Source organism: Rhinopithecus roxellana, chromosome 1 (genome assembly GCF_007565055.1).
Source record: "Rhinopithecus roxellana isolate Shanxi Qingling chromosome 1, ASM756505v1, whole genome shotgun sequence".
NCBI lineage: Eukaryota > Metazoa > Chordata > Mammalia > Primates > Cercopithecidae > Rhinopithecus > Rhinopithecus roxellana.
In genome coordinates this window covers 100,801,194-100,862,716 of record NC_044549.1, presented here as the reverse complement: position 1 = coordinate 100,862,716, position 61,523 = coordinate 100,801,194, and the positions used below count along the sequence as shown (strand labels likewise).

Here is a 61,523-nt window from a genome sequence, read left to right as displayed (position 1 = left end):
TTCTCCTTTTAATCATCTGGCTGAGGTCTGCTGTACACAGTTGAACTGAAGCAATGATTGAGGATATAGTGGTTGCTGTGTTATGATAGCTTGGGCTGCCATAAGAAAACACCACAGACTGTGTGGCTTAAGCAACAGAAAGGTTTTTGTTTGTTTGTTTGTTTTGAGATGGAGTTTCATCTCTTGTTGCCCAGGCTGGAGTGCAATGGCAAGATCTTGACTCATTGCAACCTCCACCTTCCAGGTTCAAGCAATTCTCCTGCTTCAGCCTCCTGAGCAGCTGAGACTATACAGGCATACACCACCACGCCTGGCTTATTTTTTTATATTTAGCGGAGATGGTGTTTCACCATGTTGGCCAGCCTGGCCTCGAACTCCTGACCTCAGGTGACACACCCGCCTTGGCTCCCAGAGTGTTGGGATTACGGGCGTGAGCCACCATGCCTGGCCCAGAAATTTATTTTCTAACTGATCTGTAGGCTACAAGTCTCAATTTGAGGTGCTGGCAAATTCAGTTTCTGACAAGGATTCTCTTCCTTACTTGCAGACGGCCACCTTCTAGCTGTGTCCTTATCTGGCCTCTTCTTAGTGTGCACAGAGGGAGAGTGAACTCTGGGGTTTCTTCCTATTCTTAGGAGGTCAGTTTTATTGGATTAAGGTCCCACTCTATGACCTCACTTAATCTTTATTACCTTCTTAGAGGTCCTATCTTTGAATACAATCACATTGGGAGTTAGGGCTTCAAAATGTGAGTTTGTGGCAGGATTTGGGGGCGGGAGGGGTGTATACGATTCAGTCCATAACAGATTCTATCTTTATTTGTTCTTCACTTTAAAGAGAATCCTTTTATCACTGAGAATTAAGTTTGTGCTTGATATCTTTTATCAATGCAAGCAAGTTCTCTTTCATTCCTAGTTTATTTGGGGAGTAAGTCATGTCTGTATGTTTAATTTTGTCAAATGCTTTTTCTGCGTCTATTTAAATGAGTATATGTGAGTTTTCTCTCCTTTAATCTGTGAACGTGATAAATACACTTGTAAATTTTCTTGGATTAAACTACCCCTGAATTTCTGTTATAAGCCCAACTTGGTCAAGATACGTCATTGTTTTTGTGTCCTGCTGGATGTGTTGTGTCAATATTTTGTTTAGGATTTTTGCATTTATGTTTATAAGTGAGATTGGCTTGTAATACTTCTTTCTCATGTTGTACTTGTCTTTTTTGATGTTGAGTTTATACTTACCTGATAGAATACATTAGGGGAGTGTATTCTCTATTTTTTTTTTCTGGAAGAGGCCTCTTGTGGTACAGTGATGAGGAGATGAATTCCTAAGGGGCCAGAATGTGTGCTAATGGGTCACATAGCTGTAATTCCCAGGTACAGTGAGAGTAACTTGGGATGAGGCCAGTGGGCCTATGTTACCCAAACTCAAATTATTTTACAGAAATACCTGTATGATGATGTCATTAAGTTAAAAGCTAGAAAAAAAATTTGTTTTTAAGCCCTTAAATAGGCAAGTTCTATTCACCATTGAAGAATACTACTGGTTATGATCCCAATGGTCTAAATGTTCTCAATATTTCCATTTTTATCACAAATGTAGACTATTATAAACCTTAGAAATGTCACTGTAAAAATGTAAACATGATCTAGTATCCACATAAAATGGCTACAGAATGTAAAAATACTTACTCTAATAACTGGATGCCCACAGGATACCCTCACTCCTCAGGAGGCCAGATGGGAAATAAAGGGGAATTTTCAGAGATGCAAATTCAAGAAAAAAACCTCACAGATATTTAAGTTCACTTGCATGAGATTTCCCTTGTGTTGCCCTGTGTTTCTCTGACTGTCTAAGAGAAACCAACATTTTATTTTTTGGCAAAATTTCCCTGAGCTTTACTACTAAATACATGTTGGGGGTAGTATTGTAAGTTGCTTTACTAGTGTTTCTGGGCTTCACTTTCACTGTGTCTCTTGTTCCTTTACTTTAGAGGGTGACAAATGCAACAAGCGGAAACTTTACTTCTCTGTTGTCAGGAACAGATGTGGGAGTATGCAGAGCTGTAATTGGCTATGGTGTTTCCCGCCCCCCCTCCAGATTTCTTCCATCTTATAATTTTGAATGAAGTTCAAAGGGAAGCTACACTATAAAGCTAAAACTTTAAAACTCAGAGATTCGAAAGGGAGGTGTTTCAGACTTGTATATATTTTTACACTTAAAAACCCCATGCTGGGCGCGGTGGCTCACGCCTGTAATCCCAGCACTTTGGGAGGCTGAGGCGGGCAGATCACGAGGTCAGGAGTTCGAGACCAGCCTGACCAACATGATGAAGCCCCCGTCTCTACTAAAAAATACAAAAATTAGCCAGGTTGGTGGCATGCGCCTGCTTGTAGTGCCAGGTACTTGGGAGGCTGAGGCAGGAGAATCACTTGAACCCAGGAGGTGGAGGTTGCAGTGAGCCGAGACTGTGCCACTGCACTCCAGCCTGGGCTACAGATAAGACTCCATCTCAAAACAACAACAACAACAACAACAACAACAACAACAAAACACCTCAAATAACAGGACTCTTGCCATGTTCTCAAACGCAGAAATTCTTTCCTCAGTTGTGTCTAATCTACCAATAAACCCATAAAATGCATTCTTCCTTTCTGTTACAGTGTTTTTGATCTCTAGCAATTTTTAAATTTTTTCTTAAAATTTCTATCTCTCTGCTTTCATTACCTATCTGTTCTTACGTGTTGCCTTCTTTTCCATTAGAACTCTTAGCTTATTAAACACATGGGAAATAAAGGAGAATTTTCAGAGATGCAAATTCAAGAAAAAACCTCACAAATATTTAACTTCACTTGCATGAGATTTCCCTTGTGTTGCCCTGTGTTTCTCTGGCTGTCTAAGAGAAACCAGCATTTTATTTGTTGGCGAAATTTCCCTGAGCTTTACGACTTTACGACTAAATAGATGTATTGTAAGTTGCTTTACTAGTGTTTTCTTGTTTTATTTTTATTTATTTATTTTTTTGAGACGGAGTCTTGGTCTTGTTCCCCGGGCTGGAGTACAATTGCACAGTCTTGGCTCACTGCAACCTTCACCTCCCAGGTTCAAGTGATTCTCCTGCCTCAGCCTCCTGAGTAGCTGGGATTACAGGTGCCTACCACCACACCTGGCTAATTTTTTATTTTTATTTTTTGTTATTTTTAGTAGAGACAGGATTTCACCATGTTGGCCAGGCTGGTCTTGAACTCCTGGCCTCAGGTGATCCGCCCGCCTAGGCTTCCCAAAGTTCTGGGATTACAGGTGTGAGCCACCGCGTCTGGCCAATCACAGTTGCTTTAAATTCACAGTCTGATAATTTCAATATCCCTGCCATATGTTAGTCTGCTTCCGATGCTTGCTCTGTCACTTCAAACTGTGTTTTTCGCCTATTATATGCCTTGTCATTTTTTTTTTTGAAGCCAGACATGATGAACTGGGTGAAAGTAGCTCTGGTAAATAGGCCTTTAGTGATGTGGTGATAAGGTGTGGGGGAAAAAGGAGGCATTCTGTAGTTCTATGATTAGGCTTCAGTCTTTTAGTGAGCCTTTAACTTTAAACTGTGAACTTCACATGTGTTTCTCATTTACCCCACACCCACCATCTTAGGTAGGCTAGGATGGCTAGAAGGAGCTGGAGTTGGATATAATCCTTCCCCTAGGTGGGTTAGGCTCTGATAAAACTCCAGTAGGTTAAACTCTGATAAAATAGTTTCTCCTGAGGGCAGTTCTGGTTAAGAACAGAATGCTGTGGTGTATTTCAAGGTTATCTTTCCCCTCCCGCTGTTGGAAGCACAAAGGGATTTTTCCTTGATATTCACTATAAGAACCTGGTGGAGCTCCAGGAGCAAACACTGACAAAAGCGTGAAGCCTTCCTAAAGTTTTAAACCTCAATCTTATCTATTCTGAGCCTCCAGCATTTCCTCAATGATAGTTCTGGTTTCCCTACGTTGGCACTGGTTCCTGAAGAGGTTTCTGCTCTGATGAGTTGCAATTCTCTGTACCTGCTACTCTTGCCAATTTTTGAGGAAGTGGATTGCTCTGGAACTTCTTTTCTCTGATGGATCTAAGAAGAGTTGTTGATTTTTCCATTTGTTCAGTTTTTTACTTGTTGTTAGGATGGAGTGGTGACTTCCAAGCTTCTTACATGCTGGACTGAAAACCAGAAGTTAGTTCTTCACAGAGCCCTTTAAAGTAAAGAACCTTAAAGTTAACTCACTCCTAAGTTCTCAAAACACTTTTCAGATTTTAAAAATAGTGTTCTTAGTAGTCTGATGGAGAGAATCCTTGGTATTTGGAGTCAGAGAGGCAATACAATAGGAATTGTATTTATTAAAAGAAATAATGTCAGAGCCCAACCAAATCGAACCATGGACTGCACTTGAGAGAATTCGCCGGAGAACATAAAGCACTATGCATTGTTTGGAAGAAAATTAATGTGTCCAAAATATAAAGTATTATGGATTTGTTGCAGTAAATTTCATCTGTCAGTTTAGGCTAAGTTATGTTGTGGTGACAAATAGCCCTAAGATCTCAATAGCTTGTGACAACCAAGGTGTATTTTTCACTCCTGCTCCATATTGATTGCAAGTCAGTGGAGGATTTGCTCTCTGTCATCTTTATTCTGCAACTCAGCTTGAAGAAGTGGGCTCCCCCGAGACATGCCAGTCAAAGGAAAAGAGAAGCTTTTGTTCCAAAGAGGAACACAGCACCTCTACTCACATTTCTTGTCCCAAAGCATGCCATCTGCATTCAATGGAGTGGGGATGAATATACAACAGGAAAGGGAACTAAAAGTCACATGGCCAAGCATGACGTCAGTGTGGTGGAAAGTATAGTCTTCCCACTGAAAGGAGTATCAGATATTTTGAATAGTAATACAATTTGCCATGTAGTGTCTACCAAGTTCCTCTCTAATTTATTGTAAATTGGCTATTTAGAATTTTCTTATCAAAGACTTTCCAGGACTGTGATTACTACTGTGAGAAGGTTTTTTTTTTTTTTTTTTTTTTTTTTTTGAGACAGAGTTCCACTCTGTCATGCAGGCTGGAGTGCAGTGACATGATCTTGACTCACTGCTACTTCTGTCCCCCCAGGTTCAAGCGATTCTCCTGCCTCAGCCTCCCAAGGAGCTGGAATTACAGGTGCCTGCCACCGCACCTGGCTCATTTCTGTGTTTTTAGTGGAGACCTGTCTCCATATTGTCTGGGTTGGTCTCTAACTCCTGACCTTAAGTAATCCACCCGCTTCGGCCTTCCAAAGTGCTGGGATTACAGGCATGAGCCACCGCACCCAGCCTGTGCGAAGTTTTTATTGGCCACGTCCTTACCTACTTGGATGTTGAGTTCCCTTACATTCATTTTTCTAGAGGATAAGGGGACAAAGGAACTTCTCAGATAAATGTTTTTGTAAAGGAGCTCCTGGGCATTTAATGCAATTGAAGACACAGCAGTTACTCTCAAGGTACTCACAGCCTCATTTTCTAAACATTGCCTCTCCAGGAAGTCCTTGGTGTAAGCATGTGTTCCTGGAATCTGCATTGTGAGACAGATGGCAGAAAAATGACTCCTCTTTTATTCCCATTGATTTTAGTTCTTGAGAAACATGTGGTTACCCCTGTTGCCATGAGGTAGTATTATTGTAATAATAAATGTGCTGATAGAATTATGGTCAATTATTTAATTTGTGTGAAGATGGGGATAAAACTGCTAAATGGGCAGGATTAGGAACAAGTTAAGTACAGATAAGCTGTATGAAATAAATGTAGAAACAATATAAAGTGTGAAAGCAAAAACTCTTGTTTAATAACTAGACTACAAGGCATCAAAAGTCAGGTCAACATATGAAAGAAAAATCTTGCAACTCAAAGGAAAAAGCTGGCAGCTCACAGGATGAGTCTGGGTCACATATATGTTTTGTTTGAGTAGCACCATGTTTTAAATATCATGAGATGTTATGTATGAAAGAATTCAGCTTCTGGCTTCTCTTGAAAAATGGAAAGATTTGTCATTGTTTACTAATATTCCTGGATGACAAAGCTGGCTGGTACTGATTTATTCTTTCTTTCTCTCTTTCTCTCTCTCTTTCTTTTCTTTCTTTCGAGTCTTACTTTGTTGCCCAGGCTGGAGTATAATGGCATGATCCCAGCTTACTGCAACCTCCACCTCCCACGTTCAAGTGATTCTCCTGCCTCAGCCTCCCAAATAGCTGGGATTACAGGTGCCTGCCACCACACCTGGATAATCTTTGTATTTTTAGGAGAGATGGAGTTTCACCATATTGGTCAGGCTGGTCTTTAATTCCTGACCTCAAGTGATCCGCCCACCTCAGCCTCCCAAAGTGCTGGGATTACAGGCAGGAGCCACTGTGCCTGGCCTACTCTTGTTTCTTTGAAAGGTAGCATGAATCTCCAATTCTCCACAAAACATGTAGGTGGATTAAAAACCTTAATGTGAAAAGTAAAACTTTATAGTTTATAGAAGAAAATACAGGATGCTGTCTGAGGACAGACTATACAAGACTCGAAGTAGTAGATGCTATAAATTAAAAATTTATTTTCAACAAAATTAAGAATTCTTATTTAACAAAGTTCATCATAGACAAACAACCTACAGGGAAACAGATTGGAAAAACTATTTTCAATGTATAAAACCAACAAACTATTTAGAATATTCAGGGAATTGTAGCATATAACTCTAACTTGTAGCAAGAAAAGGGAAACACAGAATATTAATAAGTAGTTAATAGAAAGGGAAACTTACACAATAATTAAATCTCTTAAGTGAATGTAATAAGAAAAATGAATTTAGAATAAATTAACTCAATTTTCTCACAATCCAGTTGACAAAAATGAAGTCAGGTAGTGTCAAATACTGACCAAAAATGTGAGGACATGAGAATCCTCATCTATGGCAGGTGGAAGTATAAACAGTCATTCCAGTGAGCCATTTTAGCAGTGCGAAGTGAAATTAAGAATACATAAATAGCATGCCTAGAAATTCTATGCCTGGAGAAATTCCAACATCTGGAGAATCACTTGCATAGAGTTTTACAAAAAGATGTCCTCAAACAGACACGTGATAACGTTCACAGCAGTATTACTTGAACTAGCAAAGATCTGAAATTACACAGGGGTCCATCTCTAGGGAAATGTACAAATAAAGTGTGGTACATACATTTAAAGGAATATTATGCAGCAGACAGATGCCCCATATAAATAAGATTTATGTATCACAATGTAAATATATGTGCATCAAAATAAATACGCATGAAAGATGGTTTGAAGATCAAACTTCGAATATAGTAGAGTGGGTGCCTATACTTGGAAAGAGATTGGAATTGGAAGGAGGAATAAAGAAAATTAACATAAAACAAATTTAAATAGAATATAATAACCTTGCAGGGGCCACCAATGATAGCATACTGTGAATTCAGGAATATTATCCATTCAGTTCTGTAAACCTAAAGTTATAAAAGACTTCAACTAAAAAAAAAAAAAACAACTACATTAGTCCCCCCATTACCTACAGGGGATATGTTCCAAGTCTCCCTGTAGATGCCTGAAACCGTGGATAGTACTAAACCCTGTATATCCAGTCATACCTTGCTTTACAATGGGGATACATTCAGAGAAATGCATCATTAGGCAATTGCGTCATTGTGTGAACATCACAGAGTGTACTCACACAATCCTAGAGGGCAGAGCCCACTACACACCTAAGCTATATGGTATAGCCCATAGCTCCTAGATTGCAAAACTGTATAGCATGTTACTGTACTGAATACTGTAGGCAATTTTAGCACAATGGTAAGTATTTGTGTACCTAAAAATTTCTAAACATAGAAAAGATCCAGTAAAAAATACGGTATATAATCTTATGGGACCAGCAGAGTATGTTCGGTCTGTCATTGACTGAAACATCTTTATGGGGTGCATAACTGTACTATGTTTTTTCCTATACATACCATACCTATGATAAAGTTTAATTTATAAATTAGGCACAGAAAAAGATTAACATCAGTAACTAATAATAAAATGGAATAATTATAACAATATATTGTAATAAAAGTTATGTGAATGTGGTGGTCTCTCTCTCTCAAAAATACCTTGTAATGTACTTACCCTTCTTTACCGTTTTGTTTTTGTTTTTGTTTTTTTTGAGACAGAATCTTGCTCTGTCGCCAGTGCAGTGGCACAATCTGGGCTCACTACAACTTCTGCCTCCTGAGTTCAAGCAATTCTCCTCCCTCTGCCTCCCCAGTAGCTGAGATTACAGGCATGAGCCATCATGCCTGGCTAAGTTTTGTATTTTTAGTAGAGACAGGGTTTTGCCAGGTTGGCCCGGCTGGCCTCAAACTCCTGGCCTCAAGCGATCCACCTGACTCAGTCTCCCAAAGTGCTGGGATTACAGGTGTGAGTCACTGCACCTGGCCTTACCCTTCTTATTGTGATGAAGAGGGAACAGAGTGGAATGACATGAGATTTTATCATGGTACTCAGAACGGTAAGCAATTTCAAACTTGTGAATTGTTTGTTTCTTGAGATTTTCATTTAATATTTTCAGACTGTGGCTGACCACAGGTAACTAAAACTGAAGAAAGCAAAATCATAGGTAAGTCAGGGATTACTATATTTCTTTACATTTTGGCCAAAGACAACTCCTCTAGTTATTTTTTTTCAAACTTGTGAAGATAGAATAAATCCCATTGTTAGGCCTGACCTGAGCTCTCCAATGCCAAACACTAAACTAGTTGTTGCCGTTTCCTATTACCCAAAGACACATTTGTAGTCTTCCTATTTTGTTGTTTTCAGTGTGTTAATCATCTCATTCAAAATCCTCCTGAATGAAACTGTGGGATGACCTACATCACCTTTGCCTAAAAAGTGTCTTTCTAGAAAGTCAGAGGGAAAACTCCTGCAAATGAGCTACCCTATTGCTGCTGGATTTGAAGAGGCAGATGGCGGTTGGATTTTACAAGGCCCCTTTGTTCTCTTTCTTCATTTTCTGTCTGTTTTTTACATGAATTCTCTTTGTGCAGATCTAGCCAAGTGTGTGAAGCACCTTCAAGGAGGTGTGTTAATGATAAGCTGAAATCTGGGTCACTAAAGAGTTTTACCGCCTTTCATTTGCAGAGTCTGAGAAGCCCCTTCTGGCCTTTACTATATGAAAGTTTTACAGCAACTGTGATACTTAGAGAAAACACACATGAAGGATGGGAATGGAAGCCTCGCCAGTCTTCTCAGCAGAGGGCCTCCCAGCAGACTGGATTTATTGGACTTTTCATTTTCCCTCACCATTTGGATTTTCAAAGACTTTTTATTAGTTCATCCTTTAAAGCAGAAACATTCAGCCAATTTGTTACAAACCACTGCAGCCTCAGTCCCCCCAAGCCAAGAAAAATCGCTCAACTCTTCCAACTTGGCTGCAAAGCAACATCTGTTAAGTCTCTTGTGCACACCTCCCCAGCCAAAGAGACATCACACCTGCAGTGCAGGGATTTTGTGAAAAAAAAAAAAAATGGAAATAGCGTATCGTATACATCTTTTTTCCAATATCTTTTGCTTTATGTTAATGCTTCTAGTTCAGGAGTGTCTGAAGTATTTCACAATGCTTAACAGAGCAAGGTTTGTCTCTTAGTTTTGGGTCATTTGTTAATTCAGTAAGTATTTGCTGAGCATATGTGTAAGATACGTGGCTCTAATTCCCACCAGGTAGTTGTTAGGTTGGCCTCTTCCTTTTGTGATGAGATCTTGTATTTGTGTATTTGTTTTTTTTTTTTTTTTTTTTTTTTTTTTTTTTTGACTGCTCTGATCATGGTTCCATCAGGTAAACAAATGCTGGAAATTAAGCTGCCAGTCTGGTCAATTTGTTACGTGGCTTTTCAAATTGTTACATAGGGAGTTGATGTTCTTGGAAACAGAAGGAAGAAGTATGGGTGCCTTATGAACCATTAGGTTTCAGTAAATATCACCTGTTTTTCACAACGTGCTGGGGTGAGGCATAGAATGAGGCATAGCATAGGCATAGATATGCTATGGTGTAGCATATCTGGAGGTGTAGGTCATCCAGCAGTGATGTGCAGGAGGATTTTGAGTGGAGATGATCCTCACACTGAAAACAACAAAATAGTAAGACCACATATGTGTCTCTGGTTAGTAATATACTATAGTATAGTGGGTGGATCATAGATTCACCTGAAATCTTAAGCATCAACTGCATTTTCTAGCCTTGGGATCACGGGTGTCTTAAATTTCTGAGCTTGAGTTTACTGAAAGTAATAGGAATGTTGGCCGGGCGCGGTGGCTCAAGCCTGTAATCCCAGCACGTTGGGAGGCCGAGACGGGCGGATCACGGGGTCAGGAGATCAAGACCATCCTGGCTGACACGGTGAAACCCCGTCTCTACTAAAAAAAAAATACAAAAAACTAGCTGGGCGTGGTGGCGGGCGCCTGTAGTCCCAGCTACTCGGGAGGCTGAGGCGAGAGAATGGCGTGAGCCCGAGAGGCGGAGTTGCAGTGAGCCGAGATTGCGCCACTGCACTCCAGCCTGGGCGACGGAGCGAGACGCCGTCTCTAAAAAAAAAAAAAAAGTAAAAGGAATGTTTGTGCTTAGAGTTGCTGAAAAAAAATTAAGTGAGCTACCGTAGGTGCTCATTAAATATGGGCCTTTGCTGATGGCCACCACCTAAGAGGAAAATAAAAGAAGCAGAAAGCTCAGTTCTAGTTCTCAGAAGCTGGCAGTTCAGTTAGGGAGACGAGACACAGTCTCTACATAAAACCACCAGAGTAAATGCCTCTGAGACAAAACTGAAATAGCATGAGTTAACATATTCTGTCCCCTCATCACTGCCAATTCTGGAAATGAAAGACTGACTTTTCTTTAAAAAATGTGTTTATGGGCCAGGCGCAGTGGCTCGTGCCTATAATCCCAGCACTTTGGGAGGCCGAGGTGGGCGGATCACGAGGTCAGGAGTTTGAGACCAGCCTGGCCAATATGTTGAAACCCCGTCTCTACTAAAAATACAAAAATTAGCCAGGCATGGTGGCGTGTGCCTGTAGTCCCAGCTACTTGGGAGGCTGAGGCCAAGAACCGCTTGGACGCGGGAGTTGGAGGTTTCAGTGAGCCTAGATGGTGCCACTGCACTCCAGCCTGGGGGACAGAGCAAGACTCTGTCTCAAAAAAAAAAAAAAAAAAAGGTGTTTATGCTTTTTGTTTTGTTTTGCTTTTTTGAGACAGGGTCTCTCTCTCTCGCCCAGACTGGAGTGCTGTGGCATGATCATGGCTACTGCAGCCTCAAACTTGGGGGCTGGAGCAATTCTCCCACCTCAGCCTCTGGAGTAGCTGGGACCACAGGTACACGCCACCATGCCTGGCTAATTTTTAAAATTGTTTTGTAGAGATGAGATCTCCCTATGTTTCCCAGGCTGATCTCGAACTCCTGGGCTCAACTGATCCTCCCGCCTCGGCCTCCCAAAGAGCTGGGATTACAGGCATGAGCCACTGCACCCAGCTGTGTGTTTACGCTTGATGTCCAGAAAAGTTTTTATGAAGCAACAACCCTTCTCTTTAGAAGGAATAAAATGCGTGGGTTTAAAATTAGGCTCAAACACACATCCTCACAAATATGCACACAAATATCATGGTGACTTTAAGGCTCCATTAGGATGTTCAGCTGAGAGTTGTGCAAATGTTTGATCCATCTGGTGACAGCTCATAGAATGTGTTATTTCCAACGTTTGCAAATAACAATCTAAATAGAAATATGCTTGAAGAGATTCTATTAATGTGTATGCACTGAAAAGCAATTTCCTTTCCATATTATATATTAAGAGAACTGAAACCCTCCTTTGTATTTGCAATTGTATAAATGTCTTTATGCTATTTGAGGTGCAGATCATGGCAGGAGAGCTTGAATGTGCCATTTGACAGTTGTTGGTCAATGCGGGTATAGTCTCTAGCAGGGGCCTCTTTTTGAAGTATTTCAAATTTTCATTGGTTTTATGCCAGCAAGTGCAAAAAGTAAGGGCTTTGCAGCTAGCGAGACTTAGGCTCTAATACATATCCTTTGGAACAAGGTGTTCAAAATTTGCTGGGGTAGTGATGGTGACATTTGCATAGGAGACATGGAATCTTCTTCTATCAAGGATTGAGACGTTTTCCTTCTCATGTCAACTGCTATTAAAACATCTCTGGGGGGCTGGGCGCGGTGGCTGACGCCTGTAATCCCAGCACTTTGGGAGGCCGAGGCGGGCAGATCACGAGTTCAGGAGATCGAGACCATCCTAGCTAACATGGTGAAACCACATCTCTACTAAAAATACAAAAAATTAGCCAGGCGCGGTGGCGGGCGCCTGTAGTCCCAGCTACTCGGGAGGCTGAGGCAGGAGAATGGCGTGAACCCAGGAGGCGGAGCTTGCAGTGAGCCGAGATCACGCCACTGCACTCCAGCCTGGGAGACAGAGCCAGACTCCGTCTCAAAAACAAAACAAAGCAAAACAAAGCAAAACAAATCTCTGATGATTTAAATTGTATTAAATGGAAAGCAGTGTAAATAAGGCCACTTGAGACCTCCCTGGGGGAGGAGGGGGATTTACTAGAAAGGCGAACCCCAATGCCCTTCCAGTGCCTCGGATTTCTTGGGAGAAGACAGCTCTGGATGCAGCTTGTGTCTGAAGCTGGAATCTCAAAGCTTATTCTTAGGTAGTGAGCTTAGCAATGTTTTGGAGGAAGTCTTAATGACTAACTGGGGTGTCTATTGACTTTACATCTCACAAAGTTTCTGGTCTCATACGTGGGGAAGTGTAGCTGCAGGTTGTTAGGTTAATTAGTTTCTGGGGGCAGTTGTGCTATTCTGAAACCTCGAGGTGGGGCTCGTGAGCTTTACTCCATTTGTGAAATTGTGGGAGGGAACTGGAGGTCGGAGGGTGAAGGGCTGGGAAAAAGGTGAATCCTGGTGTGGTGGGGACTGATGGAGTGTTATAGGAGTCAGTCCCCTTGGAGTGTTAAAGGAGTCAGTCATTGGAGATGTCTGATCACTCCTCTTCTTGCAGAAGCAATTAAATTAATTAATAACATTGTTGGAACTTGTTCTGCCGTGGTTCCTGGTTTTCTCTACAGTCTTGAACTCCTGGGCTTAACTGATCCTCCTGCCTCAGCCTCCCAAAGAGCTGGGATTACAGGCATGAGCCACTTTCTCCTAGGTTCATACATACATCATCTCATTAAAACCACACAGATACATTAAAAATGAGATGATGTATGTATGAACCCAGGAGAAAGAAAAAGGAGTAAGTTATTTGACTGCCCTTCCACTTAAAGTGGGACTGCCCGTTGCTCAGGTGTCAGTGGCCACTATTCCTTAACCCATGTACATTCCAATCTAGCTGCCCTTCTGGGAGCTCCTGCATCACTCAGTGTGTTTTTTGAGGAGATAAATGTAAACTTTTGGCCTTTTCATTGATCACTTTCCCTGTGCTAGATTGTTCTCAGGTGTAGAGAATTCAGAACTCTACATGGCATTGCTCACAACTTTCTGAATGAACTCAGACCGAAATCTCAACGTTAGAGAGTGTTGAGGACAAAAACATTACTTTTACCTGCTTTAGATGTTTGATGCTAAATTAAAGTGAGAAAATGCATACGGAAGTGCATTACAATATGACTGTTTATTAGAAATGAAAGGACACAGAGCATGCAGAGGGAAGCATTCTTAAGAGTTACTAGAAGACCAGAATCAAATTTAATATTCCCTTAAAGTAAATAAGTATTTCTGCATTAAAGCCCACCAACGAAGGACCATCAGGAACACATTTATTGCAGTACAAAGAAATTACATGTATTTTTCTTGCTGTTGCAAGACTGAAAGCACCTTAAAGAAATGAGGAGGAGTTGGAAGAAGCTTGTCATAGTATGTGAGTGTGTGCTGGATGATTCAAGGGAGGATTGAGGAGTTGGGAAGCAATTCTGAATTGGATGTTTCAGGAAGCAGGAGCAATTTTGTGACAGAATATCATGATCATTTTTATCTACGAGATAGAAGAACCACAGTGATTTTCTTTGGTGAGGTAAATGAGAAGCAGTCACTCATGTTAGACAGAAGAGGGGGCTGTTTTACTACTTTTGTGATTTCAGAGTGTCCTTATCTGTGTCTCCTTCCAAATATGGGATTGAAATGGATTTGTTTAGACCTTGTTTCTATTCTGTGATTGTGGCTTATATTCAATTGGAAATATCATGGCCTAGTTGCCAGCAGGTCTGCTTTTCATTTTCTTACCTGGTTTCAGGTATGAATATTTACTTTATCCCCTTTTCTCAAAGGCAAAGAAAGAAGTCATATTCTAGAAGGGGGCCAAGGCTGAACACTAAGATAGAGGGCCTCCACCTGGGTGTTGGAGATTGCTAAAGGACAAGAATTAAGTTACAAGAGCAAAATGGTAAACGAGGAATGGTAAATGCTCAAGGAGTGAAGCATACCAGAGAAGGTGCATGGGAGATGGCCCTGAAGAGGCTGAGTGTAACTCCTCCTGCAGGTGTGTTTTTACACAGGTATGCATAAGGAGCACATGGGCTCTTATGAGAACCACACAGATACATATAAGGAGCCCATGAGTACATACAGGGAGCACACAGGTATGAATAAGGAGGCCACAGGCACTTCTAAGAAGCACATGGGTACATGTAAGGAGCCCACAAAGGGTGAATAGACTTTTTGTCTTCTGACTTCAAATGTAACAATTAGACTCCCACCCCAATGCCAAGGCAAAGTTTTTAACTTTACCTCCATATTACATTCCTGTGATTCCTTACTTATAGTTTATGCCTATACATGTAATGTTCATTTTAATTTTTAACACTGGTTACTTTTGGGAAGTGATAACAAAGTGTTTAGGGAGGTGTTATCACTCTTTGCTTTATATACTTACATATTGTTTAAATTGTATGGGCTAATTTATTTTTAATTAAATTAGTACATTAAAAAAAGAAACAATTTAATAGTGGTGGTGGTGGAGGATCATGTGTTTTTTTTGGTGATGTTCTCTGAAGGATGATTTTTGAATTAATCTGTTTTTTTTTGGAAGGGGAATTCAAAATTCCCTCTTATGAAGGGGACGGTGTAGGTGTCTTGGATCTGTTGAAAAGACAGTTTTGATGAGAAGCTAAAATTATGATTCTAATATAAGTGTAAAATGAAAAATATAAATGATTTTTACTTAATTCATTAACTAATGGGAACTAGTAAGCTATACAGCCAATTCAGGAGAATTCAAAGAGCAGACACATATATTGGCAATGAGGAATGCTGAAATGAATTTGCTTAATAAATGCACAACTGGATTCTTGGAAGAAATGGATGTCATTTTGCACTTCTCCCTGGCAAAATTCATTTGCAGTCTGTGAACACGAGTCATTTGCATTGCTTGCAGTGACCTATGTTTAGATTGTCCAGTTAAAAGATGCACCACTGGACAGGACACCCAGTGATTTTATTTGCCCATTTCAAAGTTTTCAACATTTTTTTCTGCCAGCTCAGAATAACATTTGTTAAAAATAAGTCATTCCTCGCCGGGCACAGTGGCTCCCGCCTGTAATTCCAACACATTGGAAGGCTGAGGCAGACGGATCACTTGAGGTCAGGAGTTGAGGCTAGCGTGGCCAATGTGGTGAAAGTCTGTCTCTACTAAAAATACAAATATTAGCTGGGTGTGGTGGCAGGCGCCTGTAGTCCCAGCTACTTGGGAAGTTGAGGCAGGAGTATTGCTTGAACCCAGGAGGCAAGGGCTTCAATAAGCCAAGATCATGCCACTGCACTCCAGCCTGGGTGATCCGTCTTAAAAACAAAACAAAACAAAACAGTGATTCCTCATGGTACCTGTACTTAAGATTACATACATAAAAAGAGAAAATGGGCCAGGCATGGCGGCTCACTCCTGTAATCCTAGCACTTTGGGAGGCCAAGGCAGGTGGATCATGAGGTCAGGAGTTCAAGACCAGCCTGGCCAACATGGTACAACGCCACCTCTACTAAAAATACAAAAAATTAACTGGGCATGGTGGCATGTGCCTGTACTTGGGAGGCTGAAGCAGGAGAATGGCATGAACCCAGCAGGCGGAGCTTGCAGTGAGCGGAGATTGTGCCACTGCACTCCAACCTGGGCAACAGTGTGAGACTCCGTCTCAAAAAAAAAAAAAAAAAAAAAAGAAAATGAAGAATATTAAATGAAATTATTGGTTATTTGTTATAATTTTATTCCGATGTTTATTTCTGTTGATAAGTGACCAATCCAAAATGTTCATAAAAGAAAAATTTCACTGACTTCAAGGATGTTAATGACATAATTATCAGCAAATAGTTTTAAATTTGCTTGTATTTTCTTTTTTTATACTTTAAATTCTGAGATACATGTGTAGAATGTACAGGTTTGTTAAATAGGTATAAACGTGTCATGGTGGTTTGCTGCACCTCATCAACACGTCATCTACATTAGGTATTTCTCATAATGCTATCCCTTACCTAGCCCCCCACGATAGTGGGCCCCGGTGTTCCCCTCTCTGTGTCCATGTGTTCTCATTGTTCAACTCCCACTTATGAGTGAGAACATGCAGTGTTTGGTTTTCTATTCCTGTGTTAGTATGCTGAGAATGATAGTTTCCAGCTCCATCCATGTCCCTGCAAAGGACATGAACTCATCCTTTTTTTATAGCTGCATAATATTCCATGGTGTGTATGTGCCACATTTTCTTTATCCAGTCTATCATTGACAGGCATTTGGGTTGGTTCCAAGTCTTTGCTTTGTGAATAGTGCTGCAATAAACATATGTGTGCATGTGTCTTTACAGTAAAATGATTTATAATCCTTTGGGTATATACCCAGCACTGAGATTGCTGGGCCAAATGGTATTTCTGGTTCTAGATCCTTGAGGAATCACCACATTGTCTTCCACAATGGTTGAACTAATTTACACTCCCACCAATGGTGTAAAAGCATTCCCATTTCTCCACATCCTCTCCAGCATATGTTGTTTCCTGACTTTTTAATGATCATCATTCTAACTGGCATGAGATGGTAACTCATTGTGGTTTTGATTTGCATTTCGCTAATGACCAGTGATAATGAGCTTTTAAAAATATGTTTGTTGGTCACATAAATATCTTCTTTCAAGAAGTGTCTGTTCGTATACTTTGCCCACTTTTTGATGGGGTTGTTTTTATTTCTTTTACATTTGTTTAAGTTCTTTGTAGATTCTGGATGTTAGACCTTTGTCAGATGGATAGATTGCAAAAATTTTCTCCCATTCTGTAGGTTGCCTGTTCACTCTGCTGATAGTTTCTTTTGCTGTGTAGATGCTCTTTAGTTTAATTAGATCCCATTTGTCAATTTTGGCTTTTGTGGTCATTGCTTTTGGTGTTTTAGTTATGAAGTCTTTGCCCATGCCTATGTCCTGAATGGTATTGCCTAGGTTTTCTTCTAGGATTTTTATGGTTTTAGGTCATACATTTAAGTCTTTAATCCATCTTGAGTTAATTTTTGTATAAGGTTTAAGGAAGTTGTCCAGTTTCAGTTTTCTGCATATGGCTAGCCAGTTTTCCCAACAATATTTATTAAATAGTGAATCCTTTCCCCATTGCTTGTTTTGTCAGGCTTGTCAAAGATCAGATGGTTGTAGGTATGTGGCATTATTTCTGAGGTCTCTGTTGTGTTCCATTGGTCTATATATCTGTTTTGGTACCAGTACCAAGCTGTTTTGGTTATTGTAGACTTGTAATATAGTTTGAAGTCAGGTAGTGCGATGCCTTCAGGTTTGTTCTTTTTGCTTAGGATTTTCTTGGATATATGGGCTCTTTTTTGTTTCCATAGAAATTTAGTTTTTTCTAATTCTGTGAAGAAAGTCAATGGTAGCTTGATGAGGATAGCATTGAATCTATAAATTACTTTGGCCATTTCACGATATTGATTCTTTCTATCCATGAGCATGGAATGATTTTCCATTTGTTTGTGTCCTCTCTTATTTCCCTTGAACAGTGGTTTGTAGTTCTCCTTGAAGAGGTCCCTCACATCCCTTTTAAGTTGTATTCCTAGATATTTTATTCTCTTTGTAGCAATTGTGAATGGGAATTCACTCATGATTTGGCTCTCTGTTTGCCTGTTATTGGTGTATAGGAATGTTTGTGATTTTTGCACATTGATTTTGTATCCTGAGACTTTGCTGAAGTTGCTTATCAACTTAAGGAGATTTTGGGCTGAGACGATGGGGTTTTCTAAATAGACAATCATGTCATCTGCAAACAGAGACAATTTGACTTCCTCCCCTCCTATTTGAATACCCTTTATTTCTTTCTCTTGCCTGATTGCCCTGGCCAGAACTTCCAATAATATGTTGAATAGGAGTGGTGAGAGAGGGCATCCTTGTCTTATGCCTTTTTTCAAAGGAAATGCTTCCAGCTTTTGCCCATTCAGTATGATATTGGTTGTGGGTTTTTCATAAATAGCTCTTATCGTTCCATCAGTATGTAGTTTACTGAGAATTTTTAGCATGAAAGGGTGTTGAATTATATCAAAGGACTTTTCTGCATCTATTGAGATAATTATGTGGTTTTTGTCATTGGAACTGTTTATGTGATGGATTATGTTTATTGATTTGCATTTGTTGAACCAGTCTTGCATCCCAGGGATTAAGCCCACTTGATCGTGGTGAGTAAGCTTTTTAATGTGCTGCTGGATTTGGTTTGCCAGTATTTTATTGAGGATTTTCACATCCATGTTCATCGGGGATATTGGCCTGAAATTTTCTTTTTTTGTTGTGTCTCTGCCAGGTTTTGGTATCAGAATGATGCTGGCCTCATAAAATGAGTTAGGCAGGAGACTCTTTTTTTCTATTGTTTGGAATAGTTTCAAAAGGAATGGTACCAGCTCCTCTTTGTACCCCTGGTAGAATTCGGCTGTGAGTCCGTCTGGTCCTGGGATTGTTTTCTTGGTAGGCTATTAATTACTGCCTCAATTTCAAACTTGTTATTGGTCTATTCAGGGATTTGACTTCTTTCTGATTGAGTCTTGGGAGGGTGTATGTGTCCAGGAATTTATCCATTTTTTCTAGGTTTTCTAGTTTATTTGCATAGTGGTGTTTATAGTATTCTCTGATGGTAGTTTCTATTTCTGTGGGGTCAGTGGTGATCTCCCCTTTATAATTTTTTGTTGTGTGTATTTGATTCTTCTCTCTTTTCTTCTGTATTAGTCTGGCTAGCAGTCTATCTATTTTGTTAATCTTTTCAAAAAACCAACTCCTGAATTCACTGATTTTTTGAAGGGTTTTTTTTATGTCTCTATCTCCTCCAGGTCTGCTCTGATCTTAGTTATTTCTTGTCTTCTGCTAGCTTTTGAATTTGTTTGTTCTTGCTTCTCTAGTTATTTTTCTTTTTTTTTCTTTCTTTCTTTTTTTTTTTTTTTTTTTTTTGAGGTGGATTCTCACTCTGTCACCCAGGCTGGAGCGCAGTGGTGCGATCTCAGCTTACTGCAAGCTCCGTCTCCCAGGTTCACACCATTTTCCTGCCTTAGCCTCCAGAGTAGCTGGGACTACAAGCACCCACCACTATGCCCAGCTCTTTTTTTTATTTTATTTTTATTTTATTTTTATTTTTAGTAGAGACAGGGTTTCACTGTGTTAGCCAGGATGGTCTCAATCTCCTGACCTTGTGATCCACCAGCCTTGGCCTCCCAAAGTGCTGGGATTATAGGCATAAGCCACCATACTCGGCCTCTAGTTCTTTTAATTGTGATGTTAAGGTATTGATTGTAGATCTTTCCTGCTTTCTCCTGAGGGCATTTAGTGCTATACATTTCCTGCTGAACACTGCTTTAGCTGTTTCCCGGAGATTCTGGTATGCCATGTCTTTGTTCTCATTGGTTTCAAATAACTTATTTATTTCTGCCTTAATTTCGTTATTTATCCAGTAGTCATTCAGGAGCAGGTTGTTCAGTTTCCATGTAACTGTGCAGTTTTGAGTGAGTTTCCTAATCCTGAGTTCTAATTTGATGCACTGTGGTCTGAGAGGCTATTTGTTATGATTTCTGTTGCGGGACATCAATGACCCCTAATGGAGGGACTGGCTGGAGCCATGCAGAGGACATAAATTGTGAAGATTTCATTTTAATATGGACATTTATCAGTTCCCAAATTAATACTTTTATAATTTCTTATGCCTGTCTTACCTTAATCTCTTAATCCTGTTATTTTTGTAAGCTGAGGATGTACATCACCTCAGGACCACTGTGATAATTGTGTTAACTGTAAAAATTGACTGTAAAACATGTATGTTTGAACAATATGAAATCAGTGCACCTTGAAAAAGAGCAAAATAACAGCGATTTTTAGGGAACAAGGGAAGACAACCATAAAGTCTGACTGCCTGCTAGGTCAGGCAAAAAAAAGCCACATTTTTCCTCTTGCAAAGAGCCTATAAATGGACGTGCAAGTAGGGAAGATATCACTAAATTCTTTTCCTAGCAAGGAATATTGATATTAATACTCTGGGAAAGGAATTCATTCCCAGGGGAGGTCTATAAACGGCCACTCTGGGAACATCTGTCCTATGCAGTTGAGATAAGGACTGAGATATGCCCTGGTCTCCTGCAGTACTCTCAGGCTTACTAGGATTGGGAAACTCCATCCTGGTAAATTTTTGGTCAGACTGGTTCTCTGCTCTTGAACCCTGTTTTCTGTTAAGATGTTTATCAAGACAATACATGCACTGCTGAACATAGACCCTTATCAGGAGTTCTGATTTTGCCCTTGTCCTCTTTCCTCAGAAGCATGTGATCTTTGTTCTACTTTGTGCCCCTTGAAGCATGTGACCTCCCTGTTTGTACACCGCCTCCCCTTTTGAAATCCTTAATAAAAACTTGCTGGTTTTGCCGCTTAGGTGGGCATCATTGTCCTACTGATCTGTGATGTCACCCCTGGCGGCCCAGCTGTAAAATTCCTCTCCTTGTACTCTTTTTCTTTATTTCTCAGCTGGCCAATATTTATGGAAAATAGAAAGAACTACATTGAAATATTGGGGGTGGGTTCCCCCAGTAGATTTCCAGTCTTTTGCATTTGCTGAGGAGTGTTTTACTTCCAATTATTGTCAATTTTAGAATAAGTGCTATGTGGTGGTGAGAAGAAATTATATTATGTTGATTTGAGGTGGAGAGTTCTGTAGATATCGTTTAGGTCTGCTTGGTTTAGAGCTGAGTTCAAGTCCTGAATATCCTTGTTAATTTTCTGTCTTGTTGATCTAATATTGACAGTGGGGTGTTAAAGTCTCCCACTATTGTTGTGTGGGAGTCTAAGTCTCTTTGTAGGTCTCTAAGAACTTGCTTTATGAATCTGGGTGCTACTGTATTGGGTGCATATATATTTAGGATAGTTTTCCCTTCTTGTTTCTTTGATCCCTTTACCATTATGTAATGTCCTTCTTGGTCTTTTTTGATCTTTGTTGGTTTAAAGTCTATTTTGTCAGAGACTAGGATTGCAAACCCTGCTTCTTTTTGCCTTCCATTTTCTTGGTAAGTCTTCTTCCATCCCTTTATTTTGAGCCTATGTGTGTCTTTGCACATGAGATGGGTCTCCTGAACACAGCACACCAATGGTTCTTGACTCTTTATCCAATTTGCCAGTCTGTGCCTTTTAATTCGGGCATTTAGCCCGTTTACATTTAAGGTTAATATTGTTATGTGTGAATTTGATCTTGTCATCATGATGCTAGCTGGTTATTTTGTCCATTAGTTGATGCAGTTTCTTCATAGTGTTGATGGTCTTTACAAGTTGGTATGTTTTTGCAATGGCTGGTACCACTTTTTCTTTTCCATGTTTAGTGCTTCCTTCAGGAGCTCTTGTAAATCAGGCCTGGTGGTGACAAAATCCCTCAGCATTTGCTTGTCTATAAAGGATTTTATTTCTCCTTCGCTTATGAAGTTTAGTTTGGCTGGATATGAGATTCTGGGTTGAAAATCATTTTCTTTAAGAATGTTGAATATTGGCCCCTTTTCTCTTCTGACTTGTAGGTATCTACAGAGTGATCCACTGTTAGTCTGATGGGCTTCCCTTTGTGGGTAACCTGACCTTTCTCTCTGGCCACATTTAACATGTTTTTCTTCATTTCAACCTTGGTGAATCTGACAATTATGTGTCTTGAGGTTGCTCTTCTGGAGGAGTATCTTAGTGGTGTTCTCTATACTTCCTACATTTGAATGTTGGCCTCTCTTGCTAAGTTGGGGATGTTCTCCTGGATAATATCCTGAAGTGTGTTTTCCAACTTGGTTCCATTTTCCCAGTCACTATCAGGTACACCAATCAAACATAGGTTTGGTCTTTTCATATCGTCCCCTATTTCTTGGAGGCAGGCTTTGTTCATTCCTTTTCATTCTTTTTTCTCTAATCTTGTCTTGATGCTTTATTTCATTAAGCTGATATTCAATATCTGATATCCTTTCTTCCACTTGATCGATTGGGCTACTGATACTTGTGTATGCTTCACGAAGTTCTCATGCTGTGTTTTTCAGCTCCATCAGGTCATTTATGTTCTTCTCTAAACTGGTTATTCTAGTTAGCAATTCCTCTAACCTTTCTTCAAGGTTCTTAGCTTCCTTGCATTGGGTTAGAACATGCTCCTTTAGCTCAGAGGAGTTTGTTGTTACCCACCTTGTGAAATCTACTTCTGTCAATTCATCAAACTCATTCTCCATCCAGTTTTGTTCCATTGCTTATGAGGAGTTTTGATTTTCTTGGAGGAGAAGAGGCATTCTGGTTTATGGAATTTTCAACCTTTTTGCACTGGTTTTTCCTCATCTTCATGGATTTATCTACCTTTGGTCTTTGATGTTGGTGACCTTTGGATGGGGTTTTGTGTGGATGTCCTTTTTGTTGATGTTGATGCTATTGCTTTCTGTTTGTTAGTTTTCCTTCTAACAGTCTGTCTCCTCTTCTGCAGGTCTGCTGGAGTTTGCTAGAGGTCCACTCCACTCCAGACACTGTTTGCCTAGGTATCACCAGTGGAGGCTGCAGAACAGCAAAGATTGCTGCCTGCTCCTTCCTCTGGAAGATTCGTCCCAGAGGCTCACCCACCAGATGCCAGCTGAAGCTCTCCTGTATGACGTGTCTGTCAACTCCTGCTGGGAGGCGTCTCTCAGTCAGGAGGCACGGGGGTTGGGGACTCACTTTAGGAGGCAATCTGTCCCTTAGCAGAGCTTGAGCACTGTGCTGGGAGATCCACTGCTTTCTTCAGTGCCGGCAGGCAGGAGCATTTAAGTCTGCTGAAGCTGCATCCACAGCCGCCCCCTCCCTGCAGCTGCTATGTCCCAGGGATATTGGAGTTTTATCTATAAGCCCCTACTGGGGCTGCTGTCTTTCTTTCAGAGATGCTCTGCCCAGAGAAGAGGAATCTAGAGAGGCAGTCTGGCTAGAGTGGCTTTGCCGAGCTGTGGTGGGCTCTGCCCAGTTCAAACTTCCCAGAGGTTTTGTTTACACTGTGAGGGGAAAGCTGCCTACTCACGCCTTAGTAGTGGTGGACACCCCTCCCCTTACCAAGTTCAAGCATCCCAGGTCAACTTCATACTGCTGTGCTGCAGCGAGAATTTCAAGTTGGTGGATCTTAGCTTGCTGGTCTCTATGGGGGTGGGATCCGCTGAGCTAGACCACTTGGCTCTCTGGCTTCAGTCCCATTTCCAGGGGAGTGAACGGTTCTGTCTCGCTGGCATTCCAAGTGCCACAGGATTATGAAGAAAAACTCCTGCAGCTAGCTCGATGTTTGCCCAAACAGCTGCCCAGTTTTGTGCTTGAATCCCAGGGCCTTGTTGGTGTAGGCACCTGAGGGAATCTCCTGGTCTGTGGTTGCAAAGACTGCGGGAAAAGTGTAGTATCTGGACCAGAATGCACTGTTCCTCATGGCACAGTCCTTCACGGCTTCCCATGGCTAAAGGAGGGAGTTTCCCAACCCTTTGCGCTTCTTGGGTGAGGCGATGCCCCACCCTCCTTCAGCTCACTTTCCATGGGCTGCACCCACTGTCTAATCAGTCCCAATGAGATGAGCTGGGTACCCCAGTTGGAAATGCAGAAATCACCTGCCTTCTGCATTGATCTTGCTGGGAGCTGCAGACTGGAGCTGTTCCTATTTGGCCATCTTGCCAGCCACCCTAAATTTGCTTGTATTTTCTTTCTTTCTTTCTTCTTCTTTTTTTTTTTTTTTTTTTTTTTTTTTAGACAGAATCTTGTTCTGGGTCCCCCAGGCTGGAGTGCTGTGGCATGATCTTGGCTTACTGCAACCTCTGCCTCCTGGGTTCAAGCGATTCTTCTGCCTCAGCCTCGCAAGTAGCTGGGACTACAGGCATACAACCATCACACCCGGCTAATGTTTGTACTTTTAGTAAAGACAAGGTTTTACCATGTTGACCAGATTTGTCTCAAACTCCTGACCTTGTATCCACTTGCCTTGGCTTCCTAGAGTGCTGGGATTACAGGTGTAAGCCACCACGCCCGGCCCTATTTGCTTGTATTTTCTATTTTATTTTTTGGGATAGGCAGAGACAATATCTATTATGATGAACAGAATAATATACTAAAAAACTGCTCAACTTCTTTTTAATGATGACTTCCTCCTTTATTGAATCGGGCATGTTTTTCAGGGAAAAGTTGATATACCACCCATTAAAATAAATTAACATTCTTATCTTACCTTATTCACTTAACCAGAAGAATTTCATTTCTTCCCTAGATATGAAGATTATCCACATATATTTGCTTGGGTTTTTTTTTTTTTTTTTTTTTTTTAATTAGTGCACGCACACGCATACACAAATCATTCCCCTCATGGAAGAAACTTTAGAATTTTTTTATCCAGTTGCAACCCAGAGGGGTAAGCTGTGGGGAGAAGTGGGACCATTGAGGAGAGCAGGAAGGGAGTCATTAAACAACACTTAGCTGATCACTTTGAAAATATATCAAGAGATCTCATTTCTCACCTTTGCTTTTCCTGTTCCTTCCTTGTCATTTATTTGCTATTTTTTTTTTCGTCCCTGCAAGGCATGTATATCGGGTGCTCTGATTTTTGTGTCTATAGTAAAAAACTAATGGAATTTTATTTGGAAAAGAAAAATTAGTAATTTGGGAAAGGGATGAAGAAGGGAAAATGGGTAGAAGAGAGATTTTGTAATGTCTTCGGAGAGAAGCACTACCCGCTCTTCCTCCACACCAAAAAAGCAAATAAATGTATTACCAAAGCACATTGCAGAAAGGAACCTCTGCATTCCTCCTGATTATGGAAATTTAAAATAAAGTGTAAAGGACACATTTGAGTTAGTATCAGTTATATTCTTCCCTTTGTTTATTTGCTGCACCGAGACAGTACCCCATGTCCCAGCATTGGGTGGTGGGGTCGGGGCAGGGAAGAGCAGTAAAGTGGTTTTTTCAAGTCCCGTCTTTGAAAGCGTTTGCTTAGCTTTGAAAGAGTCCAAAGTTTCAGAAAACTTTTGTTTATTAGATGGGATTTTGTTCCCGCTTCCTCAAATGTAGACTTTGCCAAACCAAAACAGGCAGTGTTAATTCTGAAGACAGAGACCCTCCAGGGGAATAGCTCTGCCTCTGATTCTAAATGCTATGAAGTCTCACTAATTTGAACTCCACACATTCTTAATTGCATAGAGACTAGTCTGAGGTTTGCTCTGCAAACTCTTTTTTTCATAGAAGGTGAAAATTAACACTATAAATAAGACTCTGGTAATATCTGGGGTGTTAGTGTCTTATATTTATAAAAGCAACTATATTCCAAGCATCTTAGAAGTATCATTTAGATATTTAGTTAAATTAAACACATACGTATATTTAGACTGACAAGCTCTGAGAGGAAAAGAGAAATTTTTGCATCCTGGTGTGGGTCGTTGGAGTTGCAAATCTGGCTTATTTTGAATATCACTCTCGACGGTAGTTTAAATGAATGAACCAATGAACAAAGGAATATTGCAGCACAATTTGAATTCCTATATGTATCTCACTAAATTTAATAAAATTTCTTTTATGACTAAAATCTCTCCATAATGGTAGTTTCTAAAGAGTTACAGTTGTTTCAAGGTATATTTGTGTGACAGCATTTTGTTTTCCAGCAAACCTTTATTGAGAGGGCAGGGCTATAAGCCAGGTACATTTTGTAGCTTGTTTCGCGGAACTGTGTTTGAACAAGATAAATTACTTTAACCAGGTTTCAAAGTGCTTCTGATTCATTCAGAAGTGGTTATTAAGCCACAGTAATCAGCTGTTACTAAACACTTGACAGTTGTATATAGAATACTATGTATTGGTCGGGCGCGGTGGCTCAAGCCTGTAGTCCCAGCACTTTGGGAGGCTGAGACGGGCGGATCACGAGGTCAGGAGATCGAGACCATCCTGGCTAACACGGTGAAACCCCGTCTCTACTAAAAAATACAAAAAACTAGCAGGGTGTGGTGGTGGCACCTGTGGTCCCAGCTACTCGGGAGGCTGAGGCAGGAGAATGGCGTGAACTCGGGAGATGGAGCTTGCTGTGATCTGAGATCGTGCCACTGCACTCCAGACTGGGTGACAGAGCGAGACTCCGTCTCAAAAAAAAAAAAAAAAAAAAAAAAAAAAAAAAAAAAAAATACTATGTACTGACAATGGCACTTACTGAAGTATTAAAAGAGACATTTTCAATGTTAATAAGACATTTAGTATTAAATAGATCATTTAAAATGTGAAAATAGCTTTTTAGATATATTTTCTGGTTGATTTGAAGAGATTGTGGGCCAAGTGTGGTGGTTCACACCTATAATCCCAGCATTTTGGGAGGCCGAGGTGAGTAGATCACCTGAGGTCAGGAGTTCAAGATCAGCCTTACCAACCTAGCAAAACCCCGCCTCTACTAAAAATACAAAAATTAGCCAGGTATGGTGGCTTGCACCTGTAGTCCCATCTACTTGGGAGGCTGAGGCAGGAGAATTGCTTGAACCCGGGAGGCGGAGGCTGCAATGAGCCGAGATTGTGCCACTGCACTTCAGCCTGGGCAACAGAGTGAGATTCCATTTCCAAAAAAAAAAAAAAAAAAAAAAGGGAGAGATTGTGTATATGTGTGTATGTGACAGACCCTAAATTTTCACTTAACATTTGATTAAGCTGATTTAACCATGCTCTTTTTCAGAAAGGAGGAACCCACTCTCCAGGGTCTTAATGAAGCCTGCCCAGTGAAACACTGGCATTCAGTGTTAGGCATCTCAGCAATGATCTTCTGCAAGGGGATCTAAAAAGCTGGAGGCAGAATTGTGTGGTTTTGTAAGGAAATAAAATAACGGGTATCCTTTCTTTGTTTAGTGTTCTTTTTTTGTACATGAAATTCAATAACTTAAATGAATGACTAACTTAGTAGCTAAGGTACAAAGAAACACCACTAATTTCTAATGTTAGCTAGGCACTTCGTTGTGTACTAGCAACTATGTTGAGTGCTACACCTGCTTTATCTTACTTAAGCATCATAACAAGCTGACTGTTATCTATTTTTTTTTCAACCTAAGAGGAAACTGAAGTATACAATAGTTAAGTGACATATCCAAGGCTGGACAGTTAGTGAGTGGTACAGCCATGCTTCAAACCCTAGAGACAGAGCCTAACACTTAATTACTGCTATTATTAGAAACTGATATTCTTGAAATAATTACTAATATATTTGCCCCTTGGTAATTAAAAACAAAAAAACTTCTGTAGTCCTTCTAGCATAAGGGCCAGATTATGAAGGTTTTAGTGCTAAGGAAGGGAAAAGGTATCCACGTGGAGCAAAGACACTCATGGAGTTGGTAAGAAACAGGCTATTACATAGGAATGTTGCTTACAGAGGGAAAGGGAAAGTAAACAGAAAGTCCTGGTGTTGGGGAAAGGGGGGAAGTTGAGAAAGAGAGGAGGGCCAGGTAAGAATTTCCTAGTTCTCCATGTCCTAGGGTTGAGCATGTGGCAAGTGTGGTTAAACATCCAAACAGGTTTGGGACTGTCAGAGACTCTCCATACTGGAGAGATTGCAAGAAGTTGAGGAAAGCCATAAGTTTTTTTGTGGCACCTTATTGAACATGGTGCCATCCTATGGGCTCGGTTCAGAAGTGATGTTGGAGAGAGGTGTTTCCATAGATGGGCCTAAACTAGTTCCCCTATGCCCCATGGCCTGAACAATGGTGCACTGGAGAATCACAGGTACTTGCAGGCTGTGTGTGAGTAGAGAGGAACATGGAAACTGAGAGGACTGGTAGGCTAGAAGAAGTCTGGAGTCATGGAAAAAGGAAGTCACACAGTAAAGGGGCCTTGTACATGAAGTCATGACTAGAGATCTACAGTCTTTGTTTTAGGGGGGTTTCTATTATTTTACTTCTTTATAATTTTAATTTTGATTTATTATTATTATACTTTAAGTTCTCGGGCACATGTGCACAACGTGCAGGTTTGTTACACAGGTATACATGTGCCATATTGGTTTGCTGCACCCATCAACTCGTCATTTACATTAGGTATTTCTTCCAATGCCATCCCTCCCCCAGCCCCCCATTCCCCAACAGGCCCTGGTGTGTGATATTCTCCTCCTGTGTCCATGTGTTCTCATTGTTCAACTCTCACTTATGAGTGAATAGGAGTGGTGAGAGAGGGGATTCTTGTTTTCGGTGCTCTACACATTCAGAGAAACTTCTCTAGTAACAAACTATAGAAATAATCCCTGTAAGTATAGTCTAGATATCCACAATCTTGTCAATGTCTATCAACATGGTAGCTGTGACAATGACCAAATGAAGTGAGGTCAACAAGGACACAGAATGTGGCATGTGGACCAGAGGCTCTTCCCCACATTGTAATAAACTTTCCATGGAACTCAGAGGAAGGGAGAATTGGACAGGGAAGTTCCTTAAGAGGAGAGAAACCACTGTTATGAAGAATATAAATCTGAATTACATTGAGTCTTTATCTGAAGACAGTATTTAGAAAGAGATGCTATTACCCTTCTTTAGCAGAATCAAGTGTTCCTCCTTGATATGGTTTGGCTCTGTGTCCCCACTCAAATCTCATCTCCAATTGTAATCCCCATGTGTCAAGGGAGGTAGGTGATTGGATCATGGGGGCGGTTTCCCGTATGCTGTTCTCATGATAGTGAGTAGGAACTCTCACGAGATCTGATGGTTTTATAAGTGGCAGTTTCCCCTGTTCTTCTCTCTTCTGCCATCTTGTGAAGAAGGTGCTTGCTTCCCCTTTGCATTCCCCCATGGTTGTGTTAATAAGTTTCCTGAGGCCTCCAGAGCCATGTGGAGCTGTGAGTCAGTTAAGCCTCTTTACTTTATAAATTACCCAGTCTCAGGTATTACTTTATAGCAGTGTGAAAACAGATGAATAAATTCCCCAACACCATTTCAACTGTACCTTAATGACCATCAGCAGAACTGTAGTCAGAGCCAGCTGGAGCAAGACGGGGACAATTGTAGAAAGTAAAGTTGCATTTAGTGTACTTTGGAATTGTTACAAACTCTCATTCTGCTACATCATAATAGTGTTTAACACAAATATTGTAAGTCACTTCTGGCAAGCTGAGCAGTAACCTAATTTTTGTTGTTGTTATTTATTTATTTATTTATTTATTTATTTTGAGATGGAGTTTCGCTCTGTTGCCCATGCTGGCGTGTAGTGGCACGATCTCAGCTCATGCAACCTCTGCCTCCTGGGTTCAAGCGATTCTTGTGCCTCAGCCTCCCGACTAGCTGGGATTACCAGCATGCACCACCATGCCTGGCTCACTTTCGTATTTTTATTAGAGACGGAGTTTCACCATGTTGGCTAGGCTGGTGTCGAACTCTTGACCTCAAGCAATCCTCCTGGCTTGGCCCCACAAAGTGCTGGGATTACAGGCGTGAGCCACTGCACCCAGCCACCAGTAACCTACTTCTAAAAACAAACGGACTAATATAAAAAAAATTGTGCACCTTAAATATATACAATTAAAAACCAAACAAAACGAAAAACAAACGGAACTGCATGACCCTTAGGCACTTAATGAATTCTGCCTAGTGCAAGATTGCCATCCAGTGTTTGGCTTCACAGCAATGAGCTCAGCAAGAAATTCCCTTGAGCTTTGAGCAGGTGTCAGTCAGAAATTTCTTGCCACAGTTTCCTCTTCACTGGAAATCCCCAATGGAGTAGGGGAGCTACTGGTGATTCCTTTTATCTTTGATTCTTATAGACAGATGGGGATCTGGGATATCTGTACCTCCTATGGGCAGGTCACTAAATAGAAAAGTCATCTAAGTCACTAAGGAGTTTTGTGACCTTGATAGTATTGCTAAACTTTTCTGAGCTCCAGCTTCTTCATGTGTAAAGTATAAATAATAGTGAAGTATGTTTATTGCACATGGTTTTTGTAAGGGTTGCTGAACAATGAGACACATATATTGTGATATATGACACTTTTATTCTAATAGTACTGTTATCATTGCTATTAATGTTATTATTAATCGGTATATTTTGAACTCACAGTTGGGGATGCTGATGTGGATAAATAATCTAAGCACATGGAAAGCTATGTTTATGGTTTTATGAACCACCACATATCATTCCCTTAAAATCCAAGATGTGTAACTCAACATTTTATTGCAGATTGCCTCATTTTCCAATTATTTTACTTAGTTTTACTGATTCTCACCATCTAAATGATCATTTCTAGGCAAGATCTTTGTCTTATGGCACATAAATATAGTAGTAGAGATTATTATATAGTATTTATAGTACATACAAAAGCTATAAAAATGGGAACCAGCGATTAGAAATACTCATTTTCAACCAATTTGCAAGATGGAAATGTTCTGAAAACACTGTTGAACAAATAGTACAGGAGAAGCTGGATGCATATAAATTAGAAATTAAGAAATCATACAATCCACTCAGGCTCTTAAAGACTCCAGATCCTTTCCTTGTATTTTCTTATTGTTCCTTTCATTGCTAAAGTTTCTTTTATTCATCTATCTCCTTTATTACTACAACAACAATGAAGCCTTTGGCTCACTGAAGATGAAATAAACAAATAAAAAAAGAATAGCATAAAGAATACTCATTGTCCTATCCACTTTAATAACTTGTAGATAGCCGCCCAGATCTTTTTCTAATGCATTAAGAAAACCAGGTTGGGTGCGATGGGTGGCTCACGCCTGGAATCCCAGCACTTTGGGAGGTCAAGGGAGGTAGATCTCTTGAGGTCAGGAGTTCGAGACCAGCCTGGCCAACATGGTGAAACTCTGTCTCTACTAAAAATACAAAAATTAGCCAGGCATGGTGGCACATGTTTGTAATTCCAGCTACTCGGGAGGCTGAGGTGCGACAATCACTTGAACCCAAGAGGTGGAGGTTGCAGTGAGCCTAGATTGCAGCACTGCACTCCAGCCTGGATGATGAAGAAAATCAAACCACGCCTATTCTTCTGAAACTTATCAGAATCTATATAACCAGTTTCTTCCTGTGGGCACATAGCTTTTTTTCTACTGGCATGTTATTGGATATCCAAGTTGATTCCAACTAGCCCCTCTTGTTGGATGTTAGGTTATTTACAACTTATTACTATTGTATTACCTTTAGCTGCTGTAACAGATTACCACAAATTTAGTGACTTAAAGCAACACAAATTTATTATTTTACAACTCTGGAGATCAGTTTCTGAAATCAGTTCCATTGGGCTGAAGTCAAGGTGTCAGTAAAACTAGTTCCTTATGGAAACTATGAGAGGAGAATCCAACTATGTGCCTTTTCCAGTTTGGAGAGGCTGCCAACATCCCAGACTCTGCTTTCCTCACATTTTCTTCTCTTCTCTGTAGTATCTCTCTCTGTTTCCCTTTTATAAGGACACTTGTGATTTCATCTTTGAGCCCACTTGGATAATCCTGGTTAAGCTCCTCATTTTAAAGTCTTTAACTTAATTACATCTGTAGATTTTCATTTTGCCATAGAATACAACATATTCCGAGGTTTCAGAGATGAAGACGTAGACACTTTGAGGGGCCATTAGTCAACCTGCAACAACCATTTTAAACAGGTCCAATAGGTATGAACAGGTAAAACAGATTGGAGGAAATACTAGGAAAAAAGGAAGGAAAATATTTTCTCCAAATTCTGAAGGTTTTATAAAGAGTTATAAAAATGTTTAAAGACACAAGAATAGTTGTAAAACTGCCCAAATTTCTAATACTGCCTAAAACAGGGACTAGTGATACTCATTTCAATCAAGATATTTCAACCAATTTGAAGTCTTGAACAATGTTTTCCATCAAATAAACTGAAGTCCACCATGAAAGAACAAAGAAAGGCAAGTCAGTAGACCGTAGGGAGCTGCATATCTCACTATGTGAGTCTCAGAGAAAGTGAAAAGGGACCTGAGATGTGAAGGAAAAGAAGTGAATCAGGGATGGGGCACAAGGGAGAAAACCCCTGACACAGACAATGTGCAGTGTATGTGAGTGAGGACAGATCTGGAGATAAAAGAGAGCATTACATATTTAAAGAACCAAAAGCAGGTTTATATGGCTTGTAGTGTATTTTGTGGTGGCAATGGAAGGGGGTGCTGCCAAAGAGGCAATGGTTACTTAACTAGGGGCTGGATCAAGATGGACCTTGGACCTTGTAAGACCTGTTGTAGGTGGATTTGATCTGAGGCAGATGAAGAGCTCTTGCAAATGATCTGAGTCTTCTGATACATAAACTTAATATTAAGATGGCAACACTTCCAAAACTGATCTACAGATTCAACACAATCTCTATCAGACTCCTTAGCTTGCTGAAGATTTCCAGAAATTGACAAGCTGATCCTGAAATTCACATGGAAATGGAAAAGACCTGGAATTGTTTAAACACTTTTGAGAAAGAATAAAATTGGAGGACTTACGTTTCCTGATATCAAAAATCACAACAAAACTACAGTAATGAAGGCAGCACAACACTGGCAAAAGGATAGATGTATAGACCGGTAGAATAGAATTGAGATTATAAATCCTTATATTTGCAGTCAAGTTATGTTTGCCAGGGATGCCATAATAATTCATTTCAACATTGGAAAGAATAGTTTTTCCAACCAATGGTGCAGAGACAGTTGGTTATTTATAAGAAAAGGAAAAAAAAAAGGGAAAAAAGAACTTAGGCTTTACCTTATATCACACACAAAAATTAACTCAAAATAGATCATAATCCTAGATGTAAGAATTAAAATTTGAAAACATCTAGGAGAAAGCATATAGCTTTCTCTGAGTCATTAGCTGTAAGGGAGGTGACAATCAACACCACAATGAGATCCCACTTTATAAGCACTAGAAGGGCTATAATAAAACAGGAGAATAACAAGTGGTGGCAAGGATGTAGAGAAATTGGAACCCTCGTACATTACTAATGGTAACGTAAAATAGTGGAGCCACTTTAGGAAACAGTTTGGCAGTTTCTCGAAATGTTAAACATAGAGTTACGATGTGACTTACTAATTTTACTCCTGGATACGGGAGAATACATGTTTATATGAATATCAAAATGTTGGAAACATATGTTTACACAAATACTTGTAAAAGAATGTTCAAACAGCCGAAGAGTGAAAACAATCCAAATCTTCATTAACAGATAAATGGATAAATAAAATCTGCCACATCCATACGATGGAATATTATTTGGCAATAAAAAGAAATCAGTAACAAGGAAGAAGGTACCAATACATGCTAAAACATGAGCAAACTTCAAAAATGCTGTGTTAAATGAGATAAGCCAGTAATAATGACCGCATATTTTATTATTCCATTTATATAAATGTCCAGAATAGGAAATCTTTACCAACATAAAAGTAGATTAGTGGTTATCTAGGGCTGGGGGTGGTAGTGGACAGAAAGGGGAATGATTCTATATTCCCAAATTAGTCCATGTGATAGTTGCAACTCTTTAAGTATAGAAAAACCCATTAAATTGTACTTCTTAATTGGGTAAATTTTATGGTGTATAAATTATATCTCAAAGATATTTCTTAAATGAAGTACTAATATGTACTACAACATGGGTAACTTCAAACTATTATGCTGTATGAATAAACCAGACACAAACCCCCATATATTGTGTAATTCAATTTAAATAAAATGTCCAGAATGGACAAATCTACCAAGACAGAAAGTAGATTAAGTGGTTTCCTAAGGCTTAGAGTGAGGGGACGGATGGGAAGTAAGTTTTCCTTTTTGTGATGATGAAAGTGTTCTAAAATTAGATTGCAGTGATGAATGCATAACTCTGTAAATATACTAAAACAATATTGAACTGTACATCTTAAAAGGGGCTGGTGTGTGGTATGTAAATTATATTTCAATAAACTAAAAAATGTAAAAGGTGGTCTGGAGATTGATGTGGTCACTTTCTTTCAGTGTTGGGATAGATTAAAAGGGAAGAGTGGACGCAGGCAGGCATACTTAATTTTTTAGGTGAGAATTATAGCTGGTCAGTTTTCTTTATTTCAAATTTTTTCAAAAAATAGATGTTTATTCTCTGCAAGGCTGTGATAATAATAGTTTTCCAGCTTTAGTCAATCACTTACCATCTTCACGATTTTTGTTGCAGCCACAGCATGCTATAGCTCTGTAACATGTGATGCTTCCAAGGAGAAAGAGGATGCTGTAGGTTCTGTATGGTAAGAGTTGCTGTTTATTGAGTCAGCTGATATTGAGGTAGGAGATTAATCAGGCTGTCAAATTGTTTTCCTGAAAATAGATACAGCAGACGAGGTAGTAACCTGTGGCTTTCTCAATTCAGCAAGGCAGCTGTTTAAAGATTTTTATGCCTGCAGTGTCTGAATGTCTTTCTCCTTTGCTATAATTAAGGGCTTTCTCTGTTTAGACACACAGGGGCTCTTCTGTAACAAGTGATTAGTATTGATGTGTTAAAAAATCCCAAAGCCTACTTTTTACACACCTCGAGGCCTCTCATTAATAACTTGAATATCATAATAACAAAGCACTTATGAAAGCTGATTTATTTTTAGTCTTTTTTTTCTTCTCAAAATAAAGATACAGGCAAACCATAATGTCATAATGTCACAAAATTCATATTATAGGTAAACATGTTTTAACTGTTGGAGACATACATCTAAAAAACTACAGTTGACACTTGAACAACATGGGGGTTGGGGTGTTGACCCCCTCCCCTGTGCAGTTGGGAATTTGTGCATAACTTTTGACTCCCCCAAAACTTAACTACTAAGAGCCTACTGTTGATTTGAAGCCCTGACTGATAACATGAACAGTCAATGAACACATATTTAGTATACGTATTAGATAGTGTATTCTTACAGTAAAGTAAGCTAGAGAAAAGAAAATGTTATTAAGAAAATCATAAGGAAGAGAAAATATATTTACTATGTATTAAGTTGAAGTGAATCATTATAAAGGTCTTCATCATTGTCATTGTCACATTGAATAGGCTGAGGAGGAGGAGGAAGAGGAGGGATTTTTCCTGCTGTCTTGGGGGTGACAGAGGCAGAAGACGATCCACATGAAAGTGGATCCACGCAGTTCAAATGCATGTCGTTTAAGGGTCAGCTGTAATATACATTTTGCAAAGTAAAAACAGCAACTTAAATACATATAACTAGGTGTTATGTCATTACGTGACTGGGTAGGATGGCTCTGCATAGGAAATAAAACAAAGTAGATTAATGTGTGTATTTATCTGCTGGTATGGCATGAGTATTACCTAGGATTCCGAGTAACATGGAGAAATATAAAAGTCAAATGACATCTGACAAACTGTGCCTGACCAAATGACTGTGACCCAGCTGTAAGTGCACTGGGATGGCTGTAATGCCCCAGCTTCTCAGAAGCACTCAGCAGTGTTTATCTGCAGGAGATTTGGGGTTTGAGCTTTTCCTGGAAACCATGTAACAGTCTTTAAATATTCTTAGCCTTTATTAACAACATGGGTCCAGAGTCTTTAGGAGCTCGGATGTTTTCTTTCGCTTGCAGGTGAAGACAAGTCTGGACAGGATGTGTTATTGTTCCTGGAAGGAAGCCTAACTTTCACCAGGGCCCCTGGAGAACCTACAAAGATCAAACATGTCTAGGGGAGTGAGGTAAAAACATACAGCTCATGGTCTCAGGCCTAGGAGTCTTGGTGTGGACACATGGGATTAAACACCTATGGCCTTTTGCACCAACATTCATCTGGTGTCTTTTGCTTTGATCGGGGGTCCTTGAAGTCAAGAGTCATGTGAAAATGGTAATTAGGTTCAAAGTATTATTGAGAAAACAATTTCACCTTGATAGTCAATGAAACAATTTGCTACTGCTTGCTCTGGCAGCACATTATTAAGCTATCGTTGAATCTGAGCCTTGGAATGGCTCAGTCAGAACCAGAGCATTGCTGACTCTGTTAGGACCTAAGACCCTTAAGAAACAATGCTGTTTAGTCTGAAGCCTCCTATTTGGTGATGAGGGGCCTGAGGTCCAAGAGACGGAGAGAAGGTCACACAGTGAAAAAGCCACACCTCCAATTCCTGCTCTGGGACTTGGTCCATGTCCTTTCACTCTACCCCAGGCCTCTGAAAGGATATGTGCTTTCGTGTCTGCACTTTAGCATACGCTGGATCTGTGAGCTCATGGTTCTTCATTTGTAAAGTGAACAAAACATGAGATTTGGAATGGAATACATCATTTTTAGTCTGTGTTCTGCCACTTTTATTAGCGTGGTAATGGGAAACTTACTTAATTTCTGAGCCTCCCTTCCTGCCTCTGTGACTAGAGGATAATAAACTACCTTAGAAACTTTTGTAAAGCCCATAAGAGGTCAATGAACATTTTTTGTATGCATCATTTTCCTTAACCTACACTTTAAGGTGAAGTGTTGCCCTCAGCTCACATTGTTGCCTTTATCACTGGTGAGGCTCATGTCCCTGGGTTTCTTCCTGAGAGCTCCTTCTCCTTCCCTTCTTGCCAGGCCTCTCCTAGAGGTGTCACCCAAGACTGTTAGAAATGTAAAATCTCAGGCTACATTCCCAGACCTGTTGAATCAGAATCTGCATTTGGACGAGACCCCCTGGTGATTCATGTACACAATAAGATTTGAGAAGCCCTAATGCAGAAGCCATAATGCAGTATTGCAGGTTTATTATTAATTGTTATAGACTAAACTCTCATCAAGTGAAAATACAGAGTGTGGGAACACTAACTTATTTCTGAGCTACTGTTAATGGAAAGATTCTTTTATCTGCTGTGAGGGTTCTGCCCTCCACTCCCCTAACTTCAAGTTGTCATGTAAGGAAATGGGATCCATGATTGATAATCTGAATTTGCTAGTAATCCATTATAATAGAGGCAAACGTGTTAGATCACTCCCCCAACTTCAGCTATAAAAAGAACACTAGAAATTAAAAATAAAACATTTATCCACCATTCTACTTGCATAACAATGCAGATCTTTTCATTATCCTATATGCTTTCTTAGCCCTTTATAGAAATGCATCCATAATTTGTGCATAGTTGTGACCACAGCACAGATGCAATTTTATATTTAGCATTTTATATTGTGTAGGAAGCATTTCCATGATGCTGCATGGCTATTATAATTGTAAATGCATATTGTAAAAATGTAAATAATTTCTTACACATTAAATCTTTGCTAATTACAACCACTGTCCTTTGATTATATTTTATGACCCATATTTGAGATATCATTAGTGGAGGGATCAACCATAATGTTGTTGGCAGAGAGGATTGTAATCACTCTCTACTTATCTTTTTCCTAGATCTTTTAATTCTTTTCTTACTCTGAAGCTAAAAGAAAGAGAAAGACTTTGTTTACAGCTACATTGTGGTAGACTCAGTTCGTTATTTATCATAGTTTTTCTCTTGTTCAATCCTTACTAACATAAAATGAAAACTTAAAGTTTAATAAAATATATGATATTTATATTTCATAAACAGAATCATTTAATTTGTTGTCTGTTCTGCACTGGAACTTCTGAAGGTTATTTTCCTAGAAGGTTAAATGGAAAAGCCAATATACATGTTTTAAAATAAAACTCCCCTCCTCCTCATTAAAAATCATTTGACATAAACCTTGTGGTTGCAATAGTAATGAGAAGTAACTACATCCCTTTCTGAAAATAATTCACTTATCAGGAACATTTTGGGATTTGCATAATCAATGCCATCAGGATTTGAGTGGCTACTGCTTGGCTTTATATTATGCATTTGATATATGTGTACATGAAAGAAAATGTAATGTGCTTTTAACAAGTTAATAAGTGATATAAGACAAACTTACCCAATATAGGTACGTAAAATAAATAATAGTTGCAGGAGTTAGAAACTGTGAAAACAGGCAAAGTACCAAATTTCTAAGCTGTGACTTCTTGTTTATTGTCAGGAAGAAGTGGAGAGTAAGATACAGGAGAGCACTAACAGTCAGCACCACAGCCTTTAAGTTGGCTTTTAGTCCTAAAATTTCTACTGTTTATTGGCAAGTGACGGGGCAGACAGTGACTACTAGTTATTCACCCAAAAGGATGAGTTCTAGTTATTTTTCAGTTGGTCCTTCTTGCTATAAGGGAATAGAAATGTGGGGAAGGTGGACAGTGAGAGCAGGACAGGGCATTTCTGAAGAGAATTTAGGGAGAGAGCTTGCCTGATGAACTACCGTAGTGGAAGATCAGAAGAGTCAGGTAATAGTACAAGAGGCAGAGGCATTTGGAATGACAAACAAGAAAGTGGTAAGCGCTAAGATTTGAGAGAGAGGCAGATAAAAAGGCATTGTATGGAAACAATGAGAAGATTTACCTTCAGAAAGTTGTAAGGAGTTGGTTCTGTTTTCTCTCATATTTTGAGAGATCACATATAAAGTTTTTCTCTTGAAAATATAACAAGAAAAGAAATGGAAGAAAGCAAGTTTGTCCCATAGGATGGAGGCCAGGGATAGGTACAGCTTCGATATTCACCCAGAAGGGGATATCTGGGAGCAGGAAACAGAAATGGTCGACAGTGAGGCCAGGGAGTCAGCAGAGCCTGTGGAGATGAGGGCCTGAGCTCAGAACCTGCCTCAGAGAGGTATCAGTAAGCTGATTTCAACCTCTTCATAAAATTGTGAGAAAATAAGCAATAGCATTTATTTACTTCATGTATTTGTATTTGGTTTTCTTGACACTCTGGACAATAAGAAAATAAAAAACAATTTGGATCTGGGCCTGTTTTTCTGGGATGAAGCTCTTGGGAAGAGAATGTTTCTTTAGTACTAACTCATTCTTAGGTACAGAAGACATCCCATTTAATCTTAAACACAGCTGGTTGAAGATGTTATGTCCACATTTCAGATGAGGAAACTAAGGCTCAAAAAAGTTAAATGGCTTACACAAGGTCACATGGAAAGCATAAGGCAGAGTTGTGGTTTTATTTCAGGCTCTCAGAATCAACCAAGTGTTTTGCATGTCCACCTTAAGAATATTTTCCAAACGGATAAATGCTCCTTTAAAAAAGGATTCTGGGTTTGGATAAAATTGGCTAACTACCAAGACATCACAAAACATTTAGTATACAAGCGTTGTGAATGTCTAAGAAAGGGCTAAGCATGCAGCACGTCCCAAATTTATTTGATGTCAGAACTCTTCATTTGGGGAACTCTGCACTGCCCTACATTGCCTTACATATAGAAAATTGGTTTATTGCATGTGCAAGTGCAATGAGCTGTACAGAGGAGGGAGGTAGGTAGTAGAAGCAGTAAAGCAAGTTTATCTTTACAACAGACAGGAGTTCTGGGGTATATCAGAGCTCTCTGGGATACAAAGAGCACCTGCCATCAGGATTCCATCACAACAGAAGAGAAGGAGTGGAAGATGAAGTAGTGCTTGGGCTGGGCCTGAAGCTCTGCAGTGCAGATTTCACAAAAAGATGAACCAATCTGAGGGGTCTTCCATTTCTAAAATTTCTATTAAGAAATAGTTTATATTTCTTTGTTGAGACTTGTATTTTTACATTTGCTTTAAGAGGGTTTTCCCTCACCTTATGGAACAGTGTTGTAATAGCTGCTTCAAAGTCTGTGGCTGATCATTTGGCAGCCCAGTCATCTCAGGGTTGGTGTCCACTGATTGCCTCTTCTCTTAAGAATGGTTGAATGTGGTCCAGGCAATCGAAAAAGCCAGTTTCTGGTCCTCAATGTGGATCTGTTATGCAAGGCATTGTGTGTATTCTGCTTGTCTCCCAGCTTGATTTGCCTGAAACCCAAATTGCTCATCTTTATAAGACGCAAATGTTCTTCAGCATTTTAATCAACCCATTCTAAATATGTGTTATGAATATCAAAAACATTTCACGTCTTAAAAGTTTTTGATATAGTTCTTCAAAATTAGAGCCTATATAATTCACTTCCACGTACAGGAGTCAACAGTTCCCTCTCATCTGTACCCCAGTGTTTTCCGAGCCTCTCCACTCCTCCACGTGATGCAAATTCTCCAGTGGGAGAGTTCTCACGGGAGGCCTGGCCTACGAGGTACTTAGAAGCCAGGCTGGGCCTAAGCTGATAATTTCACTTTGGCATTGTTAACCTTCACCTATAACTGATCTAGAAATTCAGGTTGGAGTTCAGAGAAATTTCATTCTGAAACCCACAATTTTAACAATATGCTAATTTTGACTGGCCATCATTTAAGTATGACCAGACTTTAACTATAACTTTAACTGATCTTAAATATGGCCAGAGAGGAAGACTTGCTATTATTTTGAAAATGTTGCTCAGAAAAGAGAAAGATAGTAAAATGGAAGGATGAAGGGAGTATTTTAATTTTGTTTCCATTAATCTAAGCAAACGTAGGACATAGAGAAATTTCCTGAGGAAAAAATGTATGCATTGTATAATAATACTGTGAATATCATAACGGAAATCAATGAATCAAAGAAAAATCATCCCAAATTCCACCTTTCCAGTAATTATTTTGTGCGCATTAAAAAAGTTTCCTTGTTAATCCTTATCCAAATATTAGTATACCTTATACATGCAGTTTTAATTACAGTATGGACACAACTTTGCATACTGCACCTTTCACAATATTATACATAGACTGCTGTGTAATTTCTCTAATAGTTTTAAAATAATGAAAAATGTTTCCATCATGTAAGTTCTTTCCAGTTTTTCAATATTATAAATAATTCTGTAATGAACAGTTGGGGCATATTACTTTTTCCTTTGGGAAAAACAGTTTGTTCAAATAAATTTTCACGGATGGAGGAATTACAGCCAGTGTATATTTTTCTAGTTCTTGAAATGTGTTGCTATTCTATTTTAAAAATGATATTGCTATATTTATTTCAAAAATGTATATTACCATTAGTGTAAATTTGGAAACTAAGTATCTTAGGATGATAAAGACCTTTGTGTTCTGGCACCTTCTGGTTTTCCAGTTTCTGCTTTTGTTGTCTACACCCACTCCCACCCTGTCTCTTCCAAACATACTGGTCTTTGTATTCCTTGAATGTGACATGTTCTCTTGTTGTAACGCCTTCAGGCATGCTGTTTGCAACACTCTTCCCCTGTTCTTCAGTCATCCTTTAAGCCTCAGCTTGGCTGTTAATTCCTCTAGAACTGGGTGCCCCTTCTTTGTATTTCATAGCTCCCAGGTTTAACCCATCACTGTTTTTATCATTTTGTGCTGAAACTGCTTGGCTACTTTTCTATTTCTTTGCTTAGACAGTGCTATGTTTATCTTGTTCCTGACTGTATTTACAGTGTCTAGCACCAGAGGAACTCAATAACTACATATTAAATGAAAAACAAAACAAACTAAAAACTCAATTAAAGAAACATGGAGAAAAATTCCACCCTGCCAACAGGGCTATTTGCTATCACATATTAAATTAAAAAATACTTATTGAATAAAAGACATAGAGTTAGATACTATAGCCACAGTAGATATTAAGGAAAGGTGGTCTTGGGGAAATTGCTCTCAAATAGCTTAAGATTTGGTTAAGACTGGGAAGAAAGAGTTTGCAATTAAACGTTAAAATTTTTTTTTTAATGGAGAAGGAATTTAAAAGCAAATGTGATGGACTGCAAGAGAAATATATTCCCCTTTTAGTGGCTAGGAAACAGAAAGGAGGAGGTATTTTATTTATGGTTGTATCTAGGAGTAGTAGGAAAAAGACATTTTCAATTAAAAACCTCTTAACGTTAACAATGAAATTATGGATAGAAAAATTATTGTAATTGGAGTCATAGTATATATAAATTTTATGTACTGCTTTTAGGTACTCCTAGCATAAGTATTTCCTTGTATTTACATAATTTTTATAATTAATGTCCAGAAAAAGAGCTAAAGAAGGCAAGTAGGAGAGAAAGGAGACTCATATGGCACCAGGGACTTCTAATTAATGGGGAAAAATGTATTGAGAAATTATTGGAGGCCCTGTTAGGTGGTTATAATTATGAATATAAGAATATTTTTGTGAAAAGATATAGCAGTTTAAAGAGATTATAGCATATGAAAGATACACAGAGCAAGAAGACATCCCAAATTGTACTTTTCAATCCAAATCAATCAATGATGACTATGATTCATACTTGAATCTTTCAAGTTTATAGTATCATTTAAGAAAAACTAACATGCTCAAGAAAGTGAGGTGCCTGCTGATGCTCTGGCAAAATGCTCTAAAAGCTGCTTTTCCCCTCAAAGACCCACCTAATAACCTACGAAGTCTATTTCTTTTTCAGGTTTAACTTTCAAGGATTCTGCTGAATGAAAGCCATGATCCACATGAACAAGGAGATTAATAAGAGGAAGGACATTTTGTCCAACATCACTTTGGGCTATCAGATCTTTCATACCTGTTTTACCACCTCCAAATCACTGGAGGCAGCTTTGCTGTTTCTTACAGGGCAGGAAGAAAGCAGGCCCAATTTTAGGAACAGCACTGGAGCATTTTTGGGAGGAATTGTTGGAGCAGGTGGATCATCTTTATCAGTTGCTGCTTCAAGAATTCTAGGGTTATATTATTTGCCTCAGGTATCTCTGATTATTGTGCTGGTGCTAACTTTAAAAAAACACAACACAAACCATACTTGTGGAAATTGCAGCGGATAGCAAGGTGCTCAGGTGAGGCTGAGTTAAGTTGCAGAGACAAATAGGGATGGTGGTGATGCTGCTGTCCCTAATTACTATGTTCAGTCAGGCCTTAGCAAGTGTGAATTGATGTCTACTTAGAGGCAATTTAAGATTTTTCTACATCCCTTGGCATGCTGCTTTAATTTTTGGCTCTAGATTGTGACTCAGTGATTTGTATGTTGACAATTCGCTAGGCATAATACTCTATAGGACTGTGTTGGTTGGTGAATGGATGGTATAAGAAACCATCCATAAATATGTGTTGGTTGGTCAATGGATGGTATAAGAAACTCACTTTTTTTCTTGCCTATATTAATGCTTATTATTCATGACAGTTTTGATTCGTGCACTAACATACCGAAATGGGCCTAGGAATTATGCAAGATGGCTAGAGTTTAGAGGATGCTAACTTTACAGGTTATTTTAAATTCTGAGACAATGACATTTCAACATAAGAAGAGATTATTCTAGGAAAAATTGATTATTAAGGAAATATGAATAAAGCTCTATCATTATTTCTAAGGATGGATCATTAAAGTATCAGTTGTCATGACTTATTAATGCGAATAAGCTTATTTATGTTGCTGAAGTAATGAGAGAATTTGAAATAACTAAAAAGTAGCATTACCAGATTATTTCTTATAAAGCTTCAAATACGGATGTAGAGGGAACAGGAAAATACTGAGAAATAGAACCAAGGAGAGAGGTTGGGTGACCCAACTGACACCTTAGATGTGGGCTTCGTGCAGCTCAAACTGCTGCTGCTGTGAGCTCTGTCTTCCCAGGCACTAGCTGGAAACCTCTAGATAGATTTTCTCATTAAACGCTTGTAGTAAATATCCCACGAAGGTAAAAAAAATCTATGTGACGGACATTTTCACATTTATTATCTCATTGAATATATTGAGCAATCTTAAAATGTAGATATCATTACCCTGATTTCACTTATAGGGAAACTGAAGTTCAGAAGGTTTAAGTAACTTCTCTAAGATTTTACAGTGATAAAATACGTATCCAGAATTAGATATCAGGTGTCTCTGCTTCTTAAATGAGATTATTTCCTACATAGGGCTTCCAATGTTGCTGTTTGCATGGTTCCAAAGAAGAATGTAAACTTTAGCCAATAGAGTGAAAATAGGACATGGGGTAGAGGAAACAGGAAATAAGAATATTCTAGCACTCGTGAAGAAATTGACAATCTTGAGCGATGGAGTTACAATATGGGCAATCCTATTGAAGGTGGTGTGTTAATATTATCACATCAGATTGGAATGTTATGGGACAGGGAAAAATGTGTTGCATTGTGTCCGGAATTGGTGGGTTCTTGGTCTCGCTGACTTCAAGAATGAAGCCTCCTACCCTCACGGTGAGTGTTATAGTTCTTAAAGATGGTGTGTCCAGAGTCTGTTCCTTCAGATGTTCAGATGTATCTGCAGTTTCTTTCTTCTGGTGGGTTCCTGGTCTGGCTGACTTCAGGAGTGAAGCGGCAGACCTTCGCAGTAAGTGTTACAGCTCTTAAAGGCTGCGCATCTGTAGTTGTTTGTTCTTCCCAGTGTGTTCCTGGTCCCGCTGGCTTCAGGAACGAAGCTGCAGACCTTTGTGGTGTTACAGCTCATAAAGGTGGCGTGAACCCAAAGAGCCAGCAGCAGCAAGATTTATCATAACGAGCAAAAAAACCAAACCTTCCACAGTGTGGAAAGGGACCCCAGCCGGTTGTCACTGCTGGGTAGGGCAGCCTGCTTTTATTACCTTATCTGGCCCCACCCACATCCTGCTGATTGGTCCATTTTACAGAGAGCTTATCGGTCCGTTTTGACAGGATGCTGATTGGTGCATTTACAATCCTCTAGATAGACATAAAAGTTCTCCAAGTCCTTACCAGATTAACTAGACACAGAGCACTGGTTGGTGCGTTTACAAACCTTGAGCTAGACACAGACTGCTGCTTCGTGTATTTACAATCCTTTAGCTAGACATAAAGGTTCTCCAAGTCCCCACCAGATTAGCTAGATACAGAGTGCTGATTGGTGCATCCATGAACCCTGAGCTAGACACAGAGTGCTGATTGGTGCATATATAATCCTCTGGCTAGACATGAAAGTTCTCCAAGTCCCCACTGGACTCAGGAGTCCAGGGGCTTTGCCTAGTGGATCCCATACTAGGGCTACGGTTGGACTGCCCACCAGTCCAGTCCAGCGCACCTGGACTCCTGGGCGGTTAATGGGACCAGGCACTGCGGAGCAGGGGACGGTGCCCATTGGGGAAGCTCTGGCCGCGTGGGAGCCCACTGTGGGGGGGCTCAGGCATGGCGGGCTGCAGGTCCCGAGCCCTGCCCCTTGGGGAGGCGGCTGAGGCCTGACCAGAATTTGAGTCTGGCACGGGCAGGCCGGCAGTGCTGGGGAACCCGGCGCACCCTCTGCAGCTGCGGGCCCGGGTACTAAGCCCCTCACTGCTCTGGACGGGCAGTGCCCGCCGGCCACTCCAAGTGTCAGGCCCGCTGAGTCCCCGCCAGCGGGAACTCGCCGAGCCCGTAAGCACCGCCCGCAGCCCGGGTTCCCACCTGTGCTTCTCCCTCCACAAGTTCCTACAAACAGAGGGAGCCGGCTCCCTCCGGCCTCGGCCAGCCCAGAGAGGAGCTCCCACAGTGCAGTGGCAGGCTGAAGGGCTCCTCAAGTGCCACCAGTGTGGACGGAGAGGCCGAGAAGGCGCCAAGAGCGAGGGCTGCTAGCATGTTGTCACCTCTCAATATGTTCTTAACTGTAGGGTCAGTGAGGTTGAGGGTAAGCTACAGTGGAAATGTATATAAAATGGTGAGGAATTCATGATCACTTGACCTCTATTCTTAAGTTCCCACTATTGGAAAATAAATACAGAGATCACTGGCAAAATGAGAAACTAAGTACCTCTTCATTTATCTAGACAAGTGACTGTAAAATTAGGGCTTCTATCTCTGTTGGATGACAGGGCTTAGATGTGAGGCTGAAGTGGTGCTTTCTACCACCTTTCTCAAGTTAAGTCTTGGGAACTACATACTCATAAGTCCTGGCAGAGAAAAACAAGGAAAGAAAAGTGATAGGAAGGAGGGAAGGGAGGTGGAAGCGGTGGGGGGGTGGGGGTGGGGGGTGGGGTGGGGGAGAGAGAGAGAGAATAATTGGGCTTGCCAAATGGATTGTGGGTCAACTCACTCCATCATTCATGTGGATGAGAAGTAAAATCTGAGGAAGAGCCTGGGTGGCTTGATTCACTCCTGTCATCTGTGGGGTGCGTAGAGGAAAAAGCAAATGGCCTCCTTTTCCCTGCTGTGATCCCACTTGTGAAAAGTAGTGCATTGAATGTTGTATTAATAATCAGCTCCTCTGATTCCCTTGGGGCGTGGGGAAGTGGATTTGAAAGAGTCCATAGGGAGGCCCGAAGTGTTCCCTCCAACACTCCACACTCCCATCCACTGAGCAAGGAAAGGAACAGAAATCCTTTTGTCGGCCGGGTGCGGTGGCTCAAGCCTGTAATCCCAGCACTTTGGGAGGCCGAGACGGGCGGATCACGAGGTCAGGAGATCGAGACCATCCTGGCGAACACGGTGAAACCCCGTCTCTACTAAAAAAATACAAAAAAACTAGCCGGGCGAGGTGGCGGGCGCCTGTAATCCCAGCTACTCGGGAGGCTGAGGCAGGAGAATGGCGTAAACCCGGGAGGCGGAGCTGGCAGTGAGCTGAGATCCGGCCACTGCACTCCAGCCTGGGCGACAGAGCGAGACTCCGTCTCAAAAAAAAAAAAAAAAAAAAAAAAAAAAGAAATCCTTTTGTCTAAGGAAAGATGTGAAAATAAAGGGAGAAGAACTGTTAAGTTCCCTCCCTCCCCAATAAAAATTTTGTGAAAATGTGTAATTTGATATTTGGCTATTGCTTTCTAATAACTGCATGAATATTTTCAATTGTAGGTGGGCTATGCCTCTACTACTGCGTGATTCTTAGTGACAAATACCAGTTTCCATCTTATCTTCGTGTAATAGCCAGTGATGAGATCCAGTCGAAGGTCATGGTAAAACTTATCCAACACTTTCACTGGGTCTGGGTAGGTGCTATAGCAGCTGATGATGATTATGGAAAATACGGAGTAAAAACTTTTAAGGAAAATATGGAGAATGCCAACCTCTGTATTGCATTGTCTGAAATCATTCCCAAAGTCTATTCCAATGAGAAAATGAAAAAAGCTGTTGATGCTGTAAAGACCTCCACTGCCAAGATCATTGTGCTTTATGCATCTGATATTGACCTCAGTCCTTTTTTGCTGGAAATGGTTTACCATAACATAACTGACAGAACATGGATAGCGAGTGAAGCGTGGATTACCTCAGCCCTCATTGCAAAGCCTGAATATTTTCCGTATTTTGGTTGAAGTATGGATTTGCAATACCAAGAGCTGATATACCAGGATTAAGGGAATTTCTTTATGATGTGCATCCTAGCAAGGATCCACATGATGTCCTGACCATTGAATTCTGGCAAATGGCTTTTAACTGTACTTGGCCAAATGGTAGTGTTCCATACAGTATTGACCATAGAGTGAATATGGTTGGTAAAGAAGACAGATTACATGCCATGTCTGATACATTCTTTACTGGAGAGGAGAAGTTGGAGGATCTTAAAAATACCTATCTGGATGTGGCTCAGCTAAGAATTACGAACAATGTCAAACAAGCTGTGTATTCTATGGCTTATGCTCTGGACCATTTAAGTAGATGTGAAGAAGGTCATGGGCCATATACTCCAGGAAACATCTGTGCATATATACCTGACTTCGAGCCTTGGCAGGGAAGTCGTTGTTTGGTGTATGTCATGACACAGCTTGACAATTATAAGAATTCATGTCATTAAAACTATTGATTTGCCTTTGTGCTTAGTAGACATAATCTTATCACATGGTCACATAAAATAATGACTTGCATATGTGGCCTAAGTGGGCATTTTAAAGTATAAAAAACATTTAAAGTATAAAAACATTTTTTAACAGTTATTATTAAGTTTGTTGTGAATGATAGAAAACCCCCCAAAATAGTGCCTTAGACATGATAGTTTTTTTTCCTTCACATAAATAAAGTTCAGAGATAGGCATTATAGGACTGAAAGAATGGCTTAGAGACCCACTCCCTATGGTGCTATTTCACCATCCACAATATGAGGGTTCACCTCATAATCTGAGATGACCACATAAGCTTCAAACATCATGTCCATATTCTAATCAGCAGGAAGGAAAAAGGGCAAATATGTGTGCACCCCTCCACTTAAGGATAATTTCTAGAAATTACATATAATTCTCCTTATATCCCATTAGCCAGAATTTTGTTATGGTCATATCTAACTGCAAAGGAAACCGGAAGATGTAGTACTCATGAAGTATAGGAGGGGCCACACAAGGGCATGAATGCCAGGAGATAAAGATTATTGGGGGCCATCTTGGAGACTGGTTCCCACATCTGTCTCTGGTCTGATCCCAGAAACTCATGTTGGGACATGGTAGCCTGAGTGGTATTCCCAGGTTGCCCACCTAATCAGAATACTCCTCTGCTTATATCCTTTAGTACCTCTCCTCTGAAGGATAAGCATCCCTGGTCTGGCACTTTCAGCCCTTTGTGATCTAGGCTCTGTCAGTATCTCTGATTCTATCACTCCTTCCATTACCACTTTACTCTCCTGCAACACTGAATTGCTTGTCATGCTCAACAGAGTCCACAGTGGCTGGAACCATTGTATCTTCATTTTTACTTTTATTTTCAAATTAATTGCACAGTGCATCTAATTTTATGTCACCTTAGTTTCCTGTGAAAACTTTTCTTTCTTTCCTTGTTTTCCATGACCTTAATACTTTTGATAAGTACTGGTCAGCCAGTTTTAAAATGTTTCTCAACTTGAGTTTATCTAATTTATTTTTCTTATGACTAGAATGAGGTTATGAATTTTTGGCAAGAATTCCATAGAAGTGATGTTGTATTATTTTCTATGCCTTATATCAGGAGGTGCATGATGTAATTATGTCTAATTACTGGTGATATTAACTTTGGTCACTTAATTACAGTGATGTCATCATGCTTTCTTGCCATGAAGTTATTGTGTTTTGCTTTGTAATGAATAATTATCTTGTGAAGTGATATTTTGAGGCTCTGAAGATGTTCTGTTTCTCATAACTTGACCACAAATTTTCACAGTCATTGATGGTTCTTCCTGCTTGAGATGACTATTGTGTTGTTTGAAAACTGATGGCTTTCTATTTCCCTTATTCTTTCCACATTTATTAGCTGGAATTCTACTCCTCCACCACTTATTTATATCAATATGGACTCATGGATATTTATTTCTATTCTACAAGTAATTCTAATTTATAACTATCATTATATACTTTGCTGCTCAAAACTGCCCAGGTTTGACCATTGGGAGCCCTTTGAGTTGGTTCCTGTCTCCTCTTGACACACTCTTGTAATTTCTGAGCACTTTCTTACTTTCTGGAACCCCAAGATGTTCCAAGCTCATCTTGTACTTTCTTGGTCCCAGCACTGTTGTCAACCATTTCTCCAAAGAGTACTGGGACTTTGCATTTACTGAAGAATGGAATTTAGAAACAAGATCTGGGGTGGGAGGTGAATTCATTGGTACTGAGGAGGTTGCAATAAATACAAAATGAGAAATTAAGTTATATTTTAAATGCATGGAAGAGTTCCTTGATTTTGAAAGAAATTCTCCAGGTTCTTTCTTTGCAATAAAGAAGAATGTTTCTGTGATAAGGAACTATCCTCTAATTTATTATTTAAACATTTCAATATTATAATTTCAATTTGCTCAAAGAGCAACGATCATGTGTTAGGATTGCAGGGAAAAAGAGTGTTTAGGGAGGGCCAAGGAACTACATAGTGTCTAGGTTAGTGTTGGTAGATTAGTCTGTAACAGGTGCATTCTGTTTGATACAGTCTCCATATGATGTCAGTAAGTCAAAACCATGAAAAGCAAGTCCTCACAGTGGAGAGGGTTTACGTGACTATTTGTATTTTTAGTAGAGATGGGTTTCACCATCTTGGCCAGGCTGGTCTCGAACTTCTGACGTCATGATCCAACCGCCTTGGCCTCCCAAAGTGCTGGGATTAGGGGCATGAGCCACTGTGCCCAGCTGGTTATTTCTTTACTTACAAGTACTTTGAAGTTCATAGTATTCTCAGGCTCTTTGTGATGTTGGTCATGGGCCATGTGTGGCTTTATTTATTTATTTATTCTCCTCACTTAAAAAAATATGTATGGTGTTTTTGGAGAATATATGGACAGAACCACAGTTTAACAGCTACTATTACCCTGGGGCACCCAGAGGTCTTCCCCTTCCCTTCTGACAGTAGTTCTAGAGGGACTTCATTTCTTTCTCCCTGTTTTCTTCTTTTTATTCGTTCTCCAGGACAAAAAATAGGATGGAAAATTTACAAGTTCATAATATAATTTGAAGTAGGAAACATTGGTTACCAGTATGATATATGTATGGAGGCACATACATGTTAATACACTTCAGTATATCCTTCAATACATCCTGTGTTGGTATATTATATGAGAAAAAAAGAGTTTCATAAGCTTTACTCTTTAAAAAATAATTTCCCAAAATTATCTTGGAAGGTAGTAGAAGTAGGGTTTCAATATTAGAGGAACTGTTTTTAAATGTAAAATGCTTACCCCAGATAAAAATAATGAAATTACTTTTCATTATTATTGCTATTTATTTATTTATTTTATTGATAATGATTATGATCATTTTTCTTCCCCTTCCTCCTATAGCAACAAGAGAGCTGTTGATTGCAAGACTACAGGAGGTCTGAACATTTTATAAGGGAAGGGGTTGGTGAGCTAGAGACTGAGGTACACAACGTAAAGACAACTTCTAGAGAAGTGTTGGGGAAAGTTAAAGGAAAACCCTATTACTTCCCAGAGGTTAGGAAGAAACCCCATCACTTACCAGAAGTGAAACTTTTTACCTTCAATGAAATATTAGTTCAGGAAAGCAGAACTATAGAGCTTTTATTTGATTGTATTTTATTTATTTATTTATTTATTTATTTTTTCATCCAGTGCATTTTATTATTATTATTATTATACTTTAAGTTCTAGGGTACATATGCATAACATGCAGGTTTGTTACATATGTATACTTGTGCCATGTTGGTGTGCTGCACCCTTCAACTCGTCAGCACCCATCAACTCATCATTTACATCAGGTATAACTCCCAATGCAATCCCTCCCCCGTCCCCTCTGTATTTTATTTTTTTGAGATGAAGTCTCACTCTGTTGCCCAGGCTGGAGTGCAGTAGCACCATCCTGGTTCATGGAACCTTCACCTCCCAGGTTCAAGCAATCCTCCTACCTCAGCCTCCTGAGTAGCTGGGATTACAGGTATGCCACCACGCCAGGCTTTGTATTTTTAGTAGAGAGTTTCTACTAAACAGGGTTTTGCCATGTTTCCCAGGCTGATCTCGAATTCCTGGCCTCAAATGATCTGTCCGCTGTAGCCTCCCAAAGTGCTGGGATTACAGGTGTGAGCCACTGTGCCTGGCCCAGTACTATAGAGCTTTGGATAATCCAGTTCCATGTTTACTTCGGGATGACATGTAGAGTTACAGTCAATTGATAGGGTAGTGAAAAAGAATTGGCAATTTCATCTTCCATGTGAATCTCAGAATGGAAGAACCAGGAAAAGTCAGAGAGATGAAAGTGATGTCAGCATAGCCAGAGAATGCTTTTTGTTTGCTGACACAGGACTTTCTTTTGGAGGAAAGGGCGTCTTTTTTCATCTTGTTTATTTTTCATATATCTTTCCTCTTGAGCTCAGATCTGAGATCCCCAGTCTTCCAAATCATGCTGGGAAAGCATCTAAAAATAGTGAAAAAAAACCCTCAAGATTTCTGAGTTGGTATGCTGTACCAGACACCTGTGAGATCTTTGTCTGTCAGATTATTCCTCTCTGCTTTCTGTGTGTAGCAATAAACATCTACTGACTTATGTACAGTCACAGAAGAATACAGACATGCACACATACTCAGTAGTTTATTGGTCTATCTTTAAGCAGCACTTGAATATATTTTGGCTAGATGTAAAAACAGCCACTTGTCAGTGTTTACCACTGCAGTGACCAGAGCTCTCTGCAGCATTTTATGCCTTTGATCTAGAACTTGCTCTGCCCAATACAGTGGTACCTAACCACAGATAGCTTTTTTTTTTTTTGAGACAGAGTCTCGCTCTGTGGCCAGGCTGGAGTGCAGTGGCACAATCTCGGCTCACTGCCCCCCTGCCTCCTGGGTTCAAGCGATTCCCCTGCCTGTCTTCTGAGTAGCTGGGACTACAGGCGTGCACCACCATGCTCAGCTAATTTTTGTGTTTTTAGTAGAGACAGGGTTTCACCATGTTAGCCAGATGGTCTTGATCTTTTAACCTCGTGATCTGCCTGCCTCAGCCTCCCAAAGTGCTGGGACTACAGGCGTGAGCCACCACGCCCGGCCACAGATAGCTTTACAATGCAAATTATTTAAAATAAAATAAAAGGAAAATTCAGCTCTTAGTCACATTAACTACATTTCAAGTGTTCAATATCCAAATGTAGCTAGGGGCTACCATACAGAACAACAGAGATATGTAACACTTTTGTCACTGCAGAAAGGACAGAGCTGCCCTAAGTCTAGGCTATAAGCCATCTTATGTGGCCCAGAGCTCTCTCTGAATGGTGAGCTACTTGGTGAATGGGCTTGAAACTTCACTTTTGTATTCCTTTTGGTTAGGTATATAGTAGGTCCCCAATATATTGTTTTACATGCAAAGGAAGATGTTATTCTTTGCATATACATGGTTCAAAGAATGCTTGCTCTACTGAAAATTGACAGAAAAATAGTAAAATCTAATAATAGATTTTTCTTTTAATAATCTTCATTAGGGTATAGTAATTTATTTTTCTTATCTTCTATATTAAAATTGGGATTAGGTTTGTATAATGAAATTACTTCAAATGTAATTCAATACAAATATACTAAGCATCTGCTATAAATCCAACTCTGGGTTAAACATTGCAAAAATAAGGCAATTGCCCCTAATTAACTGAGTAAATATTTGTTGAGAACAGTAGCATATGTGCATAGAAACTGAGGATATGCCAGTGTGCAAAACAGAACAAATCCCAGCCTAATGGGATTAACATTTCAGTGGAAGGAAGTAGGCAACAAACAAGACAAATACAGACATTATACTGTATCTTAAAGGATGTTAATGTCAGGGAGAAACAAATAGCAGGACTGAGATAGGGAGTGCTGGGGGGAGTGTTGCACTGAAATTTCATATAGTGTGGTCAGGGAAAGCCTCACTAGAGTGACATTTGAACAGAAATTCAAATGAAAGTGTGTTCATGCATTACCTAGGGGAAGAATATTTCCAGCAGAGGGAACAGCATCTTCTAAACCCTGAGGCATGTGTGCTTGGCACTTTGGAGGAACAGTAAAGAAGTCAGTGTGGCTGGAAAGAGTGAAAGAGACAGAGAGCAGGAAAGGAGGTGAGAGAGGTTAGAGAGGGACAGATCATGCAGGGCACTGTTGGCTTTTGAAGGACTTTGGCTTTTACACTGAGTGAGAGGGGAAACCATGAAAATCTTGACAGAGGAGGGCCATGATCTGACTCAGGTATCATTGTCTGCCATGTTGCAAATCAGTGGAAGGAGTAGGGTATGGGGGCAAGAACAGAACTAAGGAGACAGTTAAAAGACCATAAAATCATCCAAAATAATGAAGGTAGCCTGGCCCAGGATAGAAGTGATGGAGGTGGCAAAAAGTCATTAGATTCTGGACATCTCATGGATACCTTATAGGTAGAAGACATCAAATTTGCTGACTGATTGGACCTGGAAGTGTTTTTTTTTAACATCAGACAATTAGAGAACAATACAAAGAATGATTTAAGTCATAATGGTAAACTGAGTCTGGTGGTTGGTGAGAAGGTGGACTTGAGTGGAAGAGAGAGTCCATACAGGCAAGTAATAGAATATAAGGTTGGAGATGATGGATAGGAATGGTGGTGTTGATGACAGAAATGAGGAATAGGGTTTATGGGATAGTTTTGGACATGTTGAATTTGAGGTGATGGTGGAATCTTAATGTAGGAACATATTGGAAATTTAGAATATGGAACTAGATAGAAGTCAGGTGGGAACGGTTGGTCTTAGAGATCAAGATTTGGGAGTTCTTCTACAGAGATACTGGTTGACGACAATAGAATGAAGGAACTGCTTCACAGTAAGAGAGAAAACCAGAGGATCAAGGACCACAACCAGGACCCAAGGGAACCCAAGGGAGCTTGCATTTCAAGGAGGGGTTGATCAAAAGTGTCAGGTATTGAAGAAGGCTGAAGGAAAATGTGGCTAGAGGAGAATCTCTCAGACATGGCAAGAAGAGTTTTAGTGAGGTGAGTGGGTTGGCAGATAGATCACAGAGGTTGAGAAGGGAAGGAATACTGATAAATGGAACAAAAAGGTATCAGCTTATTGTTAATGAAATAATAATAATAATAATAATAATAATAATAATAATGGAATATCGAGAGCTATTTCCAGAAGACTGGATCAGGGGTGAGGAATTCTAGTTCATTCTGTGGTGATTTTATTGTTCATCTTTCAGAATTTGAGAATGCCTTGCTATCACTCCTTACTGTAATAGCTCCTCCTCAAAGTGCATTTAAAATATGATTTTACAGATATATGTGTATAAAACATATAAGAAGCTTGTCTACTGTGTATACACACTTCTGTAATGTTACGTACCATAACCTAGCTCAGAGATTTCTAGTATTTTCTATATTATCTAATTCAGATTTACCTGGAAACTCAACATATGAAAATTCTGATTTCTAAAATAAATGTAAATGTAATCATGCATCTTCCAAAATGATTCTTTGCTTAATGGAAAAGCATTTTATTTCTTAAACAGGAAACTCCCTAATGGATTAAGAAACAAACTATTTAAAAACCTGCATTTATTCTGGGTTTCAAGGTGCACATCCATGTAGAATGTTAAAGGAGGCCTGTGTTTACTATTGAGATTTTGAAATTCATTTAGCAAGAAAATATTTCGATGCTATGCCTTGTCTACTTTTCCTTTTGCCCTCCTTCTTCACAAGCAGGAATAGACCTGTCAAATGGTCTCATCCTCAGAGTCCTGTAGGCATGGAGCCTGGTCTGGATCCCCAAGGTTAGAAAGAAGTAGGCTTAGGATTAGCTTTGCATTTCTAGAATCAACAATGAGACTCTCCTTTAGCAAAATTCCTCTCTAGGTTCTCCATGTTGTTATTTTCTTTTTCTTTTCTTTTTTTTTTTTTTGAGATGGAGTCTCGCTCTGTCGCCCAGGCTGGAGTGCAGTGGATCTCAGCTCATTGCAAGCTCCGCCTCCCGGGTTCAAGCCATTCTCCTGCCTAAGCCTCCCGAGTAGCTGGGACTACAGGTGCCCACCACCTCGCCCAGCTAGTTTTTTGTATTTTTTAGTAGAGACGGGGTTTCACCATATTAGCCAGGATAGTCTCCATCTCCTGACCTCGTGATCCGCCCGTCTCGGCCTCCCAAAGTGCTGGGATTCATGTTGTTATTTTCTTTGTTCATTATCTTCACTCAGGTATCCTGGGTTTCCTGGAAATCACAAAGCTTCCATGGAAATTCAAATGGGCTCTTTCTCAGCCTCTTGAGTACTAGAGACAAAGGGCTTTGTTAATCTGTCATATTTGTCTTTGCTAGCTTCCCCATTCAGTGTGTACTGATGCATGTGCTCCTGGGACTCGGAAGGGGATTCGTCAGGGGGAACCAATATGCTGCTTTGACTCCATCCCATGTGCTGATGGACTTGTGTCACAGAAACCAGGTAGAGATGGTAATTTCTTCATTGATACGAGGATGCTATTAGATCAAACATGTTTTTGCAAAGAAGGCCTCAGGAGCTTTCTTTATAAATAGGTATGAACAACTTATAACAAAAATAATTAAAATCCTTCAAATTATTGGATTTTTTGTGCACTGTGAAAAAAACATAGTGTTGTGTTTCAGTTCTAAAGCCGCTACAGTTGGGAAAATACCTACAACCTTGAAGTTAATAGAGGAAAATGCAAAATAAAATATATGAAATGTGAAATATGAGTAGGATTCATAAAATATTTTAAATTATTTGCTTCTGAAAAAATTAAATGCTAGTTATATTCATAATCAGAAGACAGGGGACTTACATAGTACTATGTTTTATTGAATTAGCTCTAATTTGGAGTTATAAGATCTAAAATTTCATCCCTAAAGGCAATTGGCTTAAGGTCATAAGTACTCAAAATTTGTAGGACACATGATTTCTGTAACCACTGCTCTATGAATTCTTCACTATGGCCTGCCAAATTGCTGCTCTTTATGACCAGAATTTTAATTGGGCTTAGTGTGCTTGGTCTTGTGAAGCATGTTGGAGCAGGTTTATTTTTATCTCTACCTTCTGTTAAAGATAACACAAAGTGTACTTGTCTTTTGTCAAATGGCCCTCAATAGCAATTCTTTATAAATGAATTTTGAGGGCCAGCCACGGTGGCTCACGTCTGTAATCCCAGCACTTTGGGAGGCCGAGGCAGGTGGATCACGAAGTCAGGAGATCAAGACCATCCTGGCTAACACAGTGAAACCCCGTCTCTACTAAAAATACGTAAAATTAGCTGGGTGTGGTGGTGGGCGCTTGTAGTTCCAGCTACTCAGGAGGCTGAGGCAGGAGAATGGTGTGAACCTGGGAGACAGAGCTTGCAGTAAGCTGAGATGGTGCCACTGCACTCCGGCCTGGGCGACAGAGTGAGACTCTGTCTCGGGGGGGAAAAAAAACAAAGAAGTAACATTTTCCCAAAATGGAAAACAAGAACTATGTAACCTGAACAACTCTTTGGACCCCACACAGCCCAGTCTCTGCGTAGAGTTACATCCAGGGAAGTCCAATACAGCAGTGAAAAGTGATTAAACAGGAATTACAATCTTTCCTGCATCTTTCAAAGACATTAAAGAGATCAATTTCACAGTCTACTATAAATTCATATCAAATAGTCTTAACGTTCTGACATTCTCCCTATAGCTTCCACCCAGCTAAATGCTCCAGATCTTCTCAATGTCAAGCACCATGTAGGTTCTTCTCCTTCTTCTTCCTCTTCCCCATCTTCTTCTCCTTCCCCTTCCCCATCTTCTCTTTCTCCTTTTCTCCTTCTCCTGCCCCTCCCCTTCCCCCTCCTCCTTCTCCTCCTCCTCCTCTTCTTCTTCTCTTCTTCCTCATATTCTTCTTCTTCCTCCTCCTCTTCCTCCCCCTCCCTCTCCACTGCTGCTGCTGCTTCTTTTCTTTCTTTGTCTCTCTCTCTCTCCCGCTTTCTCTCTTTTTGAGTTGAAGTCTTGCACTGTCACCCAGGCTGGAGTTTAGTGGCATTATCTTGGCTCACTACAACCTCAGCCTCCTGGGCTCAAGTAATCCTCCCATCTCAGCCTCCCAAGTAATTGGGACTACAGGCATGCACTGTCACGCCCAGCTGATTTTTTGCATTATTTGGCAGAGACAAGGTTTTGCCATGTTGCCCAGGCTGGTCTCGAACTCCTGGGCTCAAGTGATCCACTCACCTCAGCCTCCCAAAGTGCTGGGATTACAGGCCTGGGCCACTGTGCTCAGCCTTGTTTTTCTTCTTATCCTCGATCACTCTACCTATTCCTTCAAATCTGCATCTGGAGGGTGAAGAGGGGAAAAGCTCTGTGTAAGCAAAGACAAAATTCTCTTTCATAAGGGTGATATTGAATGAAAGACAGAAAACATTTGTATTTTAATCAACCTTATTCCTGTCACAATTCTCTCGATTGTTTTGCCTCAGTAGCTTTAATTTTTTTACATTTTTTCATTTGTGGATTGTTCTTGGGTTTATGAGGATACACACCACTCTTCTCAATTAGCTAACTGGAGTAGTAAGAAAGAAGCTTGTTACGGGAAAAGGCCAATGCAGGAAAGGCTGAAACTGAGAAGGGAGACTGACTTTCCAAAACTGAAAATAATTCTCAATCTGTAATATTATCTGTACACTCTAAGGGCACTTTATCACTATTTCTTTTGAGATACTATATATATTCTACATAAAGAGATTTTCAACAAGTCCCCACTCTAGAACTATGAGGGCTCTGGGATATTCACAGTGGAAGGGAACAATTGGATTTCTTTGCAGTCAATTCTCTTTTCTTCATTCAATAGGTCAAAGGGAGTGTGAACAATGTGATGAAGACTATTGGTCAAATGCACAAAAGAGCAAGTGTGTGCTGAAACAGGTGGAATACCTTGCTTATGATGAGGCCTTGGGATTGACGTTTGTCATTCTTTCTGTCTTTGGGGCATCTGTGGTCTTGGCAATCACAACTGTGTATGTGATACACAGGCACACTCCCCTGGTGAACGCCAGTGACCAGCAGCTGAGTTTTCTCATTCAGTTTTCTCTGATCATCATGCTGCTGTCGTCCATGCTTTTCATTGGCAAGCCACACAATTGGTCCTGCACAGCCCGCCAGGTCACTCTGGCACTGGGCTTTTCTCTTTGCCTGTCTTGCATTCTTGGAAAGACTATTTCACTGTTTTTAGCCTACAGAATTTCCAAATCCAAAACTCGACTTACATACATGCACCCGCTTTATCGGATAATCACTGTGCTAATCTGTTTTATTTGAGATTGACATATGTACAGCCTACTTGGTATTGGAACCTCCCAGGGTATACAAGAACATGGAACCTCAAAATGCAAGGATCATTCTGGGATGCAATGAAAGTTCCATAGAGTTTTTGTGCTCGACGTTTGGGATTGATGTCTTCCTAGCCTCGTTATGCTTTCTTACAACTTTTGTGACTCGCCAGTTGCCAGATAATTACTATGAAGGAAAATGCGTCACCTTTGGGAGGCTCGTCTCTTTTTCATCGTCTGGTTCTCTTTTGTCCCAGCTTATTTGAGCACCAAAGGCAAGTTCAAAGTGGCTGTGTAAATATTTGCAATCTTGGCATTCAGCTATGGTTTGCTGGATTGTATATTTACTTCTAAGTGCTTCATTGTTTTGCTGAGGCCACAGAGGAACACCGACGAAATTGTTGGTGGAAGAGTCTCTGCCACAGATAAGAGCATCCAACTGACTTCAGCTTCTGTGAGCAGTGAGCTTAACAATACCACAGTGTCAATTGTTCTGGATGACTAGAGTTGTGATTTACATGTGTCCTTCGAAGCTGCAACGATGATGTGGTTCAACATTCCCTTTCAGGTTGCTCCTATAGCAGCTGCCTAATACTCTTGGGTAACATTGAGGATTTGGGTTTTGGTGGTGTAGTCTTAGCATGGTATATCAAATCTCGTACTATAAGATACCATTTAGCATGAACCAGAATACCTTTTACTATTGAAATTAAAACCTGTTTCATTCAAACATTTTGAAATACTTTTGTATAAGAACTATGCAGTAGAGGATACAGTAGGAGCCAGTTATCTAAAATGATAGGTAAGGCTGCATGCAGTGGCTCATGCCTGTAATCCTACCACTTTGGGACACCAAGGTGGGTGGATCACTTGAGGTCAGGAGGTTGACGCCAGCCTGGACAACATGGTGAAACCCCATCTCTACTAAAAATACGAAAAGTAGCCAGGAGTGGTGGTGCATGCCTGTAGTCCCAGTTACTCAGGAGGGTGAGGTGAGAGGATCGCTTAAACCTGGGTGGTGGAGCTTGCAGTGAGCCGAGATCCAGCCACTGCACTCCAGCCTGGGCGACAGAGTGAGACTCCGTCTCAAAAAAAAAAAAAAAAAAAAAAACCTGGGTGGCGGAAGTTGCAGTTAGCTGAGATCGTACCACTGCATTCCAGTCTGGATGACAGAGACACCAACTCAATTAAAAATATATATATAGGTAAACAAATTTAGTTCTTGAATGTAGTTGTTCTTACATCATGGATGTCTGATCTAGAAATTTACCTAAAACAAAATCACTTAATGGGGAACAAGAGAGACATTTTGTTCTACATTCTGTTAATGTATCTCTGAAATACACAGCTTTTCTCTGATTGAGGTGAGAATTACAATTCATGGAGCAGGGGGTTTGGAAGAGAATTTATTGTGACATACAGAGAATATTGAAGGAATTGCGATATCAACAAAACTCAGTTTTTTTCTTGAACATGTATAGAAGTAGACAAGTTTCTCCCAGAGAGAAGGCAAGTCTACAAATCTATCTGCTACAGATTTTCCTGGGGGAGAATACGTGGTAAAGTACCTGAGTTTTAAAACATCCTTCTGCTTGGAAAAAAAAAAAAAGGGAATTAAGAGTTGGCAAAGCAATTATTAAGTACATTATATAGTGAAGACATGAATAGCAAAAAAGCAGATGTTTACCTAGGGCAGGTATTAGAATGCAAGATTTTTTAGGATAAATTGAGCGATTGATAGATACTTGCCCTCTGATTATGTACAGTTACCTGGAATTTGATTTCCATGTTAAAATGTTATAAAATATTTTCAATCTTTTTCTAGATATGAAACTTCGAAAATGACTATATACATTTATGTGTATATGAATATGTGTGGAAAACCAGAAGAATTTGTAGAAATGCTGGTAAGTAAAAAATGCTTGTGTATATTTAACTCTAGAGGTTGACAGGAGCAGAAAGAACTCTCTCTTCAAGATAACTTGATGTTTGTGAATTTCAGTTAAGCAAGCTGGGCAGAGATTCATGGAGGCTCATGGGAGCAGAAAGTGAAAGTGTGATGACTAGTTTAACAGGATAAGTCTGTTGGGAACTTATTTACTGATTTTTTTTTTTTTTTTTTTTTTTAAGAATGATCATTCTAGACCAGACAAAGGGAATGAGCTTCCTGTAATTTAAATAGTAAGTTTACCTCAAGGTTCAGCAAAGCTCAAAATGACCCCTTTATTGGAGAGCCAGTGGTATTCCCAGGACTTTCTGGGCAAACATCGGTTCACACATCCATCTCCCAACACTTTTACAGCCCTTAGAATTGTTAGAGGAGAGCCTATATCACAGCATGAGGAATGGGGAAACGACTTTCTTTGGCCCTTCATTTGACTCAGGGAGGAACACTGGAAAAGAATGCTTTGTCAAAATGTGGAGCAATAGGAAAACGATAATCCGTGAGTTAATTTCTTATTCAGGTATACATTCAGCTTGAGTATTCTCAATGATTTACCTTGAGATTATAAACAAAAGCTAAAAGATGGCTCATGTCTAGTGACTTGGTTTACTTTTGTCTTCAAAATATTTTAATATCAGGGTAATCCTCTTCT

General features: G+C 40.0%; 2 pseudogenes; one reads left to right on the top strand and one right to left on the bottom strand.

The window, feature by feature from the left end:
• Positions 1-28,703: 28,703 nt before the first annotated feature.
• LOC115892311 lies at positions 28,704-28,783 on the bottom strand (annotated as a pseudogene).
• Positions 28,784-40,185: 11,402 nt separating this feature from the next.
• On the top strand, positions 40,186-59,431 carry LOC104664426 (annotated as a pseudogene).
• Positions 59,432-61,523: the final 2,092 nt, after the last annotated feature.